Below are 72,089 nucleotides of genomic sequence, written 5' to 3' on the forward strand. Positions count from 1 at the left end.
ATTTGTGTGGAAGGTGGTCCACAGTCAAATTGACCAGACAATACTAACCTGCACATGCATTTGGAAAGACAGAGAGATTTATCTGTGGCTGTATAAATCTGGAAATTCAGACTCTTCTTTACACTGGATATTAGTGTTTAACCAAAATTAATCAGATTTAAATGTCACTTTTCTGATGTCTTTCCACTGTGACCAGAAACTGAAGCAGTTTTCCATTTGTTCAAAAATATTACAGCCTTGATCCTTTCAGTTGCAAGTAAACCACAAAGGCAGTTGTAGCCTGATTAGAGCAAGACAGGAATCTGATAGAAACTCAATAAGTGACCTTGTACTGTGGCACAAACTGGCAGCATGCTGAACACTCATAAACGTTGAGGGCTACATCAGAGTTAAAATGCATATGAGGCTAAACTGTAGTCTTTATACACCCTTGACCTTCCCTTTAAAAGCATCCTGTCCATGCACGGGGATCTTTTAGAGTCACAGACGCACAAAAAAACACTGGACTGAGGATATTATTCCATAACTTCCATTAGAGTTTATCTTATTTGCATTCATTATTTTCTTTTTTTCAGGAATATTTTGATTTACATTTAGTGTAGCTTAACAATGGGTTCATTTACTTTCTGCTTTAGATCCATTACCTGGTCGATTAAATACTCACATTCATTAAGCGCCAATGCTAATGAATCCCTTATTGAGCAGCTCAAACTGTACACCGGGCTTTTCATCGTATATCAAAGCCATCCGGACAGGTAAGTCTTTGCAGTAAGACAGTAAAACTTTATTATGTAGCGCGTGGATCAACCTAGACATTTACTTAAACCACCAATCTTGGTAACTTAGCATGTCGCACTCATGTCACATTACAGACATGAACACCAAGAAAATGAAGACACTTGTCTTGTCATTTTGTTCAACTCAGCTCTTTTCTTAAATCTCAGTTTTTAACTAGATATTTACAAAAACAGATTTTTATTAAGAGTTATATAATAAATTTAAAAAATCCAGAGCTGCTTCTATGGTTTGGATTTTGTTTGGACTGTTTTTTCTGTGATACATTAATCTGCATGTTGCTAAAAACACTTCCTTCAAGTTGTAAAAAAAAAAGAAAGAAAAAACTAAAAACTCCATATTGCAGTCAAATGCTTAAATAGTACTTATACTTTTAAAGCACTATGGTAGCTAATGTTACATTTTCTGCAAGTACTCTCAAATTGATAATGATGCCACATTTGATATTGATTCAATTATTCTATCAGAACAAAGCTTGCACATCCTGTTCTCTTTGTCACAATGGGGAGAAATTAAGCATCAGACCTCACATCACATTCACTGCAGGGCAGATGAGAAATGAATAATAAGAAGAACTTAGCTGAAAAACAAAAAACGGCTCCACTGTTGTGAAACAATGAGACTGAATCCCAAATGATTTCTGCCTGTGGAACTAAATACGAAATGGAGAAAAAAGGTCCTCTAAAGACAAGAAAAGCCATATTCGTTGTTTCTTTACAAAGAAAAAGACAAGAACAAATTGTTTTACAAAGAATGAGATGGTGTGTCCTCAACCTGTGTTACAGCAAGTGTGTTGGTGCGTGGGTGTAAGTTTGCTCACACCCACTGGGGCGATGGGTTGTGTTTGGCTACTTATGTCTCAGGGTGAATTTCTGCCACCGTTTAGTCTGCCTCATTTAGCTCCTCTCACTCATTTTCTCCTTTATTTGCTCATTTTCAAAGTGTGGGGCTGATGTTGCCTTTTAGACAGAGCTGCTTGCCAAGCAGACAATTTTTCTGTCTACCCAAGCTTTCACCTCACCTTCCCCAAACTCCTCAGGGGGTTAGACAAATTTGTATACTTTGTATTTCACTTCCTTGTGCTTGACGGCTGTGAGATTGTGACATGGCCACAGCTGAAAGGATTCACTAATTTACTTTCCCTGATGAGATGAGATGACAAAACAAAAAAAGAGCTTTCAAGCAGGTAAACCCAAAAAATGCAAATGGCAGGATGTTATTTGTCATTTGTGACAGAAAACACAATATCTTCAGGTTTTTAATTGTCTTTTAGCCAAAATAGTATCACATTAGGCTGAAACTGGTCTCGACACTTCTAACGCTGACGTCTCTGACCACTGTAAAGCCTAAAGCCAAAAAGTAAAAGCAGTCATTAACCGATTTACATCCTGACTCCTACCACGTGATCTTTAACGTTTGGAGGGTTTATTAATGGCAGGTTGCAACAAGGCAATACAGCCTTTGAAACTACTATCTCTGTGCACATGAAAGGATATCGAGCATTTGCATGAAGTCCTGGTTTTGAGAAAGAAACAGTGCACCTTGCTTTGGGATCATTTTTCGGAACAGAACTTACAATAATTTTTTTTAAATCATAAAGCTGGTTTTAAAATGTTACATTTCAGTACTGGGCTTATTAAAATTACTGTAGTATCAAAGTCAGTTGTGACATATGCTTCACTGGGTAAGCACAATGGTGCTGTGGTTAGGCGTGTCACCCCACAGAAAGAAGGTCCTGGGTTTGAACCCACGGGCTGGCTTGTCTGTGTGGCTGCTTTCTAGGTACACTGGCTTCCTCCCATAGTCCAAACACATGTTGTTCCATTAACCTGTGTAAATCTAATTGTAAATGAGTCTTTGTTAGACCTGCGATCGACTGGATAGATATTAGGATATATCCTAACTCTCATGACAGCTAGGATGGGTCCCAGCCTCCCCAGGAATTAGATAAGCCGCTATGAGTGTCTGATGTTACCTTACTGGCTGGAAATATCATGACAAGTACAAAAAACAGACTTACTCTCTGCCTGAGGCTGCAACAAATAGCTAATAATTGACTGTTTTCACCACTGACTGATTAACCATTGTATGTTAAAAATAGGAGTAATAGACAAAAGTACCTGTACATCTAAAAAAGACGATTGCTGTATAGGCACAGATAGAAAACATGTGTAATAATGATCTGTGTTATGCCACAGAGCTTTTGGAAAACAACATGATCTTTTGCTATTCAGCCAACCTTTGCCCAGGGATGTGAATTTATTGCATGGCAGAATAACACTGTGCTACTGTGACCAAAAATATGAGACAAGACACATTAATCCATAATGCAGAAACCATCAGAGTTAAATTAAAGGCTCAACCATTATATTTAGCTTCACAACACAAGATGAGCCCTCTTGCATATTGCTGCAAGAGGGCTCATCTTACGATGCACTCTCATAATTGCATTAGCATCAGATGTGTAACTTATAGCTGCTGTTTAATTTTCAGTCCTCAGTGGCCTGTGGTGTGTTTACTGACACATTAAGTTTAAAGTTGAGTGATAAAAACACACCTTAGATTAGAAAGTCTGATTTAATAACCCTACAGACAATTTACTTTTATTCCTGCACACTTAAGCTAGAAACTCTTAATCTCCTGTTTAAAGCCACACATTTCCAGGTCTCATTAGGACAATACCTCTCAGTTAGAAGTGAATTCGTTTGAGAAATTACAGGCTAAATGAGTCTGTGTTGTTAAGCTCCCAGGTTAATGAAACAGGAGGAAAAGCCAATGAGGTGACGCTCTGAAAAAGATGCAGAAAAAGAAGCGTCCATTAGTTAGACAGCTACAGCATACTTTACTGTCACCACAGCTTTCACTTGGGTCATGAACCAATAATTAGTTGATGAAATCAATTTACTGGTGCAGTCATTTAATGAGGTTTCTTGTAGCTTAGCTTTAAACTTTGATGCCGTTTCACGTGGTTGATACTTGTTTCGCAGCACTGTCGTCAGAGAATATCTGAAAACCTACTGTGCACTATTTGCTCTGCACTGAACAGCAGGCAGAAGCAGTTAAGGATGTTTAGTGAACACAACAGAGACAGACATATCACTCCACAGAGACCTGAAATGGATCCATAAGATGACAAACACTTGGCATTCATTCATCAGAAGCTCATAAATGTGTCCAAAGTAATGAACTTGCTCCATAGATATTGCATTCCAACTAGTTTCCTTTGACCACTGATTTTAATTAATTCTATTTATATTATATACTTGTTTCAGCAACATCTTCTTGCAATGTATTTTACTCTTCTGAAGTCCTCTTCTTCTTTGTGGTTGTCTTACACACCCCAGTTTGATTGTCTTGCTTTCCCCCCCCGATTAGTGCCTTTGACCCCACAACCATGAACTAGATAAGCCGAAGAAGATGGATGTATGAATGGATACTTTCCTTTCAATATGCAGGCCAACCCCTAGTGCTCTGGGTCACTCCTTCCCCCATGTGCAACCTAAATGTTCCGAAGGCTGATTAGTGTGTGCAGGTCCCTGAATCTGATCAGTGCTTGGTCTTTGTACTGGGACCTGTGCTATCAAGGAAAATCACCATAACCAGGATACTTACCACTATCTGCCTTACAGATAAGTGAAGATTTAGCAGTCACATGAAGGGGGATTATCAATGTGATAAGGGGTGGCACTGCCTGCATCTGATTGGTCAGATGCAGGCAGTGCCACCCCTTATCACATTTGATTGCAGCAGAGTGTGTGATTTTATAAATAAGATGAAACTATATTAAGCAGTTAAACATAATTTATGATGAAAGTAAGGGTGTAACGCTCTGTATGAATTGTGTGTGCACTCAATTATTTTGGCCAAAAAGATTTGCAGTATAAAATGATGCGACTGGGTAAGTAAAACCACTTACCAGTATTACAACTCTACTATTAAACATGGGAAAATCTCATGGATTAAAATTATTAAATTAATGTTTAGACAGTTTTTATTCTTTCAGCCTTGGCGTCAGCAGTGTTTAATCTGAAAGCAAGCAAATAAAAAAAGGTGCTTTTGGCTGCTCCCTTGTCATAAGGTGTTAGCACAACAATTAGCTCCACATGTTTGATTTGGCAGACTTTTTAAACCAGATGTCCTTCGTGACACAAATCCCTCGTAGAGGTGTGTCACAAAGGGCACTGAACAAGCGAGCATTCTCTTGCCAAGCAAACATGAAAACCTCTACAGTATTGAGCCACAATGAAAGCAGGCAAAAAATAAATATAACAACAGAATTCCAATATAGGCCTAGTCTGCAAATTTAAATATAAATTATTGTAAAATGATTTGCAGCCAGTAGGAAAACATTGGAGAAGAGCTGTATCTCATCAGGGTAAAACAAAGACTTGAGATTCCATTAAAAACCTTTTTAGACCCTCTTACTGTCTGTGCACCGAGATCCAAGAGATCTTCTGGGAATGATGGTCCTATTTTCCGGAGAATTGATTGATCAGTAGTTGTGATTTGATTCCTATTGATGTCTAATCTCGAGTAAAAGCTGCCGTGGCGATATACCCCAGTTACAAACGAACTGCCTGGGTAATAAGGAAAACCCAAGACTAACCCTGAAGTTACCTGGATAAGCTCAAATCCTGCTTCATAATGTAGACGTTTGCTTTCCTCACATGTCTCCTCCTCTTGTGTCCTCCTCCTGCTGCCAGCTCTGACAGGACCAGAGCCCTGGGCTCCTGCACAAAGCAGAGCACGGCTAATAATGTCAGATTCATTGGGCCTGGGATTGATTTATTTTAATTAATTGGAACAGTCGGGCATTTCTCCTACACTTCTGTTAGATGTTGCTTTTTGTTTCATTTATTCCTTTGTGTTGAGTAGCATCTACCCACACACACTCTTGTCAATGTTATGGTTTGTCCTTAATTTCCTCTCCTACTTGCATCTTGTGTTATTATTAAAGTTTCACTAAAGTTTTCTTTTGTTTGCCGTCCCCACCTGGCATGTGTCTTAATTTGTGTCTTTTATGTGAAATAAATGGAGCAGCCATTTTTAACTGCACACTTAGTGTCACCTTCCTCTTGTGGGTCAGATCACCTTGAAATTCAGTTTCAACTGTGTTTCTTCTAATTGGTTTAGAGAAAAAACTTGTGAAAAAACAGAGATAAATTCAATTTTTTTTCTGTGCACTTGCAGCTTAACAGGCATATAAATGCTCAGATGTGCACACAGGTTTTTGTGGATAAAAACCAGTAACCAACAAGGCCTGTATCAAATGTTTTGGTATTTTTTCAGAGAAGCTAACCGAGTAAAGGCTCGATCTGCAAGACTTTATGTTTTGTCGCACCCAGACTTGCTTGAGAAGTAGATTTTATGAGGTTTTGAAGCTTGAAGTGAGTGGTCTGGTAGCATTTTCACACTACAGCCACTGCTCTTACAGCGAGCAACTTATTTTACATCAGCGGCCTGATGATAGTGATAACTGGTCAGTGTGAAATCTTCAACACTCCTTCAAATAGTAGGTAGAAAGCAGGGTGTTGAGAAAGTTCTAGTTTCTCCTTAACCCAGATTAAACCATGATTGTTCTCCGGTTTGTACTCGCACTTTACACTTCACTGGATTTACTGAAACATTGCCACAGGGTTCTGAGGATGACTTTGTTTTTGCGGCAAATGTTTTTGGTTTTTTTTGCTTTAGTAAGAACAAAGAAACTCATGTTATCCTACTCCAGGCATTTATAGGAAGACCAGAAATGCATTTGGTGCAGAGACAATGTAATTTACTACTAAAACTCATTAACTCCCTAACTCCCATGGGGAAAAACCAGTGCTGCTGTTGCTGTTTGGGCAGGTTTTTTTTTCTTCTGGTAAGACTGTGTTAGTGATATTGGGAAACCCATCACTTCTTGAAGAGAAGTCAGTTATTGAAGCGATTACAGAAGCAAAAACCTTTTTAAAATGAACAAAGTGAAATTCATGAGTTACTTGGTCTGCAGGCCTCAATCTAAAGAGCCACAAGTCGATAACATATGGATTTGTGTCGTTCACCTTGTCATTGGGTCTGTCACTCTGTTTTGAGAGTAAAATCTCATAAGCCAAAATTTCCATTAAACTGATTTGTACTGTTTAAACAAGGTGTGGTATACCTGAAAATCACATTAAAATCCATCAGCGTACCTTAATATGATGCACAAACCTCTCCTGGACCATTAGGAGTTTAACAATCAAATTTAGCACACAAGTACATCTTAGGCCCCTGGAGGCTCTTATCTGTAAAATGTTGCCACGTTACACAGAAACCACCTACTCAATGGCTGATGACCCATTTTTAACATTTATACCATTATAACAACTTGTAAAAGCACTTATCATTTTAATTTTATGATAGTAACAAAACACCTACGAAGACAATAAAACAATAAAAGTTGTTGGGAACAGGTTTGGCACATTAGTGCAAGGCTGGGAGTGTTAATGAAGCAGTGCTATAATGCATACTGTTTAATGAAGTGAATATTCATAGACGCAGTTCTTTATACTCTCTTACTGTGAGAGCGACACACACAGTGTACCAGGAAAAAAACAAAGTAATGTAGAGTATACCAGCAGGTGAGCACGGGACCACGGTTAACCTCCCTCACATACATATACAGACAACTGCTGATGAGGTAAAACAGGATTAAACAATAATAGTTGCCCTGATCAACCTTACTTAAACCTTATTTATAGTTATAATGTAATGAACTGGTGTGTTTAGATGACTCTCAAAACTAAGCCTCTGTAAACTTCACTGGATTTAAATGTTCTACATAGCACTAAATCAACAGCTAACTGTCACCTCTAGGCACTTTGTCTTTACCTTAAAATACAGAGACCCCCCCCCCCCCATTCCATATCAGAGGACTTCAGATAAGCAAGCATTTGGTGACCTGTGGGAAGGATAAACTCCCAGGAAGAAACCTCTGGCAAAACCACACTCAGGGAACAGCAGCCATCTGTGCAACTGGGTGGGAGTGGGGGAGGGGAGACAGGACAAAAGACAAGAACCAGAAATAATAATAAATGATTAAATGCAGAGTGGCGTGTAAATAGTGACTGAACAACTGATAAAGGGACACGCCACTGATGAAGCATCATGGGAAGCCCCAGAGCAGATTATTCTACTATGTCACGTTTTGGGGAATACGGCAAAGTTGTAGGCGAGGCCAAGGCACGCAGGTTGCTGGAAATTTGTACAAATGCATAGCACAGAACTCAAGACAACCATTGTGCCTATTCTTTTTCAGAAAAAAATCCCAATGATGGTCAAGAAAAGGTAAGTTTGTGACATTTAAGCTTTGATACTTGTCCTTCTGTCAGAAAAGAGTGAAAAATGTAGTAAGGGCCAGCAATGCAGAGTGCTGTTATATAGATGGACGCCTAGATATGACTTGTTAGTGATCTGTGCAGACTGGAGGATGTGACGCACATCATATCTTCCCTACAGACATTCTCAAGGCACATAACTGCACTCAGCCAAATGCCTCAATGCTATGACTTCAGGGCAGCCAGTTTAAGCAGACTAAAAAAGGGGGCATATTTTCACTAGTAGCAGAACTGGATGTGTCAATATGGCAAAACAAGCTGCCTACAATCCTCATTCCCAAAGTGAGCAAAATAAAAAAAAGAAAGTAATGTAGAAGTCAGTGATATTTGTCTTGCACTTACATTACTGCCTTTATTGCATTCTTCCCCCCGAAGAATATGGCGGCAGTAAAATTTAGCCATGATTACTGTGTTATGTTGACTCTTTATTTTACTGCGTTTGTGTATAATAGTCAACAGGGAACTATTGCCATAGTGTTACCAAGATTTACTATTTTTTATTACCAAATACAAATAAGGTCTCTGCCATGTGTAAACAGCAGTCACAGCTGCTACATCCTTCAACATTTTGCATTGTATTTGCATGCATCCAGGAACTGCGCCATCATGAAAATGATGGCGAAATATTGACCACAAGCAGAGTCAAGTCCTTAAATCAATCAAGACGAGGTCACTGATTATTGATGATTTGATCTCATTAATATACGGTAGGTGTGTGGTCAGTCAGAAAGCAGTGAGCCATGCTCGTGTTTAAAGAGTGCTCGCATTCAGTTCAGTTCTGTTGTATTTACACAGATACATATTACAACAACAGTCTCTTTAAGGCACTTCATATAGGGAGAGACCCAGAGTTATTTATCATTATCTCTGATTCGTGACACAACTCCATTTATCCAAGCTTTGGAATGGCACACAGCATTATTCCGCCACCATAGGGATTAATGTCAACTCTCCTTAAGTATACAGCATGTTGTCATGACAACACAGGTAGCACACACCATAATGATAATGCATGATAGTTTCAGACATTTTACGCACATTTCATACATTAGGAAGGGGTTTTAGGAGAACCTCAGCAATTATTTTAGAGAAGCAGTTGTTGTTGCCATTAATTCTAGGAAAGGTTATAAAGCTGTCTCCAAACAATATGTCATGGCAAGTCATTCTAGAAAATTGGAACCAAAACCCAAGAGCCACATCTTAGATTCTATAGGCCTCAGCTAGCATGTTAAATACTTAAATTCATGACTCTACAATTAGAAAGAGACTGAATAAGTAGCCAATGAAGTGTTTGGGGGAGGTTTCCAGGAGAAAACCTGTTCTCACAAATTGACCATGACAGCACAGGGTACATTTACAAAGCTGCATCTGAGCAAACCACAAGACTTCTGGAACAATTTCCTTGGACAGACAAGACCAAAGTACAGATGTTTGGCTATAATGCACGGCGCCATGTTCAGTGAAAGCCAAGCATTGCATATCAGCACAAACACCTCATACCAACTGTCCAGCATGGTGGTGGAGGGGTGATGATTTGGGCTTCTTTTACATTCACAGGACTTTGAGACCTTGCAGTCACTCAGTTGACCACCAGCCAACAGCAGCAACTCTACTACAGAATGACTGGAAGAGAAAAGAATGGAGGGGTTAATTCTCCAGGCAAAGTCCAGATCTCAACACGCTGTAAAGAAGAAAACTAAATAAACTGTAAAACCTGGATTTTTTTTATATAAATTTGTGGACTGTGAGATTTTGCAAAACTTCTCATTGGAAAAATAAAGAGTGTGTTGCACAACTCCCTCCATGCCCTTTGAGATGATATGTTACTCGTCATGGTTTCTTGAAATTTTGGTGACTCGATTTTCACCTAAATGAAATCAGTTTTAAGCTGTTATTGGTTTCTACCTTAGCATCATATCTTGAAAACTGTTCCTTAGTTAGTCAAGTTAAAATGTCAGTTAATGTGAAATAACTAATCTAAATAAAAGATGATTTGTCATCATCTCATTCTTTGTTTTATCTGATACATATTGCTGTTTATCACCTCACTGCTGTCCTCCTGTTATGCTGCAAAAGCAGCCTGGGCGGAAAAGCAAGCTGAACACTGAATATTCCTGCACTAGCAAACTGACATCTAATACATATCTATTTTATTCTCCTCTTCCTGACTGATGTTGAAAAAAAAATAGCATTGGAAAAAGAAAAAAAAACTGTATAAATGAATACATAAATAAATGTTCAGATCCAAAATATTCCCCAGCTCCTCCACTTTACAAAAACTGAGCTTACCTTTAGAATACTGCAGAGGGAAACAGGTGTAACTGTGTAAGTGAGAAGCAGCACACTGTTGCGATGTCAAACATGTGATCAGACATTAATAAAGTGACTTGAGGCGACCGCTGTCATGATTTAGTACTGTATAAAGAAAATAGAGAGAGCTCACATCAGTTGAGGCAAAATACAGATGTTTTTTTATTCTACACAAAAAGTACATTTTTATAACTTTCAAGGACCCGTGATGATTTCACTTTGCCAGGAGGAGTTGTTTCCTTTGATAGACCTGTGGATTCAGTGCCTAACTGCTGTGTTAGGGTGAGTGAGACTGTTTACATTAATCATATTGCACACCACTCTGTTACATCACCTGTTTGTTGTTACAAGGTCAGAAAAGCTTCACTGAGAAACTAATAACAGAGAAAGAACCTTTTAAGAATAAACATGCAAAGTGTCTACAAATGACTGTAAATAAACACACACGCACACATCCATGGTTACCATTTAAGTCTTGCCAGCCTGAATACTGACTCCTTTCTTATCAATTAAATCAAAATGTGTGCTTTATGCTTTTCTTAAATTAAACTATTATTACAACAATCAATTTTAATTTGCTTTATTAGTACCCATAGGATAGTTTTACTGCAGCCATGAGAGCAGAAAAATATGTTGGTATTGATTATTATAGTAAAGGCTTCTTACGGCACACTGTTAAAAAAAATCCCAAAAAAACAGTAATATCCCGGCAGCTGGGGCGCCAAAATAATACCAGAAAATAACAGAAAATAACTTCCTCATAAAAATACGGTTATTTTCAGTAATGACAATACAGTTTGTTGCCCTAATTTTACATGGATTTTGCCTTTTTCAAGTGCTTTTAAACATTAAATTGGGAACATTTTAATGTGATTAAACAATGAAATTACCTATAAACAAGGTCAATGAATGCGGCAATATGAATCATAATACTTAAATGTACAGAAATATACAGTTAACAGTTGGTTTAAATAATAATAATAATGGATGGCATTTATACAGTATAGCGCTTTTCGAGACCCTCAAAGCGCTTTACAATTCTACTATTCATTCAGCTACAGCTGCCCTGGGACAGACTGACAGAGGCGAGGCTGCCATATCGCGCCATCGGCCCCTCTGGCCATCACCAGCAGGCGGTAGGTGAAGTGTCTTGCCCAAGGGCACAACGACCGAGACTGTCCGAGCCGGGGCTCGAACCGGCAACCATCTGACTACAAGACGAACTGCCAACTCTTGAGCCACGATCGCCCTAAATGTTTGCTGTAAAAAAAGTTTATTAGAATCATTTTATATATTTTTCCATAGCATTACATTTGAATTTAACAGTTCAATCTTTCAAATAACGGACAAATATTTATGAAATTATGATACATTTGTGAATGTATTTTAACAATCTAAATATGCATATGTACAGACAAATATATTTAAAAAACAAGAAAATTATGTTTTATTACATTTACAGTGATTTTATGTTATTTTACATTTGAAATGTGAAATCACAGACTATTTATGTAAATTTCATGATATTCTAGAAAAACAGTACAAAACTGTAAAATACACAGTACAATACTTTTATATTACAATTTTTTTTACAGTGCAGAGGGAGCTTTTCCACCAAACCATGATTTGGCAAGGAGGCAGGGGAAATCAAAACACTGAAAGTAGAAACCTATTTCAGTTTGAAGGTTTCACGGATCAGAAGATGATTAAAAACCAAAGAGGGTTCTTTTTTACCATTTGATAAAAGCACCACAAAAGTACCTGTTGTACTAAGACAGTACTTCCCCTCCTGTATATATGCTCTATTTTGTATACATGCTCAAAATAAATGATCATTTGTAATACACACCTGCCAGTGTGTGTATTTTCTGACTGTGGACTGTCATCAGGATGAAGAGGTGGCTTGTGAGCTACTCCACTTTCTGTTTGTGCTGCTGTTGGCCCATTAGCTTAATTGAGAAGACCAAAGTTATAATACACCAAGAGGTTCTTTTTGCACTGAAGTGAAACTAAGTGTTTAAAACAATGGAAAGCAACCACTGCAGCCATTTTCTGTGCTTTGCATGCTCCTTTTTCTCGTTAATATTTCATGTCCCTTAACTGCTTAAGCTACTTTCCCATCGGCATTCTGCATTTGCACAGTCATCAGGCTACGCTGCATCACTTTTCTGGAGGTTTACACACAATCACATCTGAGTTGTTGCATAAGTTGCATATCCCAAATTTTCTTTTTTGCATAGTAAAATATGCAAACTGACACCAACACAGTACTATTCCACTTTCCACTAGAATTTCACTTTAGCCTATAGCCAGCAGTGTGTATTTGCACTTCCAGTGGCTAAAGCCTTAACAGCTCTGGTCTTCATCTTGTGAGTGGTGTCTCGAGATTAGACCTAATAAAAAGTCTTATAAATCCATAGCGTGTGTCTCTGTGTGTATGGCTGCAAAAGAGCCCTTAACACAACTTTTGTTAACAAAAAACAAACAAAAAATACAAACACCTCCTTGTAACAGCTCCTTGAACGAACATAGAGATGTTTAAAATGAGACATTTTGTTGTTTCATTACAAACATTAGGTCATTTTAAATTTGATGACAGCACCTTAAGCAAAAAAGTTGGGACTGGCCAACAAAAGGCAAGACGAACATTTAGCAACTCACCTGTTTAATTGGCAAGAGGTCAGTGACATAGTTGGGTATAAAAAGAGCATCTTACAGATGCAGAAATTTTTGGAAGTAAAGAAAACTGTGTCTACAGATTGTGGAAAAAATTCAGAATAATGTAAAATTCCAAAGACTTTGAATATCTCTTAATATACAGTTCATGATCTCATCAAAAGAATCTGGAGAAATTTCTGTGTGCAAAGAAAAACATAATCCACGAATGCTGTTTCTTCTGTGGGCCAAAGCTCATTTAAAATGGGCTGAGCAGAAAAGTGGAAAACTGTTCTGTGGACAGACAAATTGGAATTAGATTATTTATTTATTTTGGAAAACATGGACGCTGCATCCTCCAGACTAAAGAGGAGAGTTCAAAACTCTAAATCCCTCATGGTATGGGAATGCATCAGTGCTTATAAAACTGGCAGCTTTGACCTGTGAAAAGGCAACATCAGTACTGAAAGGTATATACAGGTTTCAGAGCAACATATGCTCTCATCCAAATGACGTCTTTTTCTGGAAAGGCCATGCACATTTCAGAAGACTGTGCTAAACCAAATACTGCAGCTATTCTCCAAAGGTTGATTCTGTTCATCTGGACATAGAGTTTTCAGTGGGACAGATGTTTCGTCACTCATCCAAGTGACTTCTTCAGTCTCAGCTGACTGCAGGTTTCCCCAAACCTTATAAACAGTACATTTGCATAATGACTGAAACCAGCCCACTGAAGGAACAATGGGCTGTGAGGTCAGTTCCTTAATCATAATTATGCCAATTCCCATGACCATTGATCAACAATCACTGACCAAAACCCACTGATCAAAGAACACTGATCAATGGCCATGAGTACCATTCACAGAGAGTTGGGGAATGGCTGCAATCACAGCGTTGTAAGATGGCGAAAGATGTACCCTTAGGCCCCCTCCTCGATTCAGAGATGGTCTTTCCCTCTTCACGTAAATGGCCTCCTTGACTCCGCGCTCAAACCAGATACATAAGACATAGCATTCTAACTTTTTTTAGAATTGGGTTTGTAAGTTTAAAACATAGAACCATCTTTGTCAACAAACACAAAAGGAATTCCTATCTTTTGTTGTCCTGAAGTGCTTCATTAAGCTCAACAGCTCTCACAAGGTGTAGTAAAGGTAATGAACGATCTCAGATAAAAGCTTTGTGTCAGCCAGCACAATATTTGAAGCTGTGTAACAGATATTAATTAGGGTAATAATGGCCTGCGCCTCCACAGACCTCTCCCCACTGCAGGTATGCTGTCCATCACATTATAGCAGACAAATTAGCTGCAGTACCAGCATCCTCATATTGTGTCATTAGGCATCTGAGGCTCTCTGCTATTTTGCAGTGAACGACATAGGCTATAGCTTCTCTGGCAAAAGCTGAAACATGCTATCAAAAACAAAAAAAACGCCTTAAGATCAGTAAAATCTCATTTGCTTTTTTGAGTCAGGCACTGGAGTCGCTCTTTTTTATCCATCCCGAGCTCAAACTCAAGGATTATATTTTGTGTGACAACATTTCTAGGTTTAGTATTTCAGCTGTCGGGTCACACTGGGTCCGTGGGTTTCGCTACTTGTCACGGTCAGTTGTCCTTTACACTACCGACTACACTGACTCATAGCCGCCTCTTTGGGGAATATTTCGTGTTGCAGTAAAAAATCTGTCACAGTTTTTTTAATATAGTTCCAATTTTCTGTGACTCTTTTTACGCTGATTGCAACAAATTTTTGTTATTCCCACCTTCCAATATGCACTCAGAACATATCACATTTTAAGCTGTTTCACATGATCTCCAGAAAATATGAGGCTATTGTTGCCCTTTCTCTCATGTACCACTCTCAGGGGTCTGCTTCAGATTTTGCTATATCATGTCCTATAATGTTGTCGTTATCGTAGATTGACTTTCTCATATTATCGCAATTTAGAACAAACAGTCCGCACATTGAGAAATATAAAATTCAGTTTGTGCTGTGTCAGACTGGTGATCTGTGCAGGATGTACCCCAGGAAGACAATAGATGGCTAGATAATAATAATAATAATACTAGGAGCAGAGAATCCATATGACAGCTGGAAGACAATCAAAGTGAATGTGTCTTTTCAAAGAAGTGAGTTTTGAGACAGAATTTGAAAGTAGTATGAGAGTCAGGGTTACAATTTTTTGGTGGGAGGGAATGTTTGCACACAGCTTTATTCATTTTATCGATTAGATCTGGTAGTAAAATAGTTGCCGTGCAGTGGATAAGCAGTAAAATGTTGTAATCACGGCCCCGCTGCAGACTAAACCTCAGCTGAATTATTGAATATTCAATTTTCGGTGATCCAAGTCACCGAAAGAAAAAAAAATTGCGGTATAAATGATTCTCACTGAAAATTCACAATGACACAGACTAGCAGAGACAGGATAAAGACAGGATACAAAGCTCTATGGATAAGGCAAAAGAAAAAAGAGCGTACCAATGACAAAAATAGAGTGAAATTAGTGTTGTGTGTTAAATTTGACATCTGTGTTTGGTCCATTTGCTTAGGATGAGTAAACAAAGTACTCATATTTTTGTCTTTCAACTTTATTGTATTTTAGTGACAGATCTCCACACAAACACTGAGATTTTACACCAGCTGTTACATTTTAGGTCACAGTGATCCATTGCCTGAGGAAACAGTAATAAAGATAATTGTGTTCAGGGGCACGGATGCTGTTAGATCTTCCATGCACTCAGCAGGTGACCTTTTGACTGCTCTGAGGTTGTTTATGCGAGCATACTTTTTCCTCACACTAAGCACGGATGCATTGTTATGTCCGATTCAATGATCACAGTCTGCTAACAAATCCTTAATCCCTCAATATTTAAAATATACAGTAAAAGCACAAGCTAGGTAAAGTAGAGGCATCTATCAACCCCTAATTAATTAAATTAAAGTCGTGCCTCTGCTCCTTCTTGAGAGGCCCAGGAGGAGCAATTATGTCATTTAGAGCAAACGCACATTTATCTGTCTCAGAATAATGGTCTTTTGGAAGTAGAGCACTGTCCAACAGTAGCAGCACGCACAAAACAGTGGGAGTGAAAAATGTGTCTCACCTTTTGCAATATATTTCCATCAAACTGCTTTTGGAGAGGACAAAATTAACAATACTGACATGATTCTGACAACGCTGCGCTGCTGCCAGCCTCCAGAGCTCACCTGAAACAGGAAGTATGGAACTTCAAACAACAATCAAATCAACACCGCCTCACCGTCATTATGTTCTGGCCCTGTATTTATAGAAATAACCTCTATGATTTACCGTTTCCAGTTCCTTTTTAAAACACTTGCTGGTAACGGGTGAATCATTTTGTCGTATCCAGGCTTTGAACATTACTTGTTTGTCGTAAAGAGACACTTACGCTTAAGCACAATAAAGAAGGACTGTAATTTAAAAAGGCAAATGAATATAAAATTGCCTTTCATTTGCTAACAAGATTTGTGATTTTCTGTGTTAAGATGAGTTGTTGTTCTTGTTTTCACCACTTTTTAGTGAGTTTTATATAAAGTGCTAAAAAACAAATTAAATGAAAACTTTAAAAACACATCAGCTCTCAGTGGGGAGAAAATCAGGCTGGATTTCTGTTCTTGTACAGACTCCAAAATGTGTTAGGATCCGAAGGATGCCCCATTGTTCGATGGAAATTTGAATTATTAACATATAAAAGGCTGAAATCAAGAAATTTCAGTAAAAAACTGATGTGACAAGCTAGTCCAACTCAGAATGATACTCAGTAGTTTTTCCCCCATGTGTTTGTGTCCTGAAAAATTCAGGATGTATTTCTAATGAGACAATGGGTAGTGTCCTGAGGACTCTGCTCAGTGAGCTCCTGGACAGTCTGAAGTGCAGCCTGGTCTCATTGGATGGACCAAAACATAACATCACAGAGCTCCTCTACTGGTATTAGGTGAGCGTGGGCACCAGTCAATGGTATCAATTCCTTCATCCTCCAGGAACTGCCTGCATACTCACACCGCATCAGGCCGGGTATAATCATGGCAGCGGTTGACCCGCCACGTTTGGTATTCTATAGCAAATGTCGATCGAGCTCCATACTGCTGGACAGGGCCCACTACAGAACGTCAGGGCCTCAGGCCACCTTCATGAACTCTGTTTCTGATTGTTTGGTCAGAGACATTTACACCAGTGGCCTGCTGGAGATCATTTTATATCTCTGGCAGTGCTCATCATGTTCCTTCTTGCACAAAAGAGCAGATCCTGCAGACCTGCTGATGGATTAATGAGCTTCTAAGGCCCTCTCGAGCTCTCCTGTAATAACTGCCTGTCTCCTGGAATCTCCTTCACGCTCTTGAGACTGTGCTGGGAGACAGTGCAAACCTTCTGGCAATGGCACGTATTGATGTGCCATCCTAGAGGAGTTGCTACCAGTAATGACACTGACCAGTTCAAAACTGGTGAAAAAATCGTCAGAAAAGATGAGGTGGGAAAAAAAGTCCACCTGTAACACCATTCCTGTTTCGGTGGTTGTCTCATTGTTGCCCTCTCTACTGCACCTGTTATTATAACACCAAAGCACTGATTAACAACTCTCCTCTGATACTTAACCGAGCAGATCAATATTCCAGAAGTCTCTACTCTACTCTGACAAAAATGTTTCCCTTTGATTTTTTTGAGCAGTGTGTATATAAAAGTCATATCACACACACCAGTGTAGCACCAGTGTTATCTTTTATGTGTCTCCCTCATAAAAATCCTATTATACTCACTGTATTGAGCTTAACAGAGATGAGCAATGGGCAGCTAAGACCTTTAATGAGCCCACTAGAAAAAATCAAATGCAGTAAGTCTTCTTACTCAGCAATAAAAGAAGTATACACCATGCATATCGGATTGATTTACATAATTCATGACTGATTGAATTTCAACCTCTAAAATAGTCCCAGACGCCACTAATGTCAATGTGAGGTGATGAAAAGGTCTCGTAGCTTATATTTGTGGCAGGCATATCGAACGGAAACTCCAGGCTCTTTTTCTGTGCACCTCTCGAAAACTTGGCCTTTGGGTTATTTTTACACCTTGAAACAAACAGTATCTATGCAACAGATCAGATATGTGATGTGTTTTACTAATTGTAGCCTAGACAGTGTCCTCTCATAACCTCATTACAAGCAGTCTAAGTTACTGAAGCTAGAGTTACAGTATAATTCATCCATCCGTCCATCCATCCATTATCCATCCATCCATCCATCCCCTTCTGCTTATCCTTATCACGTTCGCACACTGGACAGGTTACCAGTCTGTCTCGGGGCTAACACATAGACAGACAACCATTCGCACTCACTTTCACACCTATGGGCAATTTAGAATCACCAATTAACCTAACCCCACTAACTGCATAACCTGCCTATTATTTTTAAATTATCACCATCTAAGTAAGCATTTTACTATATTAGGGTTTCATATTAATCTGAAATGCTTTCGTCCACACCTGAATAACCTTGCAGGTCAAGTTCAATAATAAAGCAAACACTGATAAAAAGGCAGTCATAAAAAGGCTGTTTTAGTAATAATTAGGGTCACCGAGATCAAATCTATAAAAGAGGTTAAGGGTTGAAGTATTTTAATGTGGGAGCTACGGCACATAACTCAGCATGGCCGATGTGCTGAAAGTATGCTACCAAAACTACAAACAGAATAAACATCTTTTGCACACCCAGAAAGGACTGAAAGGATATTACCACAAAGTAAACTCGACCACTCTCGTGGCTGGGGACCTACACCAGCTACAGCACTGCAAAAAAAACAGGGTAGATAAGCACTACACACTCAGTGTAGCAGATATGAAATAAAACAATGCAAACAGCACTTTTCTGCATGATAACTGGAACAAAAATGAAGCAAACATACCTGCTTTTCAGGAGCTTTTTAACAGTTTATAAATTGTGCCTTGGTCATAATTTCCCCTTCAGTGAGGAACTCTGATGTACACTTTTGATCAATAAAGTATAGTGATTATAGTCTAAGCTCCTGTCCTCTTTTTTCACTCTGTCTGAGTCCGTTCATCCAGTCCAGAGGAGGGTAACGGGGTTGAGTTAGAAGATGGCTGAAGTAAACTTTGGACAAGACTCTTAGGACATTAAGGAGGAGACGGGGAGTATGTGAAGCAGAAAGACAGAATGCTGTTCTTGCAGGGGGCTTTAAAACATGAGGGTCAGACTGAGTGGCTCAGATAAAGCACCTTTTCAGTCACTTGATGGGAGTCGTGACAAAAAACTTGAGAATGAGGAGAGCTTGACGTCATGACAGCACAAATATTGGAAAGCTAAAGTGTCAGGAATGACTCATTAATGGCCATAATCGCAGAACATAGATCTATTAAGGTTATGTAAAAGCTACTGAGAAAGTCAGACCACTTTTGACATATATTGGTGTATTTATAGTTACACAAATAGTTTGCGTTTAGTTCTAGTGCAAGTACTTAGGGATGAGAGCAGGCTCTTAGTGACCCAGTGCTTTTCTCAGATACCGGCAATAGTGTTGTGTGGTTTCCAGAAATAAGGCATCCTGCATTCTTTTTTTCTTACATAATAAAATTTAATAGGTTACTTATGTACACCCAACTGTACTCTCATCAGTCCACAGAATATTTTCCCAACAGTCTTGAGGATCATCAGGATATTTGTTTTTGGCAAATGTGAGACGAACCTTTGTATTCTTTTTGGTCAAAAGTGTTTTTCCCCTTGGAAATCTTCCATGGATGCCATTTTTTGCTTAGTCTCTTTGTTATTGTTGAATCATGTACTCTGATCTTAACTGAGGCCTGCAGTTCTTTGAATGTTGTTCTGGGTTCTTTTGTGACTTCCTGGTTGACTGTTTGATGCGCTCTTTGAAATAGCTTCACAACTGTTTTCTAGATCAATAGATGTCAACAACTTTGTTTCTCAGCTGTTCCTTTGAGGCACGATGTCTTTCTTTTACAGATGTTTCAGCCTACTTTGTCGTTCAGTAGGTCTAGCAGTGATGTGGCTAGTGAAACTGAACTCAGCTTTCCAAAAAAAAACTGTGGTTAATCACAGACGAGGGATTACTTACAAGCCAGGTAGATTTTGATAGCCCCTCCACCCCCCAACTACCCAGTCCTAGATGCCACTAATGTCAATGTGAGGTGATGAAAAGGTCTCGTAGCTTATATTTATGGCAGGCATATCGAACGGAAACTCCAGGCTCTTTTTCTGTGCACCTCTTGACAACTTGGCCTTTGGGTTACTTTTACACCTTGAAACAAACAGTATCTATGCAACAGATCAGATATGTGATGTGTTTTACTAATTGTAGCCTAGACAGTGTCCTCTCATAACCTCATTACAAGCAGTCTAAGTTACTGAAGCTAGAGTTACAGTATAATCCATCCGTCCGTCCGTCCGTCCGTCCATCCATCCATCCGTCCGTCCATCCGTCCGTCCGTCCGTCCATCCCCTTCTGCTTATCCTTATCACATTTGCACACTGGACAGGTTACCAGTCTGTCTCGGGGCTAACACATAGACGGAAACTCCAGGCTCTTTTTCTGTGCACCTCTTGACATCTTGACCTTTGGGTTATTTTTACACTTTGAAACAAACAGTATCTATGAAACAGATCAGATATGTGATGTGTTTTACTAATTGTAGTATCCATCCATCCATCCATCCATCCATCCATCCATCCATCCATCCATCCATCCATCCATCCACATCTATGGGCAATTTAGAATCACCAATTAACCAAACCCCCTTATTAAATGAAATTATCACTTAAAAATTGCATTTTGTGTTAACTTGGGTTATTTTTGTTTGTCTGACGAACTGAAATATGTAAGGGAAAAATATGCAAAACACTAAGAAGTCAGGAAGGAGGGTAAACACTTGTCATGGGACTGTATCTCGAAACGATGAAAACATGTGAATTAAAACCCTTTTATGCAATGATTGATCAGAACAGTGTTTAGTGCAGCATTGTTCTTTTTATTGGTCCATTGGAAACACATTGCACAAGTTCAAGAAGCGCAAGAAGCATACACATGCTTTAGAGTTGTTAACAGCATTCAAAAGATTTACAATGTCCAAAACATTCACCGTCAAGCAACAATCATCTTACTCTCAAATCATCGTTCTCATAACTCCAACAATCTCAGCAGGCCGAGATGTAAAGTAGTTACGAGTCCACACGTGACTTTTAAAATAGTTCATGTCTTTTGTCTTTTTCATGTAAAGAATGTTAACAGTTTCATTGTTTCTTGATTGATTTCATACACAAGGGAAGAAATTCTAAAATTCAAAGCACAGTTCATGTGTGATATTCAAATAGGGTGAAAGTAAACGCAGCAAAGATCCGTTGTCAGACTCAAATTGGCAGCACATCGAAATTTTTTATTCCAGTGGGTACCAGAATATCCCGGTTCCTCAGTTTTTTAAAAAAATGTTGTGTTTGGCTCAGACTAATTGCAGTTTATTACCACTTCACATTTCACAGGCTGCTTTAATTGGTGTGACAATGAATGACTTATTATTTAAAATCGAATAACACAGTTATATTCAGCCTGAAGCAGTGAAACAGAATGATTTGAAAGTGCATTAAAAGCTGAACTGATACAAATCAAGTACATATAATCATAACTTTATCTTTGACAGAAAAAACCCCCAAAACACAAAGCTGTAGAGGTCACAGCATTCCCCACCTGACCCCAGGATGAAAATCACAAGCGCACTGCCAAAGTCGCTGTGTGAAAGTTTGCAGATAGCCCTCGTCTGAGAATCGGGTCTCAGAGTTTATAAGAATTTAGTGAAACTTCAGTCAGAGCGCACAGAGTTCTCAAATAACATTCAAAAGCAGCAGCATGGGAGGAAAATATGAGGACGTGTACCTTTAACAGTACTTATTTACATTCATTAGAGAAACCTGGCTGGTGGGCCAGACCTCTTTCTATTGAACTGTGCGCATACATGACACCACTGTGTGCTTCTTTAACAGACTCGAGGAGCATTTTCCTCACGTACCTCTTGTTTCTTGCCTTTTAACGGTAAGTAGTTTACATCACCAGTGACCTGCTCTTTACACCTTTACATGAAATCTGCCATTTCTTCATACAAACAAAAACAAGAAAATCAAGAAAGTCTGATCCAAGTCACATCATTCTTTCTTGAACGGCAAACATGGAAAAAGAAAAAACACAGTTGACTTTTACAGGGTGACTAAACGTGATTCTTGAGGAGATTTATAGTTGTTTCAGAAAGGAGGGGAAAGAAAATGATTACCACAATGATAAAAAGTGATCCTTAATGATTTCCAAGGAAATATTGCAATTCCAAGCAAGTTTAAGTGCAAAATGTCGATCAAGCAAACGGTTTTAGAGACAGCCTCTTCTTATCTTGAAATCACAGACATAGACATAAAGCTCGAGTGGCAATCAGTAAATCACTTCCAAGCTTTATCGACTCGGCTAAGTGGAGTCGCTGGCATCGCTGTGTTCTGCAGGTTTTTCTTTTTCTTTTAAGTCACTGCACAACCATAGCTTCCCTGTGATGCTAGAGGAGGTTACACCAGTGTGCTCAAAAAGGTGCTGACACAGATGAATGCAGTTTAAGTAAATGGTTAAAACTAAATTCAATAGTCCATTAATAGCATTGGTACTGGGTTTGTCTTAAAGTGATTAATGCACAATTTGGATAGTACTATGAAATAATGTGCACACCTCTTAATAAATCCCAAAATTTGCTGTTATTGGCTTCAAATATTAGATCTTGGAGGCCTCATATTACTTTGTACCATCCTGGAAACGAATTAACATTCATATTTCATAGGACATAGCTACCATCCAGAAAGCCAGAGAGGACTCCTTGTAAATGTTGTTCAGGCTTTTACTGGGCCATTAGGTCGGGTTAAAATAGTGTTTAAATAAGTAATTATTATTTCATTTTGTTTTATACTGTGGGGATGCAAATTTAATACCCTGATAAATTCTTGACAGCATGTGCTGTCAATATTTTCTCAGTTTGTGAAGGCTTCGTTAAAATAAAACCCACTCGTGTCTGCGTAACAACACTTAGGTGTTATATGTGAAATTCAGCCAAATGTAGCCAGCAACACTCTGTGCAATGCTCTCCTGAAAGAGGTTTTGTTCCCTGGGACACCTTTTTCACACAACAAACGAGGTTAATCCTTTGAGTGTAAGGCACTCAGCCTTCACAACTAACACAAGATAAACTCAATCTCAGATGAACAGATACGAGCAAAGAGAAAAAGCTCATTTTTCACATGGCTTTTTGCAGACAACAATTTCCGATCGGATCATTACCACTGAGCCTGTGTGCATTCTCGCAGCTGAAAGGCAAAGGCAAAACCAGACATGGCAGAGATGAGAGTACATCAGCCTAATCTAGTTGGCTGATATGCTGAGAAGGCAGAGTTGTGACAAGAATTTGCCCCGTAGCCTGAAGGTTACCATGACAGCGAATGAGCCGGGTCTCGAGGCTGTCAAACATTAACAGTATGTACAAAAACAAGTACAAAAAATAACATAAATATGGTGGCGTAAGATAATTACACCACCATGCCCATGGTTTTTTCTAACAGCAGCATCAACATTTATTCTGGTGGCACTAGAAGCAAACCACCTCATTAGAAATGACACTGACTTCATCTGAGACCTCAGGGGAAAAAATGCACTATACACATTAAAGGGAATTAATAATTAATACCTATTTAGGGGTAGGATTGGGGCTGTAATGACAAAATATAGTGGATGCTAAGAAACAATGGTGGAATACAAATGGGGCTGTCCACAGTATCCAAGAAACCCACCAGTGAATGAAAGGCATATATCACACGGCTAAAAACATGTCGAAATCACGTGCCTGCAGCAAAAATTCACAAGTAGCAGCAAAGGTGCATTCATGTGACCGGCTCACATCATTAACGACTGATGGCAGCCTGCTGTGCAAGCAGCTTCAAATAAACTGTTTAGGAGTTTGTTACACTTTGTGGGGTTTTGAACATTTTGACATTGACTGTGTTCATTGCACCACTGTTCTTGATGATGATCACCAGTCTATACTTTCATTGATGTAACTGGTTAAAATCTATAACAATCTTTCTTTTCTTTTTTGTCCAAACAGGTTTGGCTAGTGAAATTAGGCACATTCGTCGTTACACCTTGTGTTCTCGCAGATCATTAAAACCCTTTAATCCAGTGAAACACCTCCAGATGTGGGCATTCGTTTCATATGACTTGCCTTCAACATATTTCAAAAGGATGGTTCGGGACAGTTACGAACTGTCTCCCTGTGCATTTCACATACAGGAGAAAAAAACTTTAAAAGTTCACATTGTCGTAGACCCAGCTGTTCCCCTAGGAACACCATGTACAGCTAAACTATACAATAAACTTTACAAAGTATAGCCTATACAACGGATACCAGGCAGGTAGCATTATCGGCATTCAGCACAGAAACAGCAAATATCATAGAGACTAATAAATAATGTTATTTACAACTGGCTCCAGTTTGGAATTTTCCTTTAGTTGCTCCTTTCAGTTTTCAAACAAGTGGTTACATTTCATGTAAGAGATGCCAAAGATATGTACATCTTAATTTAAGCAAGTTACAGTACCTTCACTCACAGACATTCACAAGAAACATTTGTCTTTTAGTTAGCTTATGGCTTCAAGTTACAGAACGCAGTGAGCATGAGATTCAGCACTTCCACGTGAGTCAGTTTGAATGCCCCAATACTGAAATACTGAGTTTGCTTTTAAAAATGAAAACGGGTGACAATAGAGTTCCTGGTAACTGCACAGCAGCCTGTTGCATGAGATGACACGGTCATGCGTCCGCATGCTGGTTAGGTGGCTTTGAATGGAATGTGCTATATGCAAAACGAATGTTCAGAAGATAGTTTTCATTTCAGTATCAGTGCAACAGAGGCTACACTGGCTCCTGCTGCACAATATCCTGTCATGGGCAGAAATCCATTCTCACTCTTTTGCCTGTTTCATTATCCTGATAGAAAGCCCTCCTGGCTTCAGAATCACAAGATAGGAATTACTGCGCAAGGCTGGATTAATTTTAGAGGAGGGCGTTAAGAAGGTTTTGTTTCTTGGTTCTGTTTGTTAAGAGCTGTATGCGTCTCTTTCTGATCCTCTGAAGAGCAGTTGGAGACAGCATTAGCCATGATGCAGAACTTGCGCAGGAGGATCTCCCTGAGAAGCAGATAGACCCACGGGTCCAGGATCTGGTTGAGGGAGGCCAAGCGTATCGCCGTCAGAAAGAAGTTGCAATCTAGATGGAAATCCTGATTGGAGGTGCGGTTTGATGCTCCCTTTGAATTACACTGATCGGACGAGACCTGGGTGGAGATCATCCTCAGCATCAGCACCTGAGGGGAAGATGTTTGGGCAGAACTTTATTTTTTTTTTCACACTGAGAGAATGAGGAGAAAGCATGCCATTAAGTGACAAAAGCTTTAATTTACTGAACAAACGCTTGCTGGTTGGAAAATAGTTTCTGATTTTGTGTACAGAAGCCTATATTTTACGTTCATTAAATCATATAACGGAAACACACTCTAACAACAGTCCTGTTGGGGAACGAGCAAAAACTAATTTTCACGGTTGGTCTCTGCTGTCACAGAGCTGTGCCTTCTATTAATATCTCACTGGGACTGTTAAATATGTGACTGACAATCCATGATCTCATTGCGCACTATGCAGATCCCTAAACAGGACCCCTAAGTGGATTACCTCTTAATGGCAAAAGGCAGCAGCCTTTCAGAGAAAACATGCATGACATCATTTATGTGAGGAGAAGATGGATACAGATTTAAAGCTGTTTGTGACAAGTACTGACACAAACACATTAAAAATCAATCCGTGTTTTTTTAACATTACTTTACGGGACATAACTATATGAAACTATGACAGCACATTGTTATAAAATATGCCTACGCAAGTACACTGTAAGAAAATATATATCCTGCAGTCGCCTGTAAAAAACATACCAGCAGAGGAGACCAGCATATAAGCAGGACGCACATAATCCCTAACAACTGGATGACGGTCTCCGTGGTGAGCCGTTCCCACTGCTTTGAAGACTGAGAAGTGCCTGATTTTGTTTTACACCGGGTAACTACGCCCCGGATCGTCACCACATTGCAGAAAAGAGTTATAAGTAGAGCCGAAATCCCGAGTATGGCAAAAGTGGTGGAGAAGAATCTATTCCCCGGGACTTCGGCATCAACCGTGCTGATGAAGCACCAGGTGCCCGGCCACTGCTGCGTGTAGTCCCCGACCCCTGCTACTGGCAGCAGAGCAAACAGCAAAACAAGACCCCATATAACAGCTAAAATCTGCTTTGTCACACTTGTCTTCATGTGATTCGAGTACCAGTGCGGATTAGTTATAGCCAAGGCCCTTTCGATCGCCATGGCACTCGCCATGAAGAGAGCGCACAGGCCAAAAGTTGTCATGCACACGCCAAAAAAGGCGCATAACTTGCCAGATTTGTCGATGCGATCCCAATCCATACCACTTTGGTAAACTGAAATCACAATTGGACTTGTCAAAAGCTGCCCAAACAGGTCTGTCAGCGCCAGAGATCCAATGCAAAGCAAGAAGGACTTTTTCCTTTTATTTTCCTTCTTTCTGTAGGAGATGCACACCAGGATAAGAGCTAACGAGTTGCCCACCATTCCGGTGATCATCATAGTTATAGGAAATCCAACTGATGCATATCCACAACTGGAATTATTTGTGCAATTGCTTTGGCGCAGTGTCTTGGAGACGTTGGCGTCCAGCATATCTTCTTCACTGGTGGTGTGCAAGCCCTCTAGAGAATCAAAGCTGATTCCAGTGATTGTTTCTGAAGGTGTATACTTATGTACAGCTGTTACCCCGTGCGTGTCGGTCCGGCATCATCTTGCGCCCCAAAGTGCTCCAACTGAATGCGATGCGTAAAGCGCGAGGTGTCCTTTAAGCGCTGGAGGCGGGACTATTTCGGGTCCGAAGGAAGCCCATATTTTCACTGTGCTCTAATAACCACTGTCCTTACGTGTCTGGAATAAGGGCACCGGTAAGTAGGGACCAGACATCGACCCTCCGGTGTTGTGCCAAAAAGCGATCGATGTTTCTGTGTGGTTTTCTTTTATATCTAACATGTTTACTTATATTGGTAAACAGGATTCCGGCGCTTTACACGGTGCTATATGAAAGATAAAGAAATTAACTATCTTACAAGTATCTTTATATGACGATGTACCCGCGTTATAATCCATCCAATCCTTTTAGCCACTTAAAATATCTTTTCACACACAAGTTATATTTATTGGCTTTTTCTGTTTCCCTGATGGCAAGACTCTCTTGAAAAATACATTTAATAACAATGAAAACTTTTATCTCGATAAATAAAAGTCACTTTGCCAAAAGCTGATTGGAGCTTCTATGTCTGATAGCCATGTTTGTCATATTGTAGGCCAGAAAATTATTTACAGCACTTTAAATACCGGTGTTGTAATCCTCTGCCAAAAAGTGATTTCCTGCATTTGCCAACAAATGATTGCCGGTATTTGAACTGTTGTAAATGAGTTGTTGGGCTATAATCTGTCAAACCTATCTCCCATGAATGATATCAAATCATTTTCAGACAGAAATAACGTCACAAGATTGAAGCTGCAATCAGTTTTTGGCAAGTTGACTTTTGTATGCCCTTTATTTATCTGGATAAAGACTGTTTGTGGCATTAAACGTGTCTTTTTTCAACAGTGATCTGGCCAAAAGAGCAACAATAATGCAATAAAGATAACATCGTTCTGTAAAGATATTTTAAGTAGCCTGAAAGGACTGGGTTGATTATAATGTACATAAAGACAAACATACAAAACTCTTGTGACGAGTAAGCAGTAAGTCAAAATGTTGTTATGAACTTACATATGGATTACATATATATATATGGATGTATATACATATGGATTTTTTCAACCCTGGGGCAAAAATCTTCCACGAAGACCTCTTTACAGTGTAACTGTTACATTGTAAAGAGTTCTTTGTTACAATGTTACAAATATGTTACATTGTAGCACATTTGTCTATCAGCAGAATAATCTATTCCCCATCAAAACAATTTGTATCAACTTTGCACTGTCACCTATACTAAGAGATTTCACACTTTGCTATACTGTATTTCCAAGTTGGCCAAGCAATTTTATCTTGCTTGTTGCTTTATTTTAAAAAGCCATTTTACTGTGACATAAACAGCTTTTTTACATATAATTTTAGTATACTCACAATTCAAATTTTACAGTTTTATTTGGCTTTTTAAACTCCTGAGGTCCCAGCTTCCTCTCTCACCTCTGTGGGCAAGCGCTTCTATCAGAGGCCTGGGAGCTTGAGGATCCTGCTTTTCCCCGGACTGCGCTCTTCTGGACAGAGATCCCAGATGTTGTTCCTGGGATCTACTGGAGCCACTCGCCTAGCTTGGGAGTCGCTGCACAGAGTGCTCCAATTACCACTTTTACCCTCACCTTCCACATCTTCTAGAGCTCTTCTCTGAGTCCTTGGTACTTCTCCAGATTCTCGTGTTCCTGATGTTGCTGTCATTTGGTGTGTGTATATGTATATATATACACACACATATGAAAATCACACACTACACTTAGCACTCAACTGTATTTAAGTTTCACCTACTTTTTAAACATAAGATTTTAAAACCTGAGCATTTTGTGTAGCAAGTACCCTATTATTTATATTGCATTACTTCAGCTATTTACTTTGAACTATTGTGTTATAGTTTTTGGTTCAGTATGAATCTCACAAAACTTGAAGTTAAATGTACTTTAATAATTGTGCCAGGAAATGGCAATTTTGTAAAGAAGTTGACTATGTGGCCCAAATTCCTTTTCCGGTTGTTTATTGCTTTTATCTATCAAGCCAATAAATGTAAACTTGACCAGTGGGTTTATTTTCCCATCCATGTACCCTTGAATAAATCCGTGGAATTTATCAACACAGACCATGACAGTGGCAAACGGCTTCACTTCCAAGGCGATTGTTAATTTAAAGGGTATAACTTCGAGCCCTAAAGAATTTTAATCAAGCAATATTGCCATTGCTTCAGCTCAGATTACCAGCTCGGGCAACATCTGCCACCTGTTGACCACACTGAGAACTGAGTTCAGTGAAAAGACCTTATTAGTTCAGTAATAAGCAGTACAGAAAAAAGTTATTGTAGATGCATTTGTTTTTTAGATTTACAGTAGTGTAGATTAGGATGAAATCTGGTGTTGATATTTGTAAATATGGAAACTTTCAGCCCATAGCCTAAGGCCACAAAAGTTAAGATCACTTACTGTTAAGATGAGCTTTGCAAAGTGCTTAGAGAAAACATACTACCACAACTTTAAAAAATCTCTCTCTCTCTCTCTCTATATATATATATATATATATATATTTATTTTTATATACTTTCCCCTCTCGCCGAACTTTTACACATTTCCTCAATTTAGAATTAAAACAGCTTGATGTAAAAACCCCAACCCCTCAATAAAATCTTAATATCAAACACAGTATTAACAGGAAGCAATGTTGACAGAATTTTATTTACACAAGTACATTTCAGGTATTTTAATTAGTAAAGACTGTACTGCCACATGTTACCAGAAATGCTACTCTTTCTGCACTAATCTGGAGCAAAAAGGGAAAAAAATGAATTAATTTGTTTCATGACAAATTCAAAGAAATAATCGGTAGCATGGAGTCCAAATATGCCACGATTATGTAAAAGAAAACAAAAATTAAACCTAAACCGAGCAACCAAGAACGTACTTAAAACAAGCATTATCAAAAAGTAAAATACTTACCTTGAAAACACAAAATAGAGGACATTTATCATCAAAATCAAACAAACAGGCCAAAATTCATAGCTAAACCACAAGTCGGCTAAATTGGTGCTGAAGAACTTCACCCTTACTTAAAAAAACAAACCATGTAAGTTGTTAGAAAAATCATTGGCGTCTCTTAGGGCCCATAAGGGAAAAATTAAAAAAAACCCCAAAAGGACAGATTTTGCTCCGATTTTTTCAGAAACTAAGTGTACTGCCATGAAGATATTAAGTGGGTTTAAAATGGAATACAGCCTCTTGACACTATATCTGATTTTCATATAGGACCAAACATTTATGTTTATTGGAAACCTATACAAACACTTGTCACATATCGGGATGAATGTGGTTTTAAAAAGGGAGCTGCTGCCTCTCTTTCTCTGGGAGGGGTTTAAGACTTTTAATGAAAGTATGCTGAAAGGATGGTTGGTTTTTTTTGTCTTTGTTTTTTGGCAACACAACATGCACTTCCACTAGGATTCCTTTTCTTGTATTAAAGACAGTAATAAAGTTATTTCTTTTTTGAACTGGAGCCAGAATGGGACGATCCTGAAGAGTGGCCACGCCGCCTGAAATCAAACAAAACACCATGGGAAGAAGAAACAGGTTAGCACGCTTTTCCATTAACACTCAGTTTATGCATAACCAAGTACAAGGTCAGAATAAATAAAAAGCGTTATAAACGTGGCAAAAGTGTGAACGTATTTCTGTAAAACTGAATTCCCATAAGCCAGGCGACACATGGCTAACAACAATCAGTGCCATTGTGGTATTCCACAGAAACCCAAACCTTTCGGACGAACGCGATCTAGAACGCCTCCGTTTTCTCCCTCCAGATGACGACCTGGAGCGACTGCGCTTCTGTCTCCTCTCAGGTGAGGAGGAGGGGGAGCGGGACCTCTTCCGGGGAGAGGAGCCCTTTCCAGACCTGGAGCTGGATCTTTATGAGGAATAAACCAAGCAGTGAGGTCAGTAAGGTACGACAGGGTCTCACCAATGTGGGTATCTCTATCAAGCTTCTCTGATTAGGAGGGGATTAGGAGCACTTTGCTACGGATCACTGACACTGAGAACATTTGACTCAAGATGCTGTATGGCTCACTGGTTGAGTGTCCTTGGAATTACTTTAAATGTAAATAAATAAAGAAAAATGCGCCTCTTTTTAATATAGTCCCGTTAACTCAGTGGGTAAAGCAGGAGTAACTCCCGAGAGAGGCTTGATAAAGACCCGAGATCTCTATTTACACGTACAAGCTAAAGTAAGCCTTAAACTCAATACTAATTGTACTCTCAGGCCTAATTGAAATCTAAAATAAGCCCACATAAAGTGACTGAAAACGATTTACTACATTAAACTTCAACCCTGACTTTTAATTTTCTCCCTCTCAGCAGATAATTTGGAAAAAAAAACGAACAAAAACCCCCTGCTATAACGTGAGCTAAGTAAAAGGACTGCTGTGGAGCCTTCTGCCCCACACATACACTCCCTAACGGGAGAGAGTGCATGTCACCTCATTCACCTGGAGCGGGACCTCGAGCGAGATCCAGATCTGGAACTGGATGAGCTTCTAGAGCGGGATCTGAAAGACAAAAAACACAAAACCTTTCCAATATTTTCTACACAGGAACAGAGCTATGCAGGGTGGTAATGAGGAAATAGGCACAATTAACAGCAAGCTACTCTTAGGAAATACTTAAAACTGCCTCAAAGCATCGGCGAGTATTCAATACACCTACGGGGTGGCTGGAATTAAAGTAATGAAAACAGGAAAAACAACAATATCCTACACACATGGATCCCATATGAATGAATACAAGGTAAGGGTTTAGAAGAGGGAGGACAACAAATGAGCACAACAGGACATTTAATTGATGTTGATTAGTAAATCAGAAGAAGATTGAGCCGATACTGACATTTTGCCCGGAGTTACCCTTGACCTGTACCCTTTTACCTGGACCTAGACCGTGAACTGGAGCTGGAGGAGCGCGAGGAGGAGCGGGAACGGGAGCGGGATGAACCGGAGCGGCTGCCTTTTTTCTTAGCTGGCTTATCGTCGTCTTCGTCACTGGCAATCAGGTCGTACTTTGACAGGTCACCATCTTCATCATCATCTTCCTCCTCATCATCCTGCAAAGGAAGTGCTTTTTTGTTGTTGTGCTTCTTTGTTTTTAATAAAATAATTTGATATTATCCAGATTGTTTTTTTAATTTACAATCACCAATCTTACATCCAATTTGTATTTGGACAGGTCACCGTCTTCATCCTCCTCCTCTTCGTCTTCTTCCTCCTCCTCTTCCTCTTTTGGCACTTCCTTCTTTTCACTTTCTTTTGAGGAAGACGTGCTGTTGCTCTTCCCACGGTATTTTTTCTTTTTCCTACCAAACTGGTGGAATAAGAAACAGCACATCTCTATAAATCTGAACACTGCCAATGTTGGCTTCCTCTGAAGCTAAAATCTTTCACTCGTCAAACATCAGAGCAGCAATCTTCGGGTACCAGATGACACTTACCTCATCATATTCACCGTCAGATTCCTCCCGTTCGATATATTCCACATTCTCCCTTTCATTGAACCCTCCACCGTAACCTGAAAGCAATACATAAGAAAAAAACCCATCAATAACTAATGATCAAAGTAACAAACAACAAAAATATTTACAGATAACATATTGAGTTACCTGTTCTTTCTTCAAGCTTGGCATATTTGGGGGTGTTGCACATGTTGCACTCTGACCGTCTCGCCCAATTCACATTTCCACATCTTTACGCACACAAGAAGGTGGAGGCAAATGCTGGTTAGAGTACTATTATATCCAAAAAGCAGCAACACTATTTGTTACAACAATATCCCAGATGAAGGTGTCCACAAACAGCATCTAGTTTACAGCAAAGGTTGGCAAGTTAACTTCTAACTCGTGTGTGACACATGGAAAATCTCATATTTCTGTGTCATATTGCCCGTAGCTTGTCAATCAAGTAAACTGGAGCTTGCAGTGTTACAAACTCTGATTGCTCTCATTTGTCTGTAACAATGCAAACCATTAAATGTTGCGTGGTTAAGCAGCATATTTTGCGTATTCGGATTGCAAGCGTCAAATTTCTTGCAAATGTGTTACACCACAGACTCCTGTACAAAAACTCTGATATTACATCCGATGCGGGACTCATTGTAAGTTCTTCTTAAATAATTTGTATTTATGGAAAGTGATTTTTGCATATATGCAAATATGCCAAAGAAGACTATTTTTTTTTTTTATGTTAGAAAAGACAGAGTATCAAACTTGGATCCGATGCTGGAGGTACAAGTTACGAATATAAATGAGAAAATAAAATATTTTTCTGGCATTTATTAGTACTTTTTGCACATTTTCAGCAATCAGCTAAAATAGTGATTGGTAATTTGGACCCTGCCTCACTCGCAAATTATGAAATCTTTATTTCTTGCACTTTATGCCGCCTCCTGTGCAAGTGAAAAACAAATACCAAAGACACCTATCTGATATGGTGCCAAGATGCTTTTTGTGATGATATCATACGTTTTGCATTGCCAGTCATTCGCACTGAAGAGGCCTCGACTCTTTTCAGCGAGTGTTTTTCCAATCTCCGTCCCTCCTGCCTTCATCATCTTCGCTTCTGTAGTTTTTTCTGCATTAAAAATACAGTAAATTAAACCAACATATTTTTAAAGGATTATGCACAGAATAAAGATTATTTGCATTCTCAAGTTTTATATAACAGCAATAAGATAGAGAAGGGGGACTCACCTCTACCACATCTGTTGCAACTTGTCCTTCTGGCAAAGTTCACATTTCCACACCTGCAAAAGCAACATTTACAAAAAACTAAAACAAAATTTTATATGCAGGTAAGGTTTGAGCTCGTTCCTCACTCGCTGCAGGCTGGTGCAGTTTATTCATCTCTCCATTAGCCTGTGCTACTTCCTCAGACACCCTCTGTCATAAGCCTGAGGCGCGACAAGTGCAGCAACTGTGTCCGTACGCATTTAACGGAGTTCACTGGAAACACGATACTGCTGACTCCGGATAAAGACTCTTCACTCATGACCACTTGGCCTCTACAACATCGTAAACACCACCCACAACAGCAGCGAGTGCAAACACCCAACCCACGTTAGCTAACCACGGCTAGCGTGCTAAATAGCATTTCTGCGCCCAGGAGAAACTAGCACCCAATATCCCCCCTTGCACTGATATTCTCCAGCATCTAAGCTTGAAACCGATCGTGTTCATTCTGTTCTGTTCTAGGCCGAAATTATGAGTGAAAGTGAGCCATTTTATTGAGCTGCTGAACATTAGCATGAGTCACATGCTAAAAGGCCTACACTTGCTAACCTGCCTGTTAACAGCTGCACACTAAGCACCAGTCTACTGCTACACAGAGCCCCACATACTGTGATTTATTCACTGTGTTGGAGTACGTACTTTTTATCCGGGCATATCCAGTCCCCGTCGCTGACTCGAAAACTCTTCCCTGACATTTTAGCGCCTTTAAGCTCTACCTAACCTCGCTGGCAGACTACGCTGCGCTCACCACTATGTCCATGCAGCAGAAGCTATCTCCACCCTGCCTACACTGCCACCTTCAGGCGGCTGCCGGTACTTATTTAAAGCCACTTCCTCCTGCTCTGAAAGTGGACATTTATATAATGACAAACACTTTTCATTATAAAGTCGAGTGTCATTTATGTTTTGATACTCTGAGCAGTTCACAAACACATAGAGCCCATTGGCCATTATCGGACCGGATGCACCTTTTACACTCAATACAACCACCTTACCTAACATTACCTGACCTCCTAGTGCCACACATGAGCTTAAATATGCAGCCAGCAGTCAGTTCAGTTGTCCAGTCCTGTTTTATTTATGCAGCTTAGGAGTCTCAGTAAGCTCAGATCACTATAAAAGAAATATAGAGGTGGTTATAACTACATACTTCTATCTCCTCTGAGTTAGACTATTAGACTATTGTTATATTGTACAGCCAAAGTTTACGCAAACTGCAGCTGGTCCAAATTTCGGCAGCAGAACTCATGCTTCCCTTCATAGGTTGCCTATTATTATTAGAATTGATCTCAACATTTTATTTGCCTTTGGGCGTCACCGTCTGCCCGTGGTCACAACCCAAGGTCCTCGGTCAAGGTTCTGCTGGCCATCTCAAAGTCGTGACTGACAACTGAGGATGATCGGGCTTTTACTGTGAGAACACTCACTCTTTTGAACAATCTCCCTGAGGCCATCAGAGTGGGGAGCTCATTATCATCTTTTAAATCCCTCTTAAAGATATATTTTTATAAGCAGGCCTTTTCTGTGCCTCCTCTTTGGGTTGTGTCTTCATGGCAGTTTTCTCTTCTTCTCCTAGTGATCATTTTTAATTTAATTTTTCTCATATTTACTTTTAATTTTACCCAAATTTCATATGTATTTATTTTTTAAATGTATTCCTTTTATCTTTGTGTGCCGGCAGTATTCATCTAGTTTATGTTGTTTCACCTGTTATCTCTTCATAAATGTTTTATTTTGTTTCCCGTCTCATCCTGTGAAGTACTGCGTAACTTTGTTTTGAAAGATGCTTTTAAAAAATAAAGTTATTATTATCATTGTTCTGTAAATAAAACCTTCAATGGAGGCTCTCACTACAGGCATGCTTTGTTTTCAGTGACAGAAAAAGGGAACAGTTTCATTTGTTCCACTTTTCTTTTTACAAAAGAGTTACCAGAATGACAAATTTCTTTTCCATGAAAAAATACTACATTAACCTAATGTTATGCAAGTTAATGCAGTACTTTTTATACACAGTAGTATAGCACTTCTCTGTAAATGTAATGGTGATAGGCTCACAGGGACTTTCACCCTTTCTTTAGTCAGCAAATGACGATTGAAGTGTAAAGTGTTAAATGTCAGACAATTATTGCACAAAACACAAATGAACTGGAAGACAAGTATGCTGTTGTGCAACAGGTACACTTATCATCACATGTTATCTCATATTTTTGGGGGCTTTTTGCATTGAAGCCTACAGCTACATTTAAACTGATGCCTAAGATGATTGTTTGTGCATTAGTACTTAAGCTCATGATTGATTAAAAAGCTGTTCTGAGTGATGGGAATTGCTGAATCAATACATGCTTCTTTAAAAATTCCAAATTTAGCAGTTTTAAAATCATTATCTTGCTATTTCTGTCTTTTTGCAATGCAAAAGCTGACCACTAGATGGCGGTTAACACCAACGTTTAACTTTCATCGCCATCCTGTTCAAATATTCTCAATGACTTTGCATGTTTATTTATATCAGGGCTCTGTAAGAAAAAGCCACTTATTTTAATCTAAAAACTACATCGTCTTTTCTACAGATATAATTATGATTTAAAAAGCAGAGTGTAACTGTTATCCTTCCTGTTTAGTGTCCCTGTCACAAAGATATCAACACCTCTTTATTTTAGCAGTGTGTAGGTATAATCAAACACACTGGACTTGCTGTTTGCACTTTTTTTTTAGTTCAGCCTTGCCTTAATTTCACTTATATGTGTTACTCTCTGTGTGAATTGCTGTGGCTGGGTGATCCACAAAAGTGACAATGGAAATGTGGCAAAACCACCCTGTTATACCCAATTCAAAATGCTGGTTTGGAAATATTGCATTTGAGTGCCTGCCAGAATCATGAATTGATCTCTCGCATATTAGCTTAAAACACAATAGATAACATGGGGGGCTGCCTTCTGTGACTCTCAGCTGGTCCCTGATGAAATTATACAGGTATACGAACAAATTCATAGACAGCAGGTGTCTGGGGGAAGATCAAACTGTAATATATTATCAGTGTTAAGCTGTAATTATCTCGACTCCTACTGCTCCTTACATTTCTGCATATAATATGCTGTATATTATTTTTAGAATCAGAGCCATCACTCAGTATTAAAGCCAGTCTAGTGACACTGACTTAACACGAGTGATAATTATACATCCGATCAGGTAAATATCAGGGTGGTTAACATGCAGAAAGCAGCTCGTCATATGCTGCTAGCAGATAAATCCCATTAATTTGGGTAAAGAAAGGCCAAGCTGCAGTGGTTTTTCATGTTGAGGAGATTTATAGTTAAGCTTCAGCTGTGCTAGAATAGCCTTTGACCACCCTCTCGGTCAAAATGAAACTCCCTCGGAGGTCGCTGTCACAGCTGTTGCGTGACCCTGAAGCCATGCCAGAAGCCATTTTAGTATTTCAGCTGAAGTCTTGCAGTTTCTTTTCTTTCTCGCCTTTTCTTTTTTGTTGACAGGGCTGAAATGACTCAGACATGCCCCTAATGTCTTGGCCAAGATGGGTTTATTTAATTGACTGCACTGGAGATGAACCGAGCAGGATTTTTTTTTAATTACACATTGTTTTAATCATCATGTATCTGGACTCATACCCAGGACCTGCCTGGGTTGGAGACCAGCGGAAGAAAATGGATGGATGTATCTGTTAGGCAGACATGCACTTGATTTATGAGCCCCACACAAGCTTTATTAGGACTTGGGGCCAGCAAAGATAAGGACCAGAGGCGAGGGACATGTTTTTTATTTAGCCTCATGCTGTTAAAGGAAATGATTCTTGGCGCTTCATCAGTATAACTCGTGATATAATACACAGGGGCTAGAAGTTTGATATTGCATGGAAAAAGACATCCTGTACACGCACTGTTTTTTATTTGTTTATTGCAAGGCTTGGTCTCTGTGCTGTTTGAGGTCTGTTTACTTCATCAAAATCATTTTTCATGTAGAAAGCTTCTTTTCTTCTTCTCCATAGTTTGCAGGAGCCATCACCACTCACAGGTTTCGGCTGAGGATGTGCTTTTGCTGGCTTTCAGCGTTGCTCACAAAGAATAAGGGGAGATATGAAGCAAATGAAGCCATGAATAACTAATAAGGAAACATTGCTAATGCTGTGCTATGTTTATCTGCGGCACAGAGTTGCATGAAAGATTCAAAGAGGAGTCGGGCAATTAAATAGCACTTAGGTAAACAGCTTTCAATTACATTAAATTGGCTTCACTGGCGGTAATGCTTTCTTAACTTTACTATGTCCTTTTCTGGCCAATGTACAGCCTGCCATCTGATTATGTCCTGGGTCAATAACGCTACTAAGAGAGATTTTTCAAGGGTGTCAATGAGGCTTGGGCTTGACTTCCACCGTTTTCTAGCCCAGTGACTGGTTACGGCTGAGGGTTCATGCACAGCAGAGTCTGACAGGGTGAGGCAGCCATGTATGGAGGTTTGGAAAAACCTGCTGCAAGCCACCAGGGCTTTCCAGTCCTGACAGATGGCAGCGAGCTGCTCCACAGAAAAAAGCAGAAGGGTGAGGTTGAAGAGTTGGAAGCTGGTGGATATTGGCACACTCCATCCACCGTTCTTATCTCAATATCATGATTCAGCATTAATCAGGGGGTGACGCGCATTTACCACATGCCAAAGACAGTCTGTTGACGTAGTATCATTGTCACGATTGTGTGTCTCTTTGTTTCTTCACCTATGCTGGAGGATAGTCCAGGGCAACAAAAGACCTGTGGCCCTATGTTCAGACTAGCTGCTAGGTGAACTGTAAGGTGCCAGAGAACCACATGAGAATTGTATAACGCAGACTGCTGCACAGCGAAACAGCTCGCGCTGGGAGATGTGCCACTGCATTGTGCCGTATCTCCTGTCCTCTCATCCACTCCTTATCACTAAAGCACATTCATTTTTGGAGGCAGAGAGCATGCATTTTACAATGCAGTCTCTCCACTTCTTGTAAAAGCAAACCTGTAAAGCATGATATGATGTGTAAAATCTGAAAGTAATAAATCTAGTGTTTAGCAGTAATAAAACGCAAGATGGAACAACTTCCACCGGATCATCAGTTTGATTGTGCAAGTACATTAAAAGCACTTTATGCCTAGCATTCATCTACTCATGGAGAAAGTTTTAAGGTATTCATATTGATATTCTTTTTTTCAGCTAATTTTTTTCAGCTGTGTTGTTATTCATTTTATACTCATTGTAAAGGAAATGCACACAGAGATCGATAAGAAAACAACTACTCCAAAGCTGTGTCCTTGTAAAAGACGAGCGGTCTTGGGTGCAACCATAATACTTTACAGGTGATCTTCATTCCTGGCTGACAATATCAATGTGTCAAGTCTGGCAGATCTCGACAGGCCAGACAATTGGAGGAGTGATGTTGGTGCAAAGTTTGAGACCAGCGATTGCTCTTTAAATGGAATCAGAAAAATCCACAGATAAAGTGTTTACAGGGCGAGGGGCGATCTCGCTTGATGATTCCCGCGTGACGGAACAGAACGCAATATCTGAAAACCTGCTTCCATTAAGGCGAGGCCAGCGGGACGTTCTCCGGTGTCATTTCTCAGCTGCTTTTGTCAGGTCTGTCACGCAGGCTCCTGTTTAATTGCTGTGCATCACTTTTTGAGGACAACTTGGTGAGGAAAGAAATCAATGTCCCTCCTGCTGCAGCCCCATGCTCAACTCTGAGCGAAGGCTTATTAAGTACAATTCTTTTAATTGTACTTAATAAGGCTTCGCTCAGAGTTTGGGGTTTTATTCTCTGCTAGTGCTGCTTATAGTCGTTTTTACAATTATAACAGAATAACAAAAATGCTTCACACTGGGTTAGTTTTGATCAGTTATGAAGTATAACTCATTCAGAGTTCTGTACAGCTGATGTGTTTGATAGTAATTCGCCCACCGCATTGTGCTTTTACCCCCCGGATGTTTTCATGTATGTATTCTTGTGGCAGGCGAGAGAAAACGAAAATGAGAAGGCTAGAGTGAGGCAAAAAAGACAGATGGACAGAATCAAAGGAAGGAGAGATGAGTTCACAGTAAACAATACTCATTCTATAATTAAGTGACCTGACGGCAATTAGAAGCATTATGTGGGGAAAATTGTTTTTGCGCTTTGACGCGCTGAACCGTGTCTTTGATCCCCCGGTCCTTCTCCCCTCATCTATAACTCGCCCCCCTCCTTCAATCCATTCCTCTTTATTCACTTCAACTAGCACATCATCACCTCACTGCTGGGCTGACAGTTACTAAGGAGGTAATCTGATTGCAGTGTAGCAATGGCTAATGCAAGAAAATGGGAATCAGCTTCGGCGCAGCCTTGGCCTTTGCGTCATCTGGGCTCTGCTCGTGGCAAGCGACATAGTCCTGGCAGTGGGGTGATTAATGTGATAGGTGGAATTTGTCTCGTTATGTTGACACCGGCTAATAAATGCCTTGTAAACAGCCAGTCACAGCTGTTAATGCATCATCATAATCCAGGATTAGGAGGTGCCAGGCATGGCCAATAAATGCAATTAGGCACTGACAAAATTAATTCGCCCGTACTCTGACTTTCCCGTGCCCTGTCCATTCTCAGGGAAATTCAAGTGTGTCGTGCGATTCTTCACAGGGGATAAGCGCGCTGGAAATCTCTCCCATTAAATAAAGAATGTCGAACTCAGTTTGTGCACGCTGCAACAAAAGAATTTGTGGAATATCAACTCCGAGTAAGATTGAAATGAAAGCAAATATCTCTGCTTTTCTCCTCTAATCTGCTTGGAATCATAGAATTGCGGACGCGAGAGCCGAATGTGGAAAGATACAAGAAGAACCAGCAGATGTGAATAAATAAAAGCAACAAAAAACAAAGTGTGAAAGTGTTAGAAAGTTGAAACTCATCATGCAAATGTTGCATTTCACTCTTACATTTCAATATCTCTCGGAAGGAAGACGAGACAGGTGACTTTTAAATGTGACTGGTCATTAGAGAGGTCACCAAGGCAGCCATTAGCTTCCTGTCACTCATCTCCGTCATGCCTCATCGCTGAAAGTTGCGATGCATTTCTTCACGTTTTCACTCACCCAGCTTATTTTTAGCACCTGGGTGCTTTGGTGCAATGTTTTTCTAAAGATTTTAAAAGACACACCTCCCCCACCGTCCTCAGCACTGTTCAGCCCGTCTTATTACCAAAGTGATGGTCAATTGAGATGATCAATTTGCATAATGGAGCATTAAATTGGGCCCATCACACCCACCTCTCGGCAGCTTGCTACCATGGAGGACTCAGTGAAAATGGCAATTGCTCTTGAACGGGGGACATGTATCCTCCTTGCTGGAGTATCTTTGCAGGCAGAGGCATTTGGCTGGTGTATAAAAGCACCAGCCACTGAATAATGTAGGCTCTTATTCATGAGTAATCTGTTACCAGACTGAAAAGCTCTTGCTAAAGGTGAGTTCAAGAATGAGAGAGAATATTTAAGCTAAAATGTTACAGCTGAATCAAAACTCTGATTTAAATTTGGTACCTTTTATTGTAGCTGCTTTAATACGGGACAAAAAAACTCTCATTAAAATTTCCTTTGACATAAATCCGGCTTAAATTCTTTTTTTTTTTTTAAAGGAACATTTTTATCAGTGTCACAAATAGTTCCAGCCCCTGTGCCGTGTGTCCACATTAGCTTAACAACAGGCTTAATTCCTCGCGGTGACCAGTGGTCATTTCTCAGACGCAGAGCAGATCGTTTTGATTAACACCCACCAAGGAAATTTAAGAGCGTTATCACAGGCAGATTAGTTGAGCGTTTTAGAAGCATGTCAGCGCCTAAGGACCTGTGACAAATTGCATCCAAGGAGCTGCTCGGATCTGAGGCCGACGGATTGTGATTGATGTGTGTGCTGCGTGAGTGGCAGGGAAGAATGAGATAGAGCCGTCATGGCCTCCCTCTCCACCATGTTGCCTGTGTTTGAGGGGTTTCCTCCAGGGGTTAGCACTGTCCACACAACAATGAGGCAGAAGCTCCTTGGTTTACGGGTTTTGTTAACTGGCTGTTTGTAAGTGCCCATTTGGCACGTTGAGATTTGGTAGCTGGCAGTTAAAGCAAATTTCATGAAACTGAGTGCACCACAAAAATGGACTCTGGTGTTTATGCTCTATCACACACACACACACACACACACACACACACACACACACACACACTAATTCTTAATCATTTGATACAGGAGTGTATGACACTACATTTATCACATTGGAGAGGGCATCTGGCATATAAGTGATTTACTCGTGTCATGAATACTAACCGGGAAACTTTAATTCCCATGTGCAAGTGCTACCTTTCTTCCCGCCACAGGCAGCCTGCTGGGCCGCTGGCAACCTATCAGCCGCCACTTGACAGGTGATTGACATTAAAGAACTGAGGGATTCAGAGGTAGTTGTGGGCAGTGATCTGATGTGTTTTTATGAAGCTTCTGACAGATATTTTTGTGACATTGCTGTTGGATGAAAAAAGGCCGTGGAATGTAATTTGGCATTTTGACAAGAGGTTTTCTCAGAGGAACCGACTGAGGACAGGCTAATTAAAAATATTTACAAAATAAATTGCTCTCCAGGAGGAGCTTCTTAAAAGATTTTGCGCGCCCTTTGACCTATTGTGAATATGGCTAGAATTGTGGAGTATTTAAAAAAGTTTAAAATGATAAACCTGAATTGACTAAGCTATAGTCAGTTATTTAGTTATGAAAGAGAAGTGCACAGCATGATTTTGTATGACTCTACATGTCCATGTTCTTGCATGTGGTTGTTTGGACTGTAGGTGTGTATGCAAATGTGCTCTTCAATTCTGCCCATATGTGTCTCTGTGGGTGAGCCGGCAAGCCTGTTTGGATCTGTTTTGTCTATGTGTGTCTCTGTTTAGAGCCGTACGCAGCCTGGTTGGTGGGGGGATTAATTGGTAAGGCTCTGCATGCATGAGTGCGATCTAATTTACTTCCATCAGTTGATACACAATAGTAAAGGTCCCTAAACAGGCAGTGATGAAATACATCTGAAGGTCTTATTCCCATCCAGTGTCTAGTCTGGTTAGAGCAAGTACAACCTAGTGGCTCCACTCAAGGCTGTCACTGAAGCCAGAGCCAAAAACATCCTGATATCTGACTGGAATCTAACACTTTCCTCATTTCATTTTAAATGTCAGGCCCGAAAGACAACATGGTTGAGTATTTGCTCCTCTACGCTCCAGATCCATACCATTAGCATAAATGGGGAATCAATTATTCCAGACCTGATGGAGCTGATTATGCAGGGACAATAAAGGCAGAAAGAAGGAGTCATAATTACAAGATGACCTGTGTCGCCTTTCCACCATTACTGCACCGGCGCTGTGTTGGTATTTCATGGCTGAATCGATAAAAACCCGATAAGAACTGCAGGAAACTCAGGGAAGCTGTCTGACCCGTTTTGCACATCTTCGTGAGCACACCATCCTCGCACTGCACGGCAACATGGACGAACTCAACAGCTCCCCAGCAACTGTTCCCCTACTTCCCACTCGCATGCCCTCTCTCAAGGCACAAACAAGACACAGTCATCATGCGTGCACGCTGCAGAAATGTTGACTCCCCAATTTACATCCGATGTCAAACTTAACTGGTGTGTCAGACTCTTCGTGCTGCTGCCCATTTGATGATAATATCCAGCCCAACTCTCTGTGGGCTGAGGAATACAATTCAAATGGCTTTATCTCCTGAGGCAGAGGTGCTGTGATGTGCCAGGCACTTAGCAGCACAGCCCACAAGCCGCTAGTGCACAGAAGTAGGGCTTACCACTTCCATGTCATGCCTGTCAGAATGAGAGAGGAGGTAACGGGGAGGCAGATAGAGTGAGGAAAGGAAATATGTGTGAAAGAAAAGGGGGTGGGGAAAGGGTGCAGCTACAAGTTTTATCTGTAGTGTCACTGCTGAGTAAAAAAAAAAGAAACCCTCACCTCACAAAATTGTCTGCTGGATGCCAGGGGAAATGCCACAGAGGTGGTATTAAAAAACCACAAATGACTCCTGCTAAATGCTCACATCTTTTACACAAATGAGGAGCAGAAGCACCCTCGAAGCCATTAACCCTTTCACCAGAACCAGCCCTCATTCCTCATTTCCCATTTATGAATCCAACAGGCCACTAAGCAATTCAAGTAGAATCACACTTGTCCTTCACTTTAAGAGCCCACTGGAGTTATGGTGGGAAGGAAACAGAAGCAAGTCCGCTGAATTACTACCGAGTCATAAAAAAATCAAACGAGTTCTAAGAAGTTATGACTTATTTGCATTGCTAAAAACAGCACCCTCCTTTGAGGGTGACTTTTAAGGCTTTCTTGTGGTACCAAAGTAATAATGTTCAGTGTATCGCCGCGAACAAGCAGCACGTATGTGTACGGTCCAGTGTGAGTAGGAATCTGTGTGAGATCAGACACCACTTCGTCATTTCTGCACTGCCGTCCCACAGCTTGCTTTGAAGTGTCTGGCTGCAAAGAATAATGAGGATACAAGGTCATTTAGGATGCGCTGAGTACCAGCTACCAGCCCACACACACACACACACACACTCGCACACAGGAGAGAGAAAGTTCTCTGAAATCACTAAAGAAGATCTAGAGAAATGGTTAGAGTAAGAAGGAGAGTAAGACTGTCTGAAGAATTCAGGCAGAGATGTGAGTCGAGGAGGTAGTGAGAAGGAGAGCGATAGATACGGCGCTTGATATTTCAAGAGTTGTATCTATATTCAAGGTAGTTGCAGGGAGCAGACAGAGTCAAATGAAATGTGAAGCATTGTGATTGGGTGAAAATGCTCAAAGTTTAGGAAAACATGATGATTTGACTGCTTAAGAACTGGCTATCACTGCAAAATAAAATGTGAGATGAAAAAGCACAAGCTCGGTTGCTGAGGTTTGATGCCAGCGGGCTGAATACAAAGCACCGTCTAAGAAATGCAATACTTCATAATAAAACTGGTACCGGTTGTGCAAAAATGATGGTGGCATGCTTGTTTTCTTGATAGACATAAGAATTAATATGATCTAATGGTGTACTGTCCAGCTGCTGGAAACCTCAGTTTCCTCCACCACCGCAGCTCCAACCGCAACATTCCTTGTAAATCATGCCACATTGCTGCCACCTTTTGAGACAGCTGGGCGCAATTGTCTCTGGCAGATGTCAAGGCATCCTGGCAAAGCAACATAAATCTGGGACAGTTGGAGTGGAGAGACAGACAGGACAGCTTCTAAACACACACCGCCACAAGAGGACACTGTTGATGTACCAGCCCGTGGTCTTGTTTATTAATATTGATGTCCCCACCTTTTTTTTATAATTTCAAACTACTTGAATTTAACATAACACGTTTTAGATGAAAAGGTAAGTGGGAATATGTTTTCATCATCATTGGTAAATTGGGTTATTAAATAGTTGAGAGGCCTCTTATTTCATACAGTGTCTGAGAGCGGATCTGTGCGTGGAATATAGTGAGGGGGGCTATATGGCTAGCTATTTCACTCTCTAATAACCTCTGTTGAAATGAGAGTTTTGGGGATTGAGATAACAAACGATTATCATTCTGCGTCATTGTGATAAGCATGCAAAGAAAACTACTGAGAGACACAGGGCATTGCCAATTATGAATATGAAAACCTATTCATTGAGCCAAGCCCCATTCTTTTCAGACTGTAACAGCCTGACACAATAGATATCCTCTACTGATTCCCAAATGACTTCCTGTCATGTTGATACAGATACAGGTTTCGCTGAAGTCCATGGGTGTGGTAAATTATAAATATGGATAATCACTGAGCACAAACTATCGGTGCATTATTCTCTTGTTCCCATAAATATCCAGCCACATTCATACTCATACATGCAGCATGCATGCCTGTGAGGGGGTATAATTACAAATGAAGGCACCTAAAAGAAGTATAAAGCCCCGACTGCTCTCTCGCTCTGAAAGCGTTGTGTAGCATACGCACACGCTGTCTCTCAGTATTGCAGTCAAACAGATGTCAGTATGGTGTATTTTACATGCCATTATACAAGCAATGAGCATATATTTCCATAAATATCCTATCATACTAATATAAAATGAGCTTTAGTGCACATGACTGCAATAGTTTATCAGTTTGGATGCTCAAATGCCGTGTTTCCTCCCAGCAGACCCATTTAACCCACTCTTTATGTACATGCACTCATGGGTTTATTGGAAATTCTGTGGGTAGGTGAAGTATCAGTTTATCAGCTCTTTTCTTCTTTATTTCTCGCTCATACTCAGACACAAACAGCTTTGTGAGAGGGTTCGAAACCGTGGGGTCCTTGAACTGTTTATGAATCAGATAAAACATTTCGCTTGCTCACCATACATAAGTGCACGCTGTTTCAGCAGTGATATACATAAAAGAAAACTCTTTTTCACAGTTCGTATTCCAGAGCTTTACTGTTTGTGATTCACATGCATCCCTCAAGCAGCATACACCGATCAGTCTGCGATTTAGAAATTTCACTGACCCGTTCGAGTTACAAATGTGAAGCCAAGAGATCCTGACCAAGCAAAAGTATCTGAGTGCAGTGGATGTCCTTATAGCTGTATTATACTACCAATTTGCTTGCCACTAATCCATTAGAAACACTGTAATTTCTCCAAGCATTAATGCCAATCCTGAAATTAAATATCAGGATTCAGCTGATATCTGCTGCTGCAGCCACCCAGCTAAAATAGGGGTATGTGTTACACTCTTGCTTTCTGACCTCTATATGTTACTCCATATGCCTCCTATCCACTTTCCACCTGGGTTCAAAGCTTCTCCTCTCTCCGTCACAGAGCAGGTTCCTGTGATTGCATGCTGATTGTGTCCTCAGTATATGGGAAATGTCAGTGTGTGTGTGTGTGTGTGTACTGGTATTACTTATGTTGTGGGGACATTTCTGTTGAGGGAAATAAAAAAGCTCCCGATGACTTCCTATAATAATAAAAAAATCATTCGATTTTAAGGTGAAAAGTTTGTTTAAGGTTAGGGTAAAGGTTATGGTGGTTATCAAAAAAAAGTGTAAATCACTGTAATGTCCCCTGAAGTGATGGAAACACAGCTGTGTGTTTGCTGAAGTGTTTGTGTGTGCACAGCTGTCAGGGCGGTGGAGCACAAATCGAGGTATATCTGGATGGGTGTTGATTTTTAAAAGCTTTTGGAAGGCCGATTCATGACAGTGATATTTTTAAGCTCAAGCTGCTGGTGCTTGTGCTATACACATTCAAATTTGACATTTACTTGTTTCCTTTCCTTTATTAGTCTATGTGCAAGAAGAAATACACAATTAGCACGATGCCATCTGAGCTGGTTACAGCCAGAATGAAGACTTTGTGGTGCTTTGTTGAAAGAAAATAACTCCTGCTTTTATTTAGACATTCCTTGGAGAGTCTGACAGTAATGTAAATGTAAAGATTCTCTGAAAGTTCACTGGGATTAGGCACAAATAGTCTAAGTGGTGCGTCCCTGTCCACTAGTTCAAAATTCCTTGTGTCAGTGGTTCCTAAACTGCACATTTGGGGGCTCCTTAAACAAACTGGACACTTCTTCAAGCCAACCAGATCGTGCTTTTCAGTTCCTGAATAAATAAACGGAGAAGGAAAAAATGTATTTATTTTTATTTTTATAACTAAAAAAAAGACAAGTTTCAGGGTTACAGGGGGAAAAAAGTAGGCAGAATTAAACTGGAAAGTTTTACTGTCAACACACTGCATAAAATATAGACGCAGCATTCTGGGTATTAATCACTGGTTTGCAGTGTTGGGGAGAAACGGAATACGTGTACCGGCGTTACGTATTTAAAATACAAAGTATGAGTGACTGTATTCCGTTACAGTTACCATTTAAAAAGGTGGTATTCAGAATACAGTTACTTTGTTGAAATGAAGGGCGGTCTTTTCCTGTTTCATACGTTAGGCTGTCCCCTCTCAATTTTTAGTAATTCCACGCCGGTGGAAACCCAAACAAAACAATGCCTGGGTTCCATGTCAGCTCTACCTGCGGCCTGCATAATGATGTATTTTTAAAAAATGATTTAATATGAAGGCAATAGCCAGAGTCTTACAGGCATAGCCCTGAAGAATGTAGCCTCATGGGCAGTGTAGCCCAGTTGTAAGTAAGCTATTAAGACTCGACTGTACACTGTGTTCGTGTTTTCCTCCGGAAAAAAATAAGTTCCATTGAAGCAGCCTTTCAACGCCTCTCTCTGTTTCTCGCTAGCAAAGTTGACCCAGACAACAAAGTAAAGCTAGTTTTCGGCTACGAGCCCGACACGAACCCGACGTATTAGCCAGAGGTCCCTTTACTACGGTTTGGAGCCGTGGACCTGTTTTTATATATGGTATTGGTATGGTGACTATCCTTCAGTAATAGTAATAAATCACACAGCAATAGTACATTCATGTAATTGTAAAAAGCATGATAATAAATTAAGTAATCCAAAGTATTCAGAATACGTTACTCTCATTGAGTAATGTAACGGAATACGTTACAAAATACATTTTGGGGCATGTAATCTGTAATCTGTAAAGGAATACATTTTAAAAGTAACCTTCCCAACACTGCTGGTTTGTGGAGAGCTGTTTTGAAGTATGGAGAGCAACAATGTGGCTCTTCATTTTTAGCATATCTGGCTGTAAGACCGGTGAGCTTACCCTTGAAAATTCACAAGAATCAGTACTTGCTCTACAGTGTTGGTATGTGTTGTGTTTCTGAGCTTCCTCAACTCCTCTGTGGATCATCATTTTCATTAGTTAACCTAAACCTTTTTTTCTTTTTACTTCATACAGTACAACCTGTGAATTTTGATGCATCGTGAACTGGATCAGCGAATGGGTTCCTGTTTTTAAGATGATGTGGTCACTTTCAGTAAAAGGTAGTTGCCATTCCATCTTGCGTAGCATCAATTGTGATAAAACCCACTTTAACAAGTGGGTTGTTCAGTTTCTCTGGAAAGTTCATTTTGCTTTAAGCCTGTCTTTTGCTAGTTCCCCAATTCATTAACGATATATCATGCTAACCAAGCCAGCTAGTCAGCGCTAACATTAGCTTATAACTCCCAGAGATTCCTTCCTCTTCTCCTACATTGTTTAAAAACCAACACCTTTGGGTTTAGAGTTTCTGATACTGCATAGAACATGATAAACTATAAAACGTTAAATTATATATATAAAAAAAAAACAGACAACCTCTTTATAACCTACATGAAATTTGACGTTGGCTAGCGAAACCAAAAAAAAAGTCATTTATACTGTAAAGCTGGGCTTCTTTTTTAAAGGTGCAGCTTTTCACGTCCTTTTTGGCAGTACAGTGGCTTAAGAGTTAACGCTTGACAGTAAGAGGAATCTGAATGTTCTGCATGTGAGGGTTTTGAAACCTCTTTGAAAACACTCAAAAGAGATTAAGAAGCTCCCAAATTTCACTTCCTATTAGAAAAGGTATAAAAAATAGTTGGGGAGGCTACCTGGCTGTTTTATGTGAGCTCTATTGGAAACTGGGCTTCTACTTTATGTCTATTGAACTCAGTTTATAGTGCATAAACATCACTGGCAGTAGGAAAGCACTGACAGTTTAAAAACACCTGAAAGTTGCTGTCGACAATTTTGTCATTGGCACTATTTAGGCTCAGTTTGGGGAGTTTTTCCTTGTAAGTCAGGGGCTAATGTTAGAGGGTGTTGAAAGCTGCAGCCTAGAAGATACATGTAAATCCCCTTGAAGCTAATTGTGATATTGAGCTAGACAAATAAAACTGACTTGACTTTACTTAATTTGGGACAGTTTATTGAATAAAGTTTGTAATTCGTTGGCTGTGTGAGTTTTGGCAGGTTTAGTAGACTACGACTCGTGCAGCTGATAATTAACATCCCCACCACAATCATATCAGCAGTGGACAATGCTGGCAGTTTTCTGAATTTTCTGCTGCTCAGTAAGTTCTCCACATATAATATTGCTTAAATCCCAAATATTGTGTTAAATTGTATTGTATTGTCCCGTTTATTTGCCTGATTTTGCAGAATAATTGAATGCGAATGCAGTGTGTGTGTGTGTGTGTGTTTCTTTCTGCCTCTTCCTTTTGTGTGCACAATTTTAAGAGCTTGTGTGTCTGTGTGTGCGCATGTGTGCATTAGCAACTGACATAGCTGTCAGCTTGGCTGGTGCCCAGGAAGCCACATCCAAATATTCACAGCTGTTGGGCCAATCCTCTGTGGCAATCCTGACACACTTTTGTTTTGAAATACACGCTAACAATTAATTCTGATTCCATTATGGAGTAACTCCAAATCATGTTGGTTATACGGGGGAAGAGCAGGAAATGATGAACGTTAGAGTCTCATTACAATGCCTTTGATGAGTTCATCACATCAGGGTTGGCTAATGAGTTTGAAAGGCGAGTGTCTGCTTTGCTCAGGGCTTGCTGACAGCAACAAAAGCCTGTGAGCCCTCTGTGGTGATGCCTTAGTTGTGGAGTAGCCTTGTCAGGATTTGACAGTTCTGCACAATAGAAAAACTATGCGAAATGCTCTCTTTGTTATGAGCTAATCAGTGTGAAAGCGATCAATGATTTATTTGAAATTATTTCCACTAGTCAGCTGATTCATCATCTTTTTTGTGCTTTGTGTGTATATGGTTTTAGGGTATTTGTGATATGATCTGAATCTATGAGTCCCTTCATCTGTGCCACCTGCTCTTACTGTTAGGGTCTGCATCAATCCAACTTCTTCAGTCCAGATACAGATATCTTGGCTCCAATGTTCCCTCTAATTTTTCATGTGTCTGAGCGAACGCACAAACTCCCTGAGTGTCCCTTGGACCACTGTGAGCGACATTAGACGTGTGCACTGTGGTCACGCCAGCATCGAATCCATCCAAGTTACATGGTTTATTAAAATAATCAAATTACAGCATTTACATTTATGTTAGACTACTTTTAAACCACTCCAAAAAATAATTTCTGTCCACTATGAGATAAAGGAGAACAACAGCCTGATACCTGCAGGCCTGACAACAGGAGATGTATCACTGCTGTAACACCTGTAACATTCAGCAGTCGCCTCATTGTTCTGACACACCAACAAAACTATTGACTACACTACAACTAACTACACACTAACTACACACTAACTACACAAGATTTGCGCTAAACGTCTCAAATCTCTCACATCTCAGAACACCGCCGTCACTCCTAAAACTTCCCCCCGTTTCTTAACAACTAGATGCCACGTTGCCATATCAGTTTTTGATTGGTCGACACGGTACTTTTTTCGACCAATGGGAAAGGGTGGGGTTTTTTGGTTTTGTTTTTGCTCACAGGTGGAGAGTGCTTTCGAGCGTTTTCCTTATAAAACGCCGTTTTTACCGTTTCTTCCCGCAGTAAATATAAACAACGATATTATTCAGGAAGAAAAACAAACATTGCAGATATTTTTATCATAACTCTGGTTTTACGTGGCCTATCAACACAATTTAAACTGGTATAAAGTCCACACTTTTCCCGTCAATTGTTCCGTCTGTCCTGCTCACATCTCCAATGGTTGTACACGTTGTCATTAACGTGGCGTCACTCCACATCAGCCACGCCGCTTTGCTAGCTAAAACACCGGTGTCGGCACATAAGGACGCTGTCATAGCCTGTCAACGACGTTGATTGGCTGCGTATATACGAATGTGAATCGCATTATTGGCTGGACTATGGGATAAGGCGACTGGCATCGTTCTAATCCCATACAGGAGCAGCCAGTCACTTACTGACTAACACTGCAAAACAGAATTGTTAAAGTTTTAATTTTAATTTCAATTCAGGTTAGATTTTTTTTGTGCGCAACGCAGATTTTCTGTGCGCAGACACCGTGCCAGCAGTGCGCAATTGCGCACGTGCGCAGCTTAGAGGGAACATTGCTTGGCTCATATGAGTACTGATCCAACTAGTGTTACATAAACAACCTGTATTCATCACAGTAAGAAAGAAAGTCTGAGATCCTTTGTCTACATAAGGCTCAGGAAAACTGAAAAACAAAATCCAAGAAAATCGTGAATGTACACAGTGCACTTAGAAAAACATAGGACTGAGTGGCGGTGCTCCATAAATAGGTCTGCAGTTGCAGGTATCTGATTAAGCTGTTTAAGTCAGTCTGTTTCTCTTCGTAGTTGTCCACACTCCAGTGCATTATGAAACATGCTTGATATTGGTCTTGAAATACTGTCCTCCACACTTGTATCCATATATTGTAATATATCAACCCCTTTCCTGACTCACTATAGCAGTGGCATTCGGTGGCTTTTTAGAGAAAAGCAGGCAACGTCAATGACCCCAAATCTCCGTAATGAGTAATTCAGCTGTTTAACACACCAACGGGATACGTTGCCATACCATTTCATCATTTTCTGCTGCCTGCTTTTCCCTGCCTGACAGTGTCTCTCCTGCATCTTTGTGCACTCTGCCTGGATGTCTTCACCTTTCTGCACTCAACACTCCTTCCTGTTGCTGTTATGTTTTAAATATATTATACAGAAAAATAAATCCTTATTATAAATATTATTTTCTGAAATGAGGAATTATTTCTGATGCCTTCCTGGAATAAAAGTAGCTGTTCCATACTAAGAAAGCACTTAATGTATCAAGAGTAGCAGCATTTGTTCTGTAGGAAAATGTCAGTGTTTTCATATGGATTAACATTACAGTTCAGTGTCTGTTGGATACTTAGTAGTCTGAGTGGAAACATTAAAATACTGAGTAAGTGAGTAGATTTGGCACATCTGGATAAAACCAAGCATACTCTGTGAGTCAGTATGATTTCTCATATGTGCAAAAATGGTGCACACGTGTACCTTTATGTGCTATCTTCTCCCAGGATGGCAGGCTTTAGATTTTGATAAATCAGAGTAATTTAATCTTTTATGCTTCTTGAATAAAAGGTATGTCGTAACTGCAAACCCTTCTGAATCCCTAGGCAGTTTCATATGTTGTGACCTGAGCTGCACCTGCAAATGTATCTACGCATAGCTGTTCAAGCACAGGTATAATTGCTATCAACAGTGTTACCCACGTACAGTCTACATCACAGGCTGTATGTAGAGTCACTGCAGAAGTGTAATTCAGGCTTTAGTGATCCTGCTGACAGACATTTGCACATGTGTGTAGCAGCACAAGGATAGCAAATGTGCAGTTAGCTGGCACACTGCTCTCCACTGGTCTCTTATCAATAAACAAAGGTAAATAAACAGCCGTGTCCACAGTGACAACAGAAGCTAGCTTCTAGAGACAAAAGTACTCTGTGGCCACACGATGGCAGCAGTTTACAGGAAGGATGCAAACAGGCACATAACGTTAGTCTGAGATGAAAGGAGAGATAGTTTTCACTCTGATATGTTTTAATTAATTTCAGTTTTTAGATTTCAGGGACAAGCTCTGCTCCCCCTGTTTGTCGTGGCTGAATGCTCAGTGACTATAGATTGTTTATTTTATTTGCTTGTCTGAAATATGTTAAGAGTATCAGGCTATGAAGGTGGTCTGGGCACTTTAAAACATTTCAAGTTGGCCACTTTATTGCAGTGTGTTATGTAAACAATGTCCCGTATATTAAGCTGTGCATTATACTGAATTACTAGCCTTTTAACTTTACTTGCTTACAGTGAGTTTTCTGTACTGTTTCTTGTAATGAACTTTTTGTATGTACAGTTCTGCTGCGGAGCTTAATGACTTCTGGGGCCGTTAATGTTTAACATCAAATTTAAATGGTCTAAACTTATAAAGAACATTTTAACCTCTCTGATGGTAAAATGGTGGAATAGTCCCTCTGGGCTGAGTGAAAGATGCTTCTCCCAATGACTGAAAGTATGAGGGGATCTAATGAGTGATGTGAAGGCGGAGAATAAGTTGGACTAGCAGATTGGTGTGTTAGTGTGGTATCAGCAGTAATGTGGGCATTGTATTGAACTGTTGTGGTGAAGTGAGAGCTGAGCTGAAAGGAATAGTTTACCAGACCATTTACATTCCAGCCCTCAGCTATGGCTATGAGAACTGGGTAATGACTGAAAAGCAAGTCCACGAATACAAGCGTGTGAAATGAGTTTCCCACATAGGGTGTCTGGGCTCAGCCAGAGATAGGATGAGAAGCTTAGACACCCAGAGAGATCTTGGAGTAGAGCTGCTGCATTTTTGTGTTGAAAGGAGCCTGTTGAGGTGGTTTGGGCGTCTGGTTAGGATGCCTTTTGGGCATCTCAGCTTAGAGATTTTTCATGCACGCCAAAGAGAGATTATATATCTCATCTGGCTTGGGAACGCCTCTGAACCCCCAGGAGAAACTGGAAAGTGTTGCAGGGGAGAAGGACATCTGGAATATTTTGCTTAGCCTGCTGCTACCATCACCTGACTTTGAATAAGCAGAAGATGGATGGATGGATGGATGGATGGATGGAACCTTAACTACAAAACACTTAACAGTGTGTTTATTATCTCATGTTCACACACAAACAGACAAACCAATGGCAGCAAAGCAGGAATGAAAGGTGGACACATGTCATGTAGTGGAACCTTCCCAGTGCCCAGTAGATTGAACTGCCAGCTCATGCTATGCATAGATTTCAGTTGTTGTGGCAATGCAATGTGGTATCCAGGCTGTTTGTAGCTAAAAACAATGTTTTTGTTTAACCGGCAAACAGGTCACCACGACTGAGACTCCTGTCAAGATTAAAAGTGCAAGGTTAATAGTGTGTGCAAATACTTTTACCTTTCTATTTAAAAGGCTTTTTTATATTCACATTTTCTGACTTAATTTATTTTGAAGTCATATAAAACAAGATATATTAAATAGAATTAATTTAAAATTAAGTAGTGCTTCCTCACTGTGACACAGTTTATTATTTTCATGTGACCTTGCGCTATATTAATTGTCTAAATATTTCTGCACTCACAATGAAGAGCTTGTTCTAACTCACCAGCTTACATTTTAGATAATTTTTCAGAGGCAGTCAGAGGTTACATACTTTTTCCACCCCAAAAAAGTCAACTTATTGTATTTACAGTGTATAGCAAGCAATCCCCATGGAAATAATCTAGGATTAGCCTGTCTATGCTTATCCCCCCCACACATCTCTGAAATGGATTTCCCCCAAGACATTAACAAGCACATGGCCTCAGACTGCACAGACTGCAGCTCCTGTCATCTGTGATGCCATTTTTGTCCATATGTGAGAGGGAGCTCTCGGAGGACTGGTTTTTGCCAGTGTGGTCCCTGATGACTTTTCTGTCTTTCATGACCAAAGGCATGGGGCAGTGGCACTGTGCCAGTCACAATGGCATGTCATTATGCCCATGTTTGAGACCTCAGAGAGTTGTCTGCCAAAAGGGCACACACAGTGGGTAGTGGGTATCTTAATCACAATGCCTAAACACAAATTCATCTTCTGGCAGCCTCCTTCAGACACTGGACCACGGCAGAGTCAGTACCTCTGTTGCTAGGCAGGGCTCAAGGAGTGTTTAACACTTTAATTGCATGCACGGTATGTCTGAAAAAACTCAAAAAAATTTCTTTGCATATTTTTTCTTTTCTTTTGATTTTTAAGTAACTAGCATAGAAAAAAGTAATGCTATAATAACACTGTGCCTTGCACAAACTGGGCTTGCCTTGTCAGTGAAGAAAACAAGATATATTTAAGCTTCTGCATCAAACATGGAAATATGTATAATAATATATAGAGCAGACACCATTATTATTTGCTTATTTAGTCAAAGACAAAGGTATCATACTTAACAAAAGTCATGCAGGATTCATGATAGTAATTGCTGTCTCCAAACTAGAAATCAGACTTAATAGCTGTACAATACAGCATGCGCCTGTGTGCATAACAATACAGAGAGAATAGCTGAGAGTAGAGAATTATAGTGGGGCAATAATAGGGTATTAAAATGGAGAAGTTAGTGAGGAATACACATAATGCACAATTTTGATTAAGCAGAGTGGAATAATGGGATGTTAAGTGTGAGGCTGCCATTGCTTAAGGGATCCTGCACCTCACACAGGCTATGATTTACATGAAAAAATGCTGCAGTACCACTCTGAGCAGTGCGAAAATCACTTTTAATATATTGCAGTTCACACAGATATGAGGGCTTTTAATAATCCTGCAAGTGTTCACAATGTTTTCAATTGGTCACCCTTAAAAGGAGGGCAACCAAAAACCAGTGTTCTTCAATTAGATTGATGGGTGAAACAGGCAGATAGACTTTCATATCCTAATATACACCTGTGAATGTGAAAGCAGATCCGTAGCTATCTAAAATGAAAATTGTCTCTTCAAAGTGTTCTCTTTGGAAGTCTCAACCTTTCCAAGTGGCATGATAACTATAAACAGACGGGCTGACTTTTGCTGCTGCCCCTTGAATGACAAGTCAGAGTCAAGTGACCGGTGGGAACAGATGGATCGGGTTTAGAGGGGGCCCTGATGAACTCCGACAGTGTTTCTGTCCCTCGCAGTGTTATATTGTCCTGGCAGTCATGTGGAGTTTGTTCAGTGTGCGTCATCGGTTCCATGTGGCTCAAAAGGGTGCAGATGTCGAGTCCACCAGATTCCCTACAGTATTAAATGTCTGGCCTGTACTGGCTCCATCTGAATGATTGGTTTTGTCTTCTGCCTCTCACGAACTGTTTGTGGTGGGCCTTTGAGTACCAGACTCTCTGCCTGACATAGATGAGCTCTGGAGACTGGCCTAGGTAGTGGATGATGTCAGGAAGCCACAGGCCATCAATGAACAGGAGCCTTTGCTCCTACTTCCTTCCTTCTCTGGTCTCCTTTTTCCCTCCTTCCCTCCCTCTCTCCTGTACGCTCCTCCCTCCAGGACTCCCAGGCACACTGCACCTGTCCCTGTACCAAAAATACCGAGGGATGTCAGCAACCCTGCAATCTGTCACCTCTAGGGCCTCACTGACATTTTTAATCATAGAGCGATAGGATCACAGGTATAGACGATATTTACCCCTTTAGCAAACACACTCTCTTACTCAAGGCTTACCTAGGAGAATGATTTGTGAGGATCATTGTTATGGGAGTGGTACACACTGGTTTTGGAGAGAGGTAACAAAAACAGAAGCTGTGTTTCCATCTGAAAGCTTTTTGTCTCTGCACGGTCCATGGGGTAGACACAGCTTTGTGGTTACTCAGACAGAAATACATCAAAGGCTACATGTGACAAAGTCCAATTATTGGAGTGTCGGGATTAAAAGCTAGTATGTAAAACACACTTCGCACTCTCCCCCCTTTCATGCTTTCTTAGTCTCACACCAAGGGGGATAATGATTTCTTCACAGCAAAAGAGAGAGGTTGTTAATGACTGATGCTGTGAAAGTAATACACAAACATATTGGTACATTTAATGGAGTTCGTAGATTTTATACTTGATCAAGCGCCAACATTGTTCATGCAAGTACAAATGAGTGTAGGAGGGATGATGAGAAATATTTTCCTACCTAACATACTGTATCTACCTGTGCCAAAAAGTTTGTTACAACCCATTGGCAGTTTTTGAAAATGTGTGCTGACAGCAACTTTCCTTGGCCTCACTATAAAACATTTCTTTTGTATCATGGGAAGCGGCAGCCTCGGGAAAAATAACAAAGAATCTCTTGAGCTGGGTACTCTAAATAAATCCCAAATGGAAAATGCATCCTGTTTTTTTCTTTATTTTTACCTTTGCAATGCTAATGGTTAATTAATGCAAGAATGAACAGGCGAAAATGTCCTATAAAGTCACTGTCAGAGCCCCGCAGAGGAGAATACTCATGCAGAGGCAGATGTTACCCTTAGGCGACTCATCTACAGAGAGATTTTTCTTGCCTTACCTATCATATGGACAATAGGAAGAAAAATTATAAAATCATCTTTGTGAGAGGAACAGTGTGCACCTTCATTAGTGCTGCTGTGGGCTGTCGAGGCAGACAGGTGAACAGGGCAAGTAATCAAATGAGAGAAGTTCAAAAATCCACCAACCCCACCAGAGAGATAAGCTGTGCTCCTCAGTCTCAGCTGCTTTATAATTAAGGGTTATGGAGTGTCTCTCATCTCACAATTTTCTATTGCTCTTTGTCAGAGGCAGCCTATATAGTCTGCTGTGGCTATGTCCCATATCTCAGATAAAAAAACGCCTGGCTAAGAGAATGGCTGCCATCCCTTCTATGGCTGAATAATGGTGTGATGCCCTTGCAGTGCAGCCCCTTGGGGATTATGTTTCAACAGTAACCTGCCAGAGTAAAGGTTGTGGCAGTAATTAAAACCAAATATTTAAGAGCTGGCCAGCAGTCCGGCACTGAATTTTTCAGATGAACGTGGGCCAACCCAAAGACCTTGTTGCCTGCCCAGGCCTCCATGTGCCATACAGTGAAAGTCAAACAGATTGAGTCAGCTCAACTGCTGGCTAACTCACTCAGCTGTAAGGCTGCAAGCCTGTTGGGACCTCTTGTTACAGAGCTGGATTCTTTCTCTCAGTGTTTACTAGGGAGAGAAATGGAATGCACTTCTGACAGCACTGAGCACTGGGCATGTTCACTCTGCTGACTTGAAAACATTTTAAACAGCAAAAGAGTGTCGTGCTTCAAACAGGTTCTTCCCAACAACTGCTGGCAGTAAGTGATTCTCATGTTGCACCTGCCCAAGGCTAATGCATTCATACATTTCACATACTTTGTGATACATTTGATGCTGTAAAGAGTGCTTTCGGTTGGCATTCCAGATTTATTTACAGCAGAAGAAACACCGTGATATCCTGAAGTCTTACATGACTTCCTTGATCTGCATTTGTACTAACACCACATATTTAGGCTACACTTTACACCACTGAGGACAGTAATGGAAATTTAATGCACTGCAATCACTAATGAGGTACAATCCGACAGCAGTGTTACTGTGTCAGGACAAGCAAGGCAAGCAGTGCTTGTCCAGTGAAATGTAAAAATAAAGATCGATTGAGACAAAGGTAAAAATAAAAGCATCTCCTGCCTTGCATCAAACAATGATATGAAGCTTCTCACCTGTTTGCGTCCATCCTTTAAATTACTGCCATCTTGTGGCCAAAGTTGGCTATCGTCTCTGGAAACAGGTTTTTCTCTGCTTGACCGTGAGCTGCCTTTCAATTTCATAAGCCCGTCCACATCCTCTTGACATAGGTTGGAGCTGGACAAGGTGTGAGGCCAGCGTCGGTTTCTGGTTGTGCTTAAACCTGCAGTCTTTGACAAGAGACCGATGGGAGACTAGCATCGCAAACTGAAACAAAACAAACTGGCTCTGCTTTCACTGCTCTGAGATCAGATAATGACTGCATGTTGTATATAAACAGAGCTAGCATTAGCAAGTAAACGAGCACGCTACGATGTATCCTCCTACTGGATAGGTTTTCTTTTACTAATTACCGTGGCCAAAATGTTGTGTGATGTAGAGGCATTAGAGTGCAGTGTGAAGAAGACTTAACAGCTCCTTTATAAAAGCCTTGATGATGATGAAGGGATGTCAACTCCCACTGTGCCCAGTTTAATAAAACAGGCAAGTTGAGTAGGTGCAATTCAGATGGTCTGGTGTTGTTACTTTAACTAAAGGAATGGTTCTAAAATAAATTCCTCCAGCACTTGTCATTGTTAGCTAATGTTAAATATTTAGAGGTTAATCATAAAATAATAATAGTTTACAATTCTTCAGCCAGAAAGAACTGCAGATAGGTGAAGATGTACAGGAAGATGCAGCAGGCTGTCAGCATGCATAAAAGAAGACAGGTAGCAAAAAAACAAGGTAAATTTTAATCTTCTCCACTTTGTCTTGTTACACGGTGAACGGAGATTATGGAGGTGGTCTTTGTCTTTGCTTGACTTTTGCATGCCACTTCATTATGATGATATAATATAATGTATAGCTGACTAAGCGGCGACAACAATAGTATTTATTGTTTAGTTGGTATAATCCTGGAGTTTTAAAGTGAACCCATACATAATTGTCTTCAGATTTTCAGGCTTTAGCTTGGCAGTAGTTTGTACACTAGACATGAAACATGACAAAAGAAGGTATGTAAAGAATTAAAAAGAGAGTCAGAGAGAGAAGTTTTAACCCTTCTTATTGTCTCACCTCCACAGCTGGGAAACCATTGGTGTAAATGTCAGATTGACAATTACAGAAAGTTACAGAAATGGTCAGACAGCTCCCTCAGTTCTGATGCTGTGAGAAGGAGCTGCGAGTGGGTGTTTCAGACGATGTCTTACCACCCAACAAGCACAGCATAGACTATACTGACATTTTAACAAAGGCTGGCTGGAATTCAAAACATATGGTTGCATCACTGCATCGGTTGTTTCATTACCAACTCAAATAGTTTTAATAGATTTTCTGCATTGTGCGCCTTAAGCAAATGCTGAAAAATTATTTCTTGCCTTCTGTAATATACAAATGCAAATTTAAAACTGTAAGTAAGCACTGATCAAATGTCATCTAGTCCTTTTTGAATCAAGTTGGTCTTTTGATTCACTCACCTCACTGTCTAAAAACCAAAATCACAGACCACTGCCAATTCCTTCCTGGCAGCCGTCTCCTGGAGGCAGTTAGTAGGCTGGCAGAAACCTTCCTTTGAGTATATCACAAATTCTCTACTATTTCTACAAGATGCTCCCCCTCAGGCCAAAAACCTAAGACTTCAGTAACTCAAAAAATATTTCTTTCAGTCATTTATATCTTCTGCGTTTACACCTCACACATACAGATGGAAAGATGCAGTACAGCCAGGTAAGGCAAAATGTAATTCATTTTTTAAAGCAGACCATTTGTTACATTTTCAGTACGTCTGTTGTGCTTATTTTTTTGCATTGCGTGTCCATGGACTGTAAGCTGAAAGATGTGAGTGAAACACATTTTTACAAAGCACCCTTTTGTGGTCTTAGTCTGTAGTCAACATGGCACGGTGCTGTTGGAACTACAAACGAGGTAGGCCTGAATTCCATAGAAATGATCATTCAAAGCGGCTGTAAGAAAGCTTAGTGTATGGGTGGATTTGGACAGAAAATGCAAACAATTACAAGCCCTTTGTTGTGTGGAGGCTTTTGAGTTGTGCCATCAAAGCCTTCTCACCAAGGAAGGTCCAGCTGCATTTGCTAGAAGTTTAAACACAATGACACATACAGCTGAATAGCATTCAAACCAACCTTAATAAGTTCATGTTAACAAATGCTAATAACTAAAGTTACAGCTTCTTTTTCAAATATGTAGTCGTATATTTCTGCAAGTTAGACTTTATCTGTCCCCTTTTTAAATATGATTACAGGGATCCTTTCACTCTGTCCTTGCAACCCTCTGGTGTGTCTGCTAGATATGCATAGAAAATGTAATAGTGAAGAAAGAGTGCTGCTACCAGTTCACCTAACGTGGAGCTTCATGCTGAGACACATGAAAGGTTACAGTTTTTTGAAGCAAAGCTCCTGAACAGAAGAATTTGGTTTGATATTATGTTTAAAAGGTATATGTAGTCAAGGTCCTGGGCTCCCTATCAGCTCTACGATGCCTCCCCTGAGTCATCTAAGTGTTTGCCAAAACTGTTTCACGGTCAGCCGAAAAGCTCTCTGTTTGATTTCCTTCCACACTAGTGCTTTTGAATTTGTGACCATGGGAGCTGCAGTTGTTCAGACTATTTGACACTTGTTTCATCTATAAACCTAAAAGCTTTCTCTTTATTAAATGTATATAAGGCAGACAAGGTGTAAAAAAAGAAAACATCTAATCTTCAGACAAAGAAACCCATTCAGAGAGCCAGGCTTGTTCACTGGAGACGGTCCTTCCAGGAAAGTTCAGATGTTTCACCAAAGGTTTTGTTTGGTCAAATATTTATGTAGATATGGACGGCACGGAAAAATAATTTCCTGCTCATCATGTCACTATCAAAAGAGACAATGTTTGATTAAAAAAAAAATCTGTATGGAGCCACAAAACATATTATTACTCATAATTAAGCCCATCGAGTAAAGATTAGCCTAACGATAGTACTACTAATACATTTAAGCAGTGAAAATCTTTTACCCCATGTAGCCCACCCTAAGTAGTGCAAAAATTGCATTTTTATTGTATTTATGAAACAATAGAACTGAAAATAAATTTCCCTGAAATATTTATCTATTTCTATTTAATTACCACCAAACCCCCCAAAACAGAACAATGAGACGTGAATAGGAACTGTGAAGGTTCTCAGTCATCCAGGTCATCATAGTCTACGGAGTAGAGATGGCACAATACCACTTTTTTATGTCCGATACCGATACCAATATCATAAATTTGGATATCTGTCGATACCGATATCAATCCGATATAGTATATTTTTTAATCAATAAAACTGTTTTTTTTATATCTTGCTGCATTTTGTATAAGTTCATACTCAAGTTTAAATAAACAACAATAAAGCTATTCTGTTATACCTATATGTAAAAAATACACTGCACCCAAAATATTTCATAGTTCAGCAACACTGATCAATCTAATAAACTTAAACCTACTCCATCCTTCCTATTCTGGTATTTTAAAGAGTACTTAGCGACAATATTAAGCAACCTAACTAATAGGGTTGCCAACTCCCAGCAAAAAAAAAAGGGGAACCACCCCCCCCACCCTCCACCTCATGATGCTTAATTGACGTAATCAACTTTAATGTAACGCATGTGTAAAATAAAAAAAAAACGCACAGAAATCAATTATTTTTCCACTATAATTAAATAGATTCAACATCTCTCTTCAACAGAATTGCAGACTGCACAGATGGTTCCAAAGGAAAAAGTACTATAGCTCACTAGGGTATACATTAGACTTAATAGTTACTGTATACAGTAATGGACTTCTATACACTTTACATCAGATTAAAACTTTGATTGTAAGATTCAGATAATTATTTATTATAAGCTAGACATTTTAAATAATAAGTAAGAATAAGAATAAGAAAGAAAAGTATGTCTTTGTGCCCCCCTTTCCCTGTTGATGCCCTATCGGCCCCCCTGGCTAAACTTTGCTAGATCCGCCCCTGCACAGTTACCAGCCGTCAGCTAGAAAAGGATCCTGGTGTAGAAAGTAATATTAAAGAAATTCTAACGACAGCTTATCAAGTTTAAACGTGCTGCTGTTGTTCAGCCGCTGGTTTCCTCTTTCTGGTGCAAAGTGGGCCAAAAACAAACAAGAGGGACTCGCGACAGAAAAGCCCATCAGCTGATCATTGATCAGTTTCATGATTGAAGTAGCAGCAGGAGAGAGAGAGAGAGAGAGGCAGTCACTCCATATATCGGTTGTTAAGCTTAACGTGGGAATGCTTTACAAACATTCAGAGATGAACTTACACACTTGCTTTACTTCTCTCTGGGATAACCTCCTCGGAGATGAAATGCAGGTTTGGTAGCAAGGCTCCAAATGCTCAACCAGACCTCCGACAGGTCTCACACGCCACAGGCGCTATCACATGAGGCATACTGCTCCAACGTGCTAAGGTTATGAGCTGAGTTACGCCAGTTTTGTGAGGTGCTTTCGTGATATTTAATGGATCGGATTACATCTTTTATTTCTCCGATATCCGATCCAGTAATTTAGGTCAGTATCGGACCGATACCGATACGGTCCATCTGTACTGCTTGGAAAGAAAAGTGTCTGGACTTCTTTAAGTTTTTCTGAAGACGTTTCACCTCTCATCTGAGAAACAACTGGTGGAGAGTCCCAGATTTTAAGCCCTCTGGGAGTGTCCACAAGAGGGTCATGGACCCCCTATCGATCCTCTAACTAATCACACGAGCCAAGGTTTGAAAACGGGTGTGGGTTCTTTTTCATTCAGGGTGTAATGCTACACATATTTCTAGCTGGGAAATGTAAAGACTCACTTAATGCAATGCTTAATAAAAAATGAAGAAAAAATGAATGATCATGTTGACAGTCATTTTTTTAACACAGCCACAGGGAGCCACATTAGGATAAAAGGCAGATGTGGCTCCAGAGCCAGAGGTTTGAGGCACCTTGTTCTAGAGGGAAGACGGCATGCTTTACCATTTAGCTTGGAGGACTCATGGGAATCTGGGCATTAAAGGCCACGGTGCATGCTAACCCCGTCAGGTAGCACATGCAAGTTAAGTAAAGTTGTCTGTTCAGTGCCTGTTAAACAACAAGAGAGTATTTACAGCCACTTGATTCGGAAAGACATAACTCTCAGCTCAGCAGTGGTATCTGATACTGCTGACTGTCAGTAGTGGTTGGTTGTGGATTTTTTGGCAACCCAGATGCCTCATTAGGAGGAGCCAGACTGACCTGATTTAATTTGATCTAATGGGAGCAGTGCTGCGCATAGACACACTGAGACACAGTGAGAAAGGACATTTTATCCATACGGTTGGGGTTTTGGGCTCATTTTTGCCATTGGGTCACATGACAGTAGATAGAGATAAAACTGGAGAGATTACAAGGACATCTGAACCATCCAGAGGGGCACTCAGGGGACACTTAGTCTGGATCAAGGGCTGTACAGAGAGGTATTTAACTGACCAAAGGAGGAAAATGGAGCATAAGAGTGCACCATTAAGCCTCACCATATACTCTGTTGTACACATCAGCCATAATATTAAAATCAGTATCGACAAGAATGTGTATAAAGCAGATCTTCGCTACAATGCAATGTTCTAGTCCTCGCTGGCAAAGGTCTCGGTGTGCCCACACTGCAAAAATGGATTAGGAACAGCTCAAGAAACACGGCAAAGAACTCGAGCCAATCACCTGGCCGCCAAACTCCTCTAACTCCTGATCATAGCATCAGAGAGATAAACGAGAACAAGGAGCCACAGAATCTACTGCCAACATTCGAGTGCCAGACACCACAGGACACCCCAGAGGTTCTGCAGCCATGCCTCCATAGTTCAGAACAGTGTTGGCAGTGTGATGTGAACCCGCACGACTATTTTGGAACCTTATACAAATACTGTGCACTATGTCAGCCTAGTTTTTTTTTTTAAATTATTAGTGACATTATTTTAATCAAATGTGGGTCGCCATTATCCATTACATTACAAATATAGGGCGATAAATTGTTTTGATTGGTAACACCTAACAGATGGAGTTAAACTGGTCCAGTGTGGCCCAAGAAAAGAGAAATTCATTACTACGATGAAATGGAAGAAAATTTGTCTGTTGTGAAAACTGCAAACTTGACAAGTTCTGAAAATTTATAAAATTACTCATTGGGTTAGAAGAACTGTAAGTGGTCCTGATAAGCTTGAGGAGTTGATGGAAGCTCTTTGGATAAAAGCAGAGTGTTTGGAAATAGATGGAGATGTAGAGAAAGGAAGAAATACAGAGACAGGAAAAGTGTGTCACTTACAGACAATTAAGAAGGCCGACCGACCATCTGAGAAAAAAGAGATCTTCAATCCGCTCTGTGACAAAGATACCAAGTAAAATTAATGATGAACTTAGAAAATCAACAAGTGAACACTTTGAAAGAAAACACTGTGGTGTGAGGTGAACCAGGCTGAACTCAAGTCTTCAAAAAGTACACATTCAACACGTAACTCAAGTAATTAATCAGGTTTTACCGCCAGAAAAATTCTTTTCATGCATAACACTGACAATAAATGTGGGTTAAAAACATGTTTAAATGAAACTTACTATGAATACAGTGTTTTTGTAGTTTACCTGTTTTATGCATGCTTAAATGATGTAAGGAGCATCTGCCACAGATCCTGCCTATGGCGTGCAGTTTAAAGCCTTCAGTTAGCAGTAAAACTGATAATTACATTATTGATCGGTCGTTGGTTTGTAGCATGTAAGTATTTTGGCTGGTGATTAAAAGTGTTACGTGCAAAAGGGTTCATGGATGACCATTTTACTTTAATTTATTCTAATCTCATCCACATTTCCTTATAAAATAGCGGGCTTACTTCTGCATTAGTCAAAATTACAGCTTTTGATTTACATGATAAATGTAGTTTCATTTAGTTTCTTCATTTAAGGGAATGCTTTCGTGTCCTTGTGTACTTCAGTATTAGACTTCAGTGTAATTTTTGAGTTTGTTCTTTTCTTTGTAAATGTTTAATAATTTATGTTCTAGTTCCTGGATTTCTGTTTTTGATAGTGCCTGTGAATTTGTCCTGTCAAAAGTGTCCCTGTGTTTGGTTAGCTCCATCTCCCCCAGTGATGTCCTCGTGTCTGTGTTTCCATTCCTGTTCCCATATTCATCTTTCTGTCTGTCTGTTATGTCTCCATGTCTGCTTCAATGGTGTGTGTGTGTTACTTCTTGTTTTAGTTTGATAGTCTCCTGTCCGGTGGTGTGATGTTTAGTTTTGCTTTCACTGTCTCATCAGTTAGATTTTGCCCACCTGTGTTTCCCAGGTGTGTTCACATGTATACTGTCTGTGTCTCCCTCTGTTCTGTATTGCAAATCGATGATTTGTTGTTTATTTCTGTATGCCCTGCGTTCCGGGTTGCCTCCCTGTCTGCCACACGCCCTGTTTCACATGACAGATTATGTCATAAGTATCAACAAGCACATGAATATTGGCTAGAATAAAATATCCATATGTTTTATAGTATTTTTGTTGTATTTGGCCTGATTTGCGCACTAAATCACACCACCTTTGTTTGTGACTGTGTGGTCACAGTACATCCAGTTTCCCTGCAGAATTTACACTGCAATCTCGCTGCATGCAAATGAAGTGAAAGTTTTTATTGCTAATTGCTTACTCTGTTTATGTTGATTATGCCCTCTTTCATTGAACTGATAACAGTTATCGCCTATTAGAAAAATAATAACGGTTGTGAGTTGTGGTGCGCTTTGGGGGAGCAAAGGAGAAAGACTGAATGCAAACTGTCTTGTGAATGCAAAGCAAGTGGCAGCTATAAACAACACGCAGCTATAAGTCTGGGGAGAGTTTATCGGCAGCTTATGTCGTGCATGGATGGTAATATGAAAACAGCATAATTTGAAAAAGGTTTGAGGCCGCAGCAGAGTGAATACAACAGCCTAATAGCTGACATTTAAATGAAAAAGCCCAAAATGACACCCTTTCAAATTTAAAAGCTTTATATAACATCATATGAAGATTGCAACATTAACATAAGACATGCCATAATTTATTTTCCATAGAGCAAGTGAATTCCTGAGATTATTTTTCTTTTCTTTTTTCTGCTGTACTTAAAATGACACACCATCATATATTTTAAGTACAAATCTCTGAAGACTTGATAGGTGGCTGTTAACTTCACTGAAGATTTTAGTCATCATGAACTGAAATTTTCCTTCAATAGAGAGACTTTTTTTTTTGGTTAAAGAGTAACTGTGGACTTGGTGGACTTGGTTATGATGCATTCATGATAAATGTCCCCAATTCAGTTCCCGCTGGGGACCCTTGCTGCGTGTTGTACTGCATCTGTTCTATGACCCATCTAATGAAGGCAGAATGCCATAAATTTAACCATATAAGCTCCTCATATGACTTATGGAGAATAGCCTACTTCTCTGTAGTCTCTGGATTTTCTCAATTTCTTCAAGTTACAGTACTGTGCAGAAGTCTTAAGTTGCCCCCCATTTCTTTATATTTTGCTTCAAATGAGCCAGACTGTAATCTTTTAAAGTGCTCTTGAGCAATAATTCTCCAGGGTTTCTAAAGGGTTTTCAAGGTCTTTCCAAAGTGTTTCTTTATCTGCAGATAACAGATAACTAGCAAAAAAAAAATTTAAAATTTATTTTAAAGCACTTTATCACCAGCAAACACACCCCTGCCCCCCAATAAAACAAAAGACATAATTTGTTTTAATTGTTTTATTTTTTTAAAATATGTTTTTGCACCAGTGTGATGATTTCCAGAGAGATATCATCTGAAAACTTTCCTAAAAGTTTAAGAAACCTAGGCAAGCTGGGGACAAAGGCAGAAGGGACAGGCCTGAAAAGCGATCTAGCCTAGCACATGAACAGTATCTGAAAGTCATGTCCTTTGGAAATCAAGAAAACATCCAGAGAAGTTCTGACATAGAACGTGAGAGATACATCTGGCTTGTTGATCCATCTGCTGTCTGTTGAAGCCTTGTCAGAAATGGTCTCAGTGGAAGAGTAGCTGCCAAGAAGCCATTTTTAAGGAAGCAATGTCAGAGTGAAAAGGCTGAAGTATGCCGAATTACACAAGGAGGTGGACTGAAAATGAGCAGCTTGTGATGAATCCACATCTGACCTTTTTGCTTCACATCATCATCAGTATGTACAGAGGATAGTGATGAAATAGTGAGTGCCTACATCTGTAAAACATGGTGGAGGCTCTGTCATGGTTTGGGGCTCCATTTCAGCCAGCGGTGCTGATGAATATGTAGCAAAAAAAAAAAAAAAAAAATGAAAGCACCATGCAGCAGCATTTGGAAAGCATCTGATTAGCAACAGCTTCATTTTTCAGCATGACAAAAATCTAAAGCATGCTGCTAGTACAGTGAAAACATTTCCACATAGAAAAACGCACAGTAGAACAGTGGATTGGCCTCCCCAGAGCCCGGACCTCAATGTTATTGAAGCAGCGTGAGATCATCTTGAGAGAACTAAGCAAAACGCAGCCAATATCCAAAAAAGCTTTGAATATTCGTCAAGAAGCCTGGAGAACTGAAGAAACATGCCTAAGAGACTTCAGGCTGTGTTAAAAAATAAAGGTGGGCATACAAAATATTGACCTTCAGCTTTGTGCGAATTGTACAAACTCTGTTTCGTCTTGTATGCCATATTTCAAAGTGTATTTCCACTTTGAGTTTTGCATATTACTGTATTTCTGGCAACATGAAAATAAAACTCACAGAAAAAAATCCTCAATATATTTAACTTGAATAGAAAACCTGAATTAAACCTAATTTTTTCCCAAATGTCATCATAAATATATGTACTAGTGTATTACTAACAGTTTTCTTGAACTCCACAGTCTGGACAATGCTGTTTTAAAGTAGATTTGCAGCAATAGTTATATATGTGTGTATATGTCTGTAACTAGCTGATGCCATGATTGCTGTTAAACTGGGGCTTAACTATTGCAAATCTCCTTTAAAATGGCACCGTCCACACTGTGGAGTTCAATAAAATTGTGCCTTTAACTGAGAGTGAAGCTTTTGCAAACAAGCTTCTATGATTGTGCAAAAGCTTGATAATGCCAGGCTTTTAGTGAAGTATTAGAAAGGCTGGCAGGTGGAACTGTGATGAAGTGACGATTAATCCATAGGCTTTGAAAGATGAGACACAATAATAAGTTCTGATAGCACTTGTGGTTTGTAAGCATCTGAAATTCAGATGACAGAAAAGCCTTTTAATTGAGAGGAAGCAGAGCAAATATAGCAAGCTGTGCAGAAGGGCATTTACGCTGTGATTTCAAGAACATTTCATTTAAAAAACTTTTAGATCAAAAGTTTTTCAAAATAAAAAGAAACTTATAAACAAATCAACCAATGGGAATGTTTGTTTTAATGTATGTGTTTAAGTGCCTCAAGTTTGATTTGTTGCACATTTGAAGATTTCAGTCTTTTCATTCAAGAGCACCACAACTATATTTTTGGTCTTAATTGGTCATAGTTAGTGGCGTATGGTATCCTGGAGTGCTGTGATGTTGAATGCTCATATCTTGATTTTGCTCAGGCACAAGCCTGTTTCAAGCACTACATGTCTTGTAATCATCTGACGAAGGGAAATAAACATAAATCAAAATTATTTTCAATACAATACATTTGATTGTCCTGACAAGAACTGCAATTACTATCAGCTGTTTCTTTCCCATGTACCCTGGGGGGGCACTAGAGTTGCTTTCTCACTGTTTGCTGCAGCCCGGTCACTGCATGCCCGGTCTGAAGGAGTCAAGAAACAAGGGCAAATCAGTACCTCAGCTGATGACTCTCACCGGGAGAGGACATCATGGCCTGATGAAAGCCACTTCCTGGAAGAACCATTCATTTATTGGGTCATCATGAAAGATTGCACCCTTCAATACTTCCTCAACATTATCTCAAACAGGCAGGAAAAAAAAAAAAATCAGAACCCGCCTCTTTTCTATTTTTTGTTGCTTCTATTGTGCCCATTCTGCCACAAATTTGACAATTTGCACATTTAAAAGAAATGAGGCAAGCTTTAAAGCCACAGTGGTTATTTTATTTCTTTATTTTTTGAATAGAAACCATGTGCTGTAATTCATCCCAGGAGATCACAGTGGCTTTGTGCTAGAGCAAGGCCGAGTGCTGTCCCGTTGCTCTTCTTTATCTAATAATATAGAGGTGACGCGCACAGGAATGGATTGTTGAAAGGGCTTATGTGTTGAGGCCATTACAAACAGCATGGAAAGGGTCAAAGAGTGCCTTGCATTGTTCCTCAGGCATTGATCAACCCTCACAAAATCTTTCCAGGTTTCCTTCACTTGACTAGGAAAAGCTGGAAAGTTCACGAGGGTTCAGAGTGTCAGGAGAAAGGCACAGATGACCATAGGATAACAACAAAAAGCAACTTTTTAAAACTTTTTCATGCCACGTTTTTATGCTTTAACATGAATCCACTTTTGTGCTACTGGGAAATAGAAATGTGCAACTATTTAAAGGTTAAAGGTTTCGAAAACCCAGTATTACTCATGGCTGCAAAACTTCACTCAGAAACTTTCAATTTATTTAGAGATAGAGACAGAAGCTATAGGATGCAAAGTTGGGCACTAAATCAATGTGACTTGGGATTTTCCTGAGGGTAGCTAAGAGAGTACAGTAAAAACACAGCAAGCTTTATTTATCATATGAAGTCCAATTGGAGTCCTTGCTTAAAGACATCTTGAAAATCATAAAAAACTTATATTATTATTGAAGCACCATAAAGGTAAGACAAGAAGCCCTCCAGTTAAACACTCCTATCATTTCTTTGTTCACACCTTCCATTTCCAGTATACAGGCACATAGGAGCATTTTACGGACATCAGCCATTTTCATATATTGGAGGAAAGTTAAATTACTAAAAACTGCTCAGCAAATATAGATTTGTGGGATAATATTTGTATTAGCTGAATGATGTAACTCTCGAGAGGGTAGCTATGGCTCAGGAAGTAGAGCAGGTCAGCTACCAGTTGTGGATCGATTCCTCGGCTACTGCAGTCTGCACGTTGCAGTATAATGGGCAAGGTACTGAACCCAGAGTTGCCCCTGATGCATGTGAGTGTGAGTTTGTGCACAAATTTTAGATAAAATGCTTAAGTGTGTGTGTGTGTGTGTGTGTGTGTGTGTGTGTGTGTGTGTGTGTGTGCGCAAATGTGGTTTGTAAGGACATTTTGCAAGAATACACGCCACACTCTCCGGACATTTGGAATTATGAGGACAGGGCCGATGTCCTCACAATTCATGGAATGAAAACTCGATGTGAGGGTCCTTATATAGGTGTCAAAAGCCTAAATTCTAAGTTTCAGCAAAAACAAAAAAAAGTCCTTACTATTCACAATTACCCAACTTTTGTGTATAATCTGTGTATCAACACAGCGCCCCTGTAGACCGGTTTGGGTACTGCACCTGTTCATGAATATTCACACAATGTGTATTTTTTAAGGCTTCTGATTGGCTAACAGCCGGAAGGTCCCTATAATTACGGTTTTTGTCAGATAGTGTGTGTTACATAAAAAATTCTGCGTTCTGATTGGCTGGCAGGCGAAGGTCCCTATAATTAAGGTTTTTTTTTTTTTTTAAAGATTGTGTGTTACAAAGCAAAGTTCTGTGTTCTGACTGGCTGACAGTTGGGAGGTACCCATTGTTATTGTTTTTGTTAAAAATTGTGTGTTTCACAACATGACCATAGATAAATCCTTACAACTCCTCTGTTAAAATTAAAACACCACTTTCAGTGATACTAAGATGACTAAACTACTTGATCAAGCACTGAATAGATACTGTAGTTATGGTTTATTCACTCTTGACTGTTTGATGATTAATTTTTAAACATTTCTTTTTTCATATTTTGCTCTTAGAATCCTTTAAATTATAAACGTTGTCGTGATTGTGTGTTTTTGTGTACTATTTGATTATCTCCACTCTTTGGAGAGCATTCTTTCGTTAAAGACGCAGTCTAAATTCTTATCACCCATGGAACAATGCACCTGTGATTAATCCATTCATCAGTGAGGACTTCTTAAGAGTTGGCTTCCTCCTCTCTGGTGCCAGAATGTCTTCTTAGACTGCAGTATTTCACAACCA

At 39.9% G+C, this 72,089-nt stretch overlaps 2 protein-coding genes and 1 long non-coding RNA gene across 3 annotated transcripts in view; 1 reads left to right on the forward strand and 2 right to left on the reverse strand.

Moving 5' to 3' along the window:
• LOC120433280 overlaps positions 1-9,950 on the forward strand; it is an 18,711-nt gene extending 8,761 nt beyond the window's left edge. Inside the window, exons 3-4 of the long non-coding RNA XR_005608456.1 lie at positions 8,072-8,100; positions 9,708-9,950. This is a non-coding gene — a long non-coding RNA (uncharacterized LOC120433280). The remainder of the gene's footprint in view (positions 1-8,071; positions 8,101-9,707) is intronic.
• Positions 9,951-21,585: 11,635 nt separating this feature from the next.
• On the reverse strand, positions 21,586-27,079 carry ptger3 (prostaglandin E receptor 3 (subtype EP3)). The gene is made up of 2 exons (XM_031742084.2): positions 26,153-27,079; positions 21,586-25,531 (listed from the first exon to the last, which is right to left on the reverse strand). Exons 1-2 carry the CDS (start codon positions 26,948-26,950, stop codon positions 25,235-25,237), a joined length of 1,095 nt encoding a protein of 364 aa, XP_031597944.1. The 5' UTR covers positions 26,951-27,079; the 3' UTR covers positions 21,586-25,234.
• A 2,634-nt stretch (positions 27,080-29,713) lies between these two features.
• Positions 29,714-34,633, reverse strand: zranb2 (zinc finger, RAN-binding domain containing 2). Its single transcript, XM_031742090.2, has 10 exons — positions 34,470-34,633; positions 33,792-33,844; positions 33,564-33,672; positions 32,706-32,788; positions 32,538-32,614; positions 32,255-32,410; positions 31,978-32,153; positions 31,546-31,605; positions 30,816-30,965; positions 29,714-30,594 (listed from the first exon to the last, which is right to left on the reverse strand). Exons 1-10 carry the CDS (start codon positions 34,523-34,525, stop codon positions 30,537-30,539), a joined length of 978 nt encoding a protein of 325 aa, XP_031597950.1. The 5' UTR covers positions 34,526-34,633; the 3' UTR covers positions 29,714-30,536.
• Between the last annotated feature and the right edge of the window lie 37,456 nt (positions 34,634-72,089).

This window comes from Oreochromis aureus, linkage group 15 (assembly GCF_013358895.1).
Source record: "Oreochromis aureus strain Israel breed Guangdong linkage group 15, ZZ_aureus, whole genome shotgun sequence".
Taxonomy (NCBI): domain Eukaryota; kingdom Metazoa; phylum Chordata; class Actinopteri; order Cichliformes; family Cichlidae; genus Oreochromis; species Oreochromis aureus.

Bases quoted from the DNA above. Each gene is read 5' to 3' on its own strand.
- zranb2 (XM_031742090.2), bottom strand. From the start codon at position 34,525: ATGTCAGGGAAGAGTTTTCGAGTCAGCGACGGGGACTGGATATGCCCG. The intron at 32,411-32,537 runs GTAAGTGTCATC...TTATTCCACCAG, and splicing joins CTGACGGTGAATATGATGAG to TTTGGTAGGAAAAAGAAAAA. The intron at 32,154-32,254 runs GTAAGATTGGTG...CTTCCTTTGCAG, and splicing joins TGTCCAAATACAAATTGGAT to GATGATGAGGAGGAAGATGA.
- ptger3 (XM_031742084.2), bottom strand. From the start codon at position 26,950: ATGCTGGACGCCAACGTCTCCAAGACACTGCGCCAAAGCAATTGCACA. The intron at 25,532-26,152 runs GTATGTTTTTTA...TCTTCCCCTCAG, and splicing joins TATGCTGGTCTCCTCTGCTG to GTGCTGATGCTGAGGATGAT.